The sequence below is a fragment of the Miscanthus floridulus genome, chromosome 9 (genome assembly GCF_019320115.1).
Source record: "Miscanthus floridulus cultivar M001 chromosome 9, ASM1932011v1, whole genome shotgun sequence".
NCBI classification, from domain to species: domain Eukaryota; kingdom Viridiplantae; phylum Streptophyta; class Magnoliopsida; order Poales; family Poaceae; genus Miscanthus; species Miscanthus floridulus.
The window spans coordinates 28,942,758-29,014,846 of record NC_089588.1 but is presented as its reverse complement, the minus strand read 5'-3'; the positions used below and the strand labels follow the sequence as shown (position 1 = coordinate 29,014,846).

Below are 72,089 nucleotides of genomic sequence, written 5' to 3'. Positions count from 1 at the left end.
CTTGGTATGTGTTGGCGGGAACTGAGTTTGGTTATGGAAGCACCCATGATAGGAGACGCAATAGATCATTGAAACTACAGTCTGACCAGCCGTACTTAGCCTTCAGGATGAGTAGCTCAAGCATAAAACATAGCAATGTTCAATGTGTCGGACATCCCTTTTCAACACCATACACAGTCTCCTTCGATGCTTTTGTCACCCTTTCAAATTTTCTAGACCTTTCGGGCTCTTTAGTAAAATCTCTGGTCCAAGGGCTCGAATCATGTCCTCCAAATCATCTTCATTCCCAACACGTGCTCCGCCATCATTATTGGCACCACCTTTGTCATTACCATCACAACCACCAGCATCACCACCTTGTCCATTGCCAAACTCGAGATCCATTCGTGCATCAAGCTCTGCTGAATATTGGGACAGGGATTCTAGGGTTTTATCGTCGTATTCCTCCTCATCCTCGTCGTTAACAATAACCGTTTCACCATGATGAATCCACACTGTGTAGTCCTCAACAAATCCTTGCATAATCAAATGTGATCTGATGATAGTCACATTTGTCCATGTCATACGGTTCTTGCAATCTTTACAGGGACAAATAATTATATCCTTATTCTCTGTCAACGTCATTGCATACTTCTCTGCGGTACGGTTCTTGCAATCTTTATAGGGACAAATAATTATATCCTTATTCTCTGTCAACGTCATTGCATACTTCTCTGCGGCTTCAATAAATTTATCCACCTCTTCATGAAAACCTACCTTGAACCTTAACGAATCATACATCCAAGAGTTCTTGTACTCCATCTTTTACAACAACAATAACAACAAAAACATTAAAGGACTACTTATTCAGATATATATAAAAATGAATCAAATTAATAATTACTTGGGAATAATTGTATATACTTCAGATATATATGAATATAAATCAAACATAAATACATGAAGCATACAAACATATCATGGTAGAGGAAAATTAATTAATAGCCTATTTATTCATAAATAATTAAAATACATATTTGTTGATTACAATAAACAATTTCAAAGACAACAATTAACAACAATTAATATTTTACTCAATATCTTTTATGCAAACCCTAGTCCAATTTCATCAAACATAAATTTACAAAAACAAAATTAATAAAAAAACCAAACCCTAGATCTAGATCTACATGCACATAAAACATCCATAAAACTAACTAATTGTTTACTAAAATCAAGAAACATAGGCCAAATAAGGGTATGATCTTGTTTCCCTACCTAATTTATCCTAGTACATTCAAAACTTGGGTCTAATTTGCTTCATAAGTAGCTCAAGCACCATAGAAGAGAGAGGAAAGCAAAACTCTAATTACTCACTAACCAATCATTAAAACTTCAAAAAAAGTATGGAATAGCATTTTCTTACCTTCTACAACCTCTCCACCAAAAGATTTGAGACCAAAACCTTCCTCCTTAGTAGAGCAATTTTTAGAAGGTACCCAAGGCCTCCCTACATTTTTTACGGATTGGAGTGAGTGACCCGAGGAGTAAGGAGGAGATGCAGATTTTTACACATGGGGCATTTGTTGGGGCGGTTGGTGATTGAGCCGTCCCTACAAATCGCAACACCAGGGGACGGCTGGTGAGTGAGCCGCTCCTACATATCGACCCATTTGTAGGGGCGGCTCGTATCACCAGCCGCCCCTACTGTGCCATTTGTAGGGGCGGCTGGTCTCGTGGGTCCCGAGCACGCCCACTGTAGGGGTGGCTCCATCACTAGCCGCCCCTAAAAAAATTGTTCGGTTGCTACAAATGTTTTTTATAGTGTTTTTGACAAAGTTTAAGAGGCAAGTGAAGATTTGCGACAATGAATGTAAATCAAATAACAATATTTAATTGAAACTTCACTTAGCTTTTCGGTACGTGGACACGTCGTCTTGGCGTTGAGGCTAGCTGAAGCCCTTGATGCACATGTATATGCAATCTTCATTAAATATATCTTGATTACTTTATACAACCTGGTTGCCGTCGGTGGTGGCGTCATGCCTTGGGACATCGCGCCCGATTGGATCTGAGAAGATTGGTGCGCAGCTGCTCGTCATGTCCGATCAAGGCCCTTGATGCTGCCGCCCGGGATCCGGCACCCGGAGTGGCACCGACCTGAAGGTGGAATGCATCTGGACGGAGAAGGAACAGGAACACCTTACAGTATTGCCGATGCTGGTCCGTCGAGTTTTTGCACGAGGCCGGATTGATGCAGCAATGAGTTTCTTTGTGGGCGTCGAGTCGCACACGACATTGGAGGGCAGATGATGTTGGTGCGGACGCCGCCGTGAAATCTCGAATCATCGCAGGCGACGTTCACGAAGAGAAATCTCCATGTGAAACATATTAGATATGTACGCGAAACGCCCCTACCTATCGGATTATTTAGCTCCGGAATACCTAGCAACTAATCCGCGTAAGATGAATAAAATAGTAGCACACGAGACACAAGGATTTATATTGGTTCGGGGTGCGGGGCGCGCTAAACCCTACTCCGGTGGCGCTGATGCTCTTGTATTCGTATGATCAATTACAGGGGTTGTTGCTCTTAGCTACGAGGTAGATAGAATAGGTAGAAGATGGATCGATATGGATGGATGAGATGGATCCCGAGCCCGAGGTTCCTACCCTCATTTATATAGGCAGGAGAGGTAGGGTTACAGAGAGGACGATGCGGTTGAGAGATTGAGTTCCTAGTTTGTTACATGATATAGGCAATAGATTGATTCTAGCTATCGTCCAGATACGTGTGTCTTGGCTTGCCTTGACCTCTACGTTGGTTGATCGCGTCAGCCCTTGCGGGCCTCCTCCTTAGCGGCTGCTGGGCCGATAGCTTGCCGATGGTCACATATACGAGCGGTGCAGGTACCACAGTCCCATATATCTAACACCTAGATAGCAAGCCTATTCTTCAAATCACCATGGAAAGAAGAAAGGAGAGGGAGAGTACCTTGCCTAGGGCGGCGGGGGGGGGGGGGGGGGGGGGGGGGGAGGGGGGGAAGCTTGGGCGACCCCCACCAAATCCTAGAATTTGTCTGGTATTCATGCACCGTCGCGCCGAGGCTCCCACCCCTCTAAGAAGCCTTTGACCCTTGAGAAGGGAGCTGCAACGCGCTCCACTTTCTCTGGTCAGGAGCTTTGATTCCCAGCACAAACAACCTCCTAAGTTCACGTTGGGCTTGTCTCAGCGGCAGGCTATACAGGACCGTGCTGCCTTAGCTGTACTATCTTATGTTGTCCCAATCTTGTTTGAGTATTGGTAGGACTGCCAAGGACATTGTGTTGGCCGACGCGTCAGGAAACAAGAAAGCACTGATGAAATGCCAGAGCCACACTTTGGCGAATGTCTCGACTATGGCATCCGAAGCTCCAAGCAGGCACAAGTGAAAGTGGTGGGAGCTCCAACCTGAAGGTACTCTAGAAGTTTTCCTGCAATAGGCACAAAATGAATGAACCAACACGTATGTTTTCCTAAATGGAAAGTACTAGAGCTTAGTGTTTCTTACTTGGCCCTAGAAGCATGAGAGTCCTTAGGCGGCCTAATCCTGCAGAACTTCTCAACCAGCTCCCTCCATGTCTCAGTGTCGATAATCCCAGTGACTGGTGGACCCTCCAATGGCAGCCCAAAAATTATGGCGACATCTTGATGTGTGATTGTCATCTCGCCGCAAAAGGTGTGGAAGGTGTTGGTCTCACTACTAAAAAAGTGCATATCTGAGACGATCTAATAATGTCATAGTAAACGCTAAAAGCGTCATGGAAAGATATCTGTGACGAAGTTATGACGAAATTATATTCGTCATCTTTGTAACATCACAAATGTTGCACTATGACGATTTGTCGTGTTTCATCACAGATAAGTTTACATCCGTGACGATTTGGGCACCGTCACTGAACTATTTCAGCAGGCATTGTAGTGGACACATGTATGACGGTAATGTTGACGCGTTTCATTCGCTCAGGACAACACGTGTCTTAAGCTAAGGTTTACACGTGTGTGACTATGAGTACGGCACGTGTCCTAAAATAAGGTTGACACATGTTTCAATATGAGGTCGACACGTGTATGCTCTGTGAGGTCGACACGTGTATTTCTGAGAGGTTGACACGTGTATTTCTGAGAGGTTGACACGTGTATTTTTGAGAGGTTGACACGTGGCATTATCTTAACGCTGGCGATGACGTGGCAGTGCATGAACGATACAGGCTGCAGCCGTGCCTGATCACTCATTCCAGAAACAGAACATAATTTACCACATACAACAATTCATACATCATACACAGTTTATACATCACATGTTTAAATGTTCTCACAACCAAAGTTCCCAAACACAGGGGAACTGACAAAATAAGTTCACAAGCGACAACTGACAGACCAAGTTCAGCAACTTATTATGAGTACCAGCAGTAGCGACACGAGTACCAGCAGTAGCGACACGGCCCAGCACAACCATGGACTGCAGAGGAACCTAGGCAGGACAGGAACAAGCTAAGTAGCTCGATTAGCTGAGTGGAGGCCCAAGATGCGTTGAAGGATCATATCATTAGCTTCTTGTTTCTTCTTGAACTCCTCCAGCTCTTGCCGGTTCTTGAGCACAACTTCTTGGGTCCTGGCCATGGATTCTTCTGTTTCTGCAGCTTTCTTCTTCAGATGGACCAGTTGTTCTTCAAGATTATCAGACCGTTCCTTCTCCGCCTGTAGCTGTTCCCGAAGTTGTGCCTCTCTTGCAGCTGATGCAGTAGACTTGCTTACTGGTGTTTCAATACCAGCATTCTTGAGGAATGTACAAGCTGCACTGGTTTGTGAGAGAACCTTCGAAACTATCTCAGTACTAGATCTTGGTGTCTCCAAGTCTTGAGCAGGCTGGGCCAACATATCTTCCATGGTACTCTACAGCAAACAGGTGCAACATTAGTAAGTTCATTATGCAGAATCTATTTCACAAGCCAAGTTATGAAAACCATCACAAAACATATTGCTGCATACATTTTAAAGTACATGAACATCAAAGATATGAATATCCTATCCATGTAATAATGCCATCCAGCAAGCATATAGGGACAACTATTTATTTCCTAAGCACAGATAGGACCATCCTGCTAGCATATAGGAAAAGTAACAACCAGCAATCATATAGGAACATCTTTTCTATGTACTAATCTCACCCAGCAAGCATATAGGAACATCAACATAGCATTTCACAGTCATGTACAGACAAACCATGCACTACCTTCTAGAAAGCATGTAGGAACCCAACTTAGCATTTCTCAACCATGCACAACATTCCAGCAAGGGTGTAGGAACCCAACTTAGCATCTCACAAGCATATAGGAACACAACTTAACATTTCAGAACAATGCACACAACATATGATTCCATATATAGGCAAAAACACATGAACAACTTTCTATGTACTCATCCCCTCCAGCAAGCATGTAGAACAACCTTCCATTTCATAAAGAACTGATAGAACCATTGACACACAACATCTAAGCATATGAACATACTTTCCATGTACTAATCCCATCCCTCAACTGTAATTAGCATAAATTCACACATATACTCAATCCCAACAAGCAATGATATGTAGGCACTTACAACTGTTTCTTTGACCACATCAGTCATACCCTTCTTCTTGCTGGTATGCAATTCCTTGAAGATCTCAACTGCATCCACCTCTCTGTCCTTGTTTTTCTCCTTCTTTACATAATTATAGCAGGAAATGCAGCAAAATTAGCTTTTGTTTGTAGACAACTTTATAGGAAATAGATATGTATGTTTAAATCAGATACAATGTATTGTCCCAGTGTTTTAGCACTTACAAATGCGTACAAGTGTGAGATGTAGCTTCGAGATCCCGTCGCTTGATGGTGTCTAACCTTCTCACGGTTTATCTTGTTCTTCCGAGCAGTTTCCTATAAGACATATATGTAAATGGAAGACAACATAGAGAGAACAGAAAACTTTCTTTACAACATCATGATACCTTTACTTTTGGAGTAGACCACATCGCCACGAGTGCCTTCCACTCGTTGTCAGAAATACTAGGAACAGGGGAAGTAGTGGGGACTTCATTAGCCAGTATACCATTGAAGTACTTGTTCTTCAACAAATATCTCCTCTGGCATACAGCACCTTGGAGTATATTGCTGTAGGCTTGAACTATTGGCTCATCCTTGTCATCAACTGCCAACCTAACCTGCAAAAGTCAATCACCCAGCGGAGTTAGCTCTTAGCATTTGGTATAGTTACTTATTGAAGGTACCAAATAGATATAGAAGGTATCAATTTACTTACAGATAACTGGCCCATGAATTCTTTCAGTTGGCTTTCATCTTTCTTGTAATGTTTCCAGTGAGTTAGGATAGGCATGCTCTTCCTAGTGATAAGTCCAGCCTCTGAAGCTAGCTTAGCAGCTTGTACAGGCTTCTCTGGCCTTCTCTTCCCTGTAGCAATTTCAATTAGCAATCTCTTTCCCATAGATTTTGTCATATTGTCCAGCAATTTGCCTTTTGTTGGTGGTCTTGGCTTTCTTGGAGCATGTTGTCGAGCTACAAAAGTGACGCTATTAGTGTCAGAGTAATCCAAGTAAAGCAAAGAATGTGAGAAAGCATGGTCTATTACTTGCCTTGAGGAATAGCATCTAACACTTCTGTGACCTCATCTTCATTTGTATTATTTAGGTCATCAAATATAGAAAAGTCCAGAACAGGACTTGGGGGATGTTCTTCTTCCCCTTGTCCCACAGTTGCTGTCTCATTGTTCTCTGGTAGCGGAGTTGACTGTCCCTCAACCATAATTGTGGGGTGGTTGGTGATGTACTTCTTTCCAGACCTGGTTGCAACTCCAGGAGTTGCCTCACTGCCGCCAATTGCCCTGACTCTTTTTGTGCCACCAGGAGGCATCTTGGTCTTCTTCTTCCACTTTGTGCCCCGCTTGTTGCTTTTCTCAGTTTCCTTATACAGAAGGGTAAACAAATCTATTATTAGAACCTACATTAAAATGTACATCGCACAGTGTAATGTAAAAAAAACCCACCACAACTGTTTCATCTTCCTCTTCCTGGCCGCCCTCAGCTCCAAGAAGATACTCCGATGAATCTGACCCCTCCCCATGACCATTCTTGTTTCTTGGCTTGTCCGGGTTCTGAGAACTTGCATTTGCCATTCTTTCTTTAATAGAAGCGGCCAAGGTATGAATACCCAAGGATTCCATGAACCTTTTGTTCTCCACGACTTGCAAGTCCCTCAGCCTTTCATAGTACCCCATTTATTTGTAAATGAATTTTAGTCCAATTGATCCCTACACCATAAAACCTAAACAATAAACCCTAACATTGCATCCCGTCATCTGTAAAACCTAAACCCTGCCTAGTGAACACATGCCTAGTGAACATAGTAATCCATAAAACCTAAACCCTACCTAGTGAACAAAACCATACACCTAAAAGGGGAAGCATTCGGCAAAACCTGGGCTCGGGGGGAAGAGGAGTGTTGCGGTTCGTTGAGGCATTGTTGATGAGAGTTGTATCTCCGCCGGGGTGGTTGATCTTCGGCGATGTAGTCGTGTGGCTCCTCCGTCTCTAGGTCACATGTCACGTCTCTGTGGTGGATCTAGGCAGGGCGAAATGGGCAGCGGTGGATCTGGGCGGTAAGAGGGTGGCGGTGGGTAGGCACTAGGTGGGCAGCGGCGTAGGGGATCTTGGAGGGCGGCGGTGGAGGCGAACTAGGGCGGCGGCAGAGTGGATCTTGATGGGCGGCGGTGGAGTGGATGCGGGAGGAGTGAAATGAGACCGAGTGGAGTGGATTCACGGATATATAGTCTGTTGTATATTTACTATTTTACCCCTGCTGTAGTCAATCAAGAGTCGACGTGCTTGAGGGCACTTAGGGGATTTTCTCAGCTACCAAAGTTTGGGCGGGGATTCGCGTCGACCACCGGGGCGTTTAGGTGGGAGGAGTGAAAAGAATTTTCTTTTTTTTTGTCAGGAAAAAATGGTTCTTTCTTTAGCTTTTGGGGACTATTTTTGTGTTGAAAAATGATATTTGTTTCTCTAAAATTGATATCAATTTCCATTTGCCTGTGATTCAGACTTTTATGTTTATAATGATGTTTTATGTACCATAGTAATCCAAAATGATATTTTTTAGTCTTTGTAACCTTCTTTGATACATCAAAATTACAAATTATATAGTCATTATATAATATATATGAAAACATTCTTTGATTTTTCAAAGTAAATGTGAAAGATGATAATCTGTGGGCTCTAAAATTATAGAGACATGTAGGTCTTATTTTGTGTGCACTATATACATTATAGGATGATATATATCCAAGTACTATGTGCACTACACTACTTATTTAGTGAGTGCATTAATGAATTCAAACACTTAACAATGTTCTAACAACACACATGTATGTGGCATTTGTTTACTTCATAAGATCATATACATCGATCCATGTATGTGTGCTTGGTTATACACATAAGATCTATATGTCTCCTATCATAGCTATATGCACTTAAACTATGCACTACTTAAGATAGTATACATGATTTGATATAGAAACACACATAAATAGGTAGGCATTACATAAGATCACATAAGATTAAATGAACACACTTCACTTGATATGAACACACTTCACTTGATATATGAACACACATAGCTTATGCATGAACACACATATCTTATCCATTGATATATATGAACCGTTTTGAACTTTAGTGATCAAGGTACAATTACTTTACTTGAATGTTGCACTTAACATTGCAATAAAAAATTAGGTTCAAATCTGCATCAAAATACACTGAAATCGTGGATTTGATCATGATTTGACCATCATGGGCCCACCCGTCAGCCTCTTACCCGAGGTGAACCGAGTCCAACCAGTTCAAGAGCTGATCGGGTTGGCCTACCCATCAGCCACCCAACGGCCGCAGCCCAAATCCCCCAAATCGAACACAATCCGCCCAAATCCCCCAAATCTACTGCACCCGCCGTCGTGCGTCCACTCCACCGGCGAGACCCCGCCGACGCGCATCCACTCCCCCGGTGAGCCCCCGCCGCCGTGGGTCCACATCACCGTCCATCCCCGCCGCCGTGCTCCCACCCAGCGGTCAGCCCCGCCGTTGTGCTCCCACCCACCGTTCAGCCCCGCCGTCGTGCTCCAAACCACCTCGGTTAGGGTTCGAGCGCCATGGCAACCAACTCTGGGTCAAGCTCATCCCGAAACTCCATTGCACGCTATGGAGAGCCATCCCCAAACGCCTCCCCAATTCCATATCACCATCTGCCCTACTCGTACACGCCAGCAGTCAATTGCTTCTGCGATGAGAGGGCACCTAGGTGGGTATCATGGAGTGATGCGAATCCAGGAAGGAGGTATCACTGCTGCTACAAATATCAGGTCAGTTCAATTTACATTGAGTTCAATTTGCAATGAGTTCATTTATATAGAGTCTGTCTAACAAAGTGCAATTTTCTTGTGGATGCAAGGATGGTGGTTGTAATTTCTGGGAGTGGCTGGATCCAAAGCCAACTGAGCATCAGATCGAAATACTTGTTGATCTGTGAGATGCAGTCAAGGCCCTTCGTAAGAAGAACAAATCTCTTGAAGTGGAGAACAGTGAACTAGCATATTTGGTGGATGAAGCACATGCCAAGTATGTTGTACTGGTGAAGGAGAAGGAGGAGCTTGTCAATGAGAAGGAGGAGGCCAAGGCACTTGTCAAGGAGAAGGAGGAGGCCAAGGCACTTATCAAGGTCTGTTGTCGTTCTGTGAAGGTCCTTGCTGTGGCACTTGCTATCTGTTTGGCACTCCTGGTGGCCACATGCAGTAAAGGTCCTCAGCCAAGGCCTATGATGCTTCAGCTGCTGTGAAAGAGTTGTATCAATGTTTGAATTAGATTAGTTTGAATGAGTTTTATGTATTAGCTAAGTCTTAGAACTGTATGTCGTAGCTTTGGAGAACTATATCCATTAGCTTAGTCTGACTGAGTTGGATTTTGAGAAGTGTATGAATGAGTTCCTGGTATCAATGTATCAATGACTTCCTGGTATCAATGTATCAATGACTTCACTGGTATCAATTGTGTGAGAATTGTTTGTGAATTGCCAACTAAAGATCTACCTGTTCCAATTGTTTGTGACTTGTCTGATACAAGTGAATTGCAATTGTGATCCCAGAAAAATACAGTGAATTGTAATTGTGATCCCAGAAAAATACAATGAAGTTGACAGGAACATCAACATCCTAGAAAAAGTCAGATACAGTCTACATCTAGAAGTAGACAGGTACAGATGTTTGTGCTCAATCAACATCCCAGAAAAGACAGGTACTAAAAAAAGAGTCACAGTTACAATTGTTTGTGCTCAATCAACATCCCAGATTTAGACAGCTACAAATGATAGCTAATCTAATCATCATCATTACATTCCATGGGATCCCTATCATTGTCACTAAAATACTCAAAGATAGTATCATCTTCACAGCCTTCAGAGTCACTGTCCTCAACCATGTCTTCTTCCCTTCTATTGATAAGAACTTGTAAGTTACCAGGAACAGTAGATTTTTGGCCACCCACACGTCGGTGCACTGGTGTAGGCTCATCCAAGCCATCATCAACATCATCTTGTACCCCAAGCTCATTATCAGAACCATTTTCATCTTGGTGAACAGTGCTCAATTCTACTTCATTGACATCATACATGCTCCTATGCTCAAATTTTTGGACAACACGCCAATTTTTGCCAAATTGTGTGTCCTGCCCATAGAAGACCTTTTTTGACTGAGTTGCTAATATGAATGGGTCCGTCTTGTACCAAAGCCTCTCTACATTGATGGATCTAAAAAGGCCAATCATCTCTAATGGTTCTAGCTTTGCCATCTTGACTGAACCAGTCACACCAAAAAAGTACGACCGTTCGAATGCATTCCAAACTGGAGTTGTAGCTCAACTCAACTATCTCTCTGAGCTGACCATAAAATTCTGTCGCCAATCCATTATGTGTTCCATCCACCAGCACACCATTGTTTTGTATCTGCCTTTGTCTTTCACGGTCGACAGTGTTGTATCGAACACCATTGACACTGCATGATGCCCATAAGTTCACTCTTAGGTCAGGAGGACATGATATTGCATATAGCCCTTCACTAACTTCTTCTCGATTATCCTTCCACTTAGTCTTGATCTAAAAAACAACAAAATAAGTCAAAGCAACTATGATTACCAGCACACATAATTGAGTGAAACTGGCTGCAATATGAATCTTGCTGCAAAATAAGTCAAATCAAGTATGAATCTAATATGCATCTTGCTGCAATATGAATCTTAAACCAAGCAAGTCAAAAATAAATCTGGAACCACTTACATGACTCCTAAACTAAGCAGGGAATTCCTTTTCCAACCTCTTCTCAACATCATGGCCACCTTCTTTGTCTAACTCTCCTCTAAACTTGCTGCACACACAGTTTACAATATGTCTTGAGAAACAGTTTGTTGCACTCCTAAACTTTCTTTGTCAGGTGCACACACAGTTTGCTGCACACTTACATAATTTAGAAACAAAACTCACCTCAAATATGGCTCTACCTCCTCACTATTGTTTAGCACATACCAATAAATCTTGTGAAATTCTTTATCATCAAGATATGTCTGCCTGTTGGCCCCCAAGAGTTTAACACCATGCTGGAATATAGGGAGGTCACCATCAGTTGCTCCATGATGCCATTTTTCATCATCTCGATTAAATCTAGTGACAACATCTTCCATGTAACTTGAACAAAAGGTCAAGGCCTCATTAGCTATGTATGCCTCAGCGATGGACCCTTCAGGTCTAGCCCTGTTCCTCACATACCCCTTCAAAGTGCCCATTTGCCGTTCGATTGGGTACATCCATCCATATTGGACAGGACCTCTTAGGAGTGCTTCATCAGGAAGGTGGACTAGCTAAGTGGACCATCACATCAAAAAAAGCAGGAGGAAATATTTTCTCTAACTTGCAAAGTATCACATGGATTTCTGCTTTTAGACGTTTCAATCTATCATCCTTTAGTTTCCTACTGCAAAGCTCCTGGAAAAATTTACCCAACTCTGCAACTGCTACATATATGTCCTTGTGCACTAGTCCCCGGAGACCAATAGCTAAAATTCTTTGAAGAAGGATGTGGAAATCATGGGTTTTGAGGCCCTTGCACCTTGGAACCATCTGAACTAATGCATCTTGTCAGGTTGGAAGCATATCCATATGGAAACCGAATACTTTTTAGAAATACACAAAATGCAACCCTTTCTTCTTTTTCCATGGAATACCATGCTGCTGGCATGGAAACTGAATTGTCTTCATCTTCTTCTAAATGCAAATCAGGACGTATGCCCATATTCTACAAATCAAGTCTCGCATTAACTGTATCCTTATTCTTCTTAAGACAGAGTATTATGCCTAGAAGGGCATCACATATATTCTTCTCTATATGCGTCACATCAAGATTATGTGGCAGCTTCAAGTATTTCCAATAAGGAAGGTCCCATAGAGCGGACCTTCGGCTAAACAATTTTGGCTCCTTGTCCTTCTGTCCTCGCTTCCTTTTCTTGGTACCATCAGCCTTACCAGGAGTAACATCTTTTAATTTCTTTAGACACTCTGATGTCTCATGCATATTCAACTTTCCTGGATCACCCCGGTTCTCTCGGTGTCCATCAAAGGCCAAGCTTCTTCTCCACTTGTGGGTTTTATCAAGATAGCGACAGTGTCCAATGTAACATATCTTCTTCCTAAGACTCCTTGATAATGGATCTTTGTTGCAATAGATACATGCATAGTAACCTTTAGTGATTCACCCTGACAATACACCCAAAGCTAGATAATCATGGATGCACCATAGTACTGCAGCACGAAGGTCAAACTTCCCACCAGTGAATGCATCATATGTACTGACTCCCTCCCAGAGTTTTAACAATTCCTCAATGAGAGGCTGTAAGAATATGTCAAAGTACTTGCCTGGAGACTTTGGTCCTAGGATGAGCAATGCCATTATGCAGTTGGATGCAGCGGTGCATGACCATGGAGGTAGATTGTATACCTTTACAAGTACAGGCCACATGCTATAAGTTGTGTTCATGTTTCCAAATGGATTAAACCCATCTGTTGCTAAACCAAGCCTTAGGTTTCTGGCATCTCTAGCAAAGCTTGGAAACACAGCATCAAAATCTTTCCAGGCTAAGCCATCCGTTGGATGGGTCATTTCATTCTCCATGGCAACCCTTTTATCCTTGTGCCACCGGGTCTCCTCCGATGTTGCTTTGTTTGCAAACATCCTCTTCAGCCTTGGTATAAGAGGAAAATATCTCAAAATCTTTTTAGGAATCTATTTGATAGCATCTCCATCTACCCACCTAGATTCCTTGCATTTTGGGCAGATGTCATGTTTTCAAGTCCTTTGCGAAACAACACACAGTTATTGTCACAGACATCGATTAACTCATATCCAAGGCCCAACTCTTTGAGATACTTCTTTGCTTTGTCATATGAATCTGGAAGACAACAATTAGGGAATGACCCTGACAATAACTTCAAAAATGCACTGAATGTTGTGTTGCTGACCCTGTAGTATGACTTGATATGTAGCAATCTTACTAGAAAAGAGAACCTAGACTGAACTGAACATGGGCAAAGAGCATGTTTTGCATCTTCAAGAACTTTCACAAACATAGGTTGTTCTCCATCTTGTTGTACAGTTGTGTACAAGTCTGCAATCATCTCTACCGAATCATGATCATCTTCATTGTCGGGCTCCTCCACATCTACCACATCACCTAGATAGGCAGGTACATTTTCATCCTCTCCAAATTCCACAATGTCAACATCAAAATCTTCTCCATGGTGTACCCACCGAGTATATATAGCTGACCATCCATGGAGATAAACATGGTCATGCACATCTTTCAGACTCCGTGAAGACTGATTCAGACAATTGCGACATGGGCAACGTATAGCATCATTCGGACTGAATCTATCTCGAACAAAAGACATAAACTGATCAACACCTGCAGTGAGCTCATCGCTGAACCGAGTAGCATGAATCCATGTTCTGTCCATCTTCTGAATGCAAAAAAAATTAGGCCTAAGTAGCTGAACAAAAGCCATGAACTGCTCTACCAATCCTTGTCTAAACATCTACTGCTCTACAAATTGCAAGCAATGGGAGGGGACAATACCTCTAAGTAGCTGAAGTAGCCACCCTAGCACGCTGCCAGTGCACACCGAAGCAGCTACGCTGCAGCAGGTGCCTGCCGGAGAAGCCCGCTACGCCGCCAGAGGAGCTGCCCGCCAGCGCATCCCGTACCAGCTAGGCTGCTAGAGTGGTTCACCGGAGCTGTCCGCCAGAGAGGCTCGCCGTAGATGCCCGAGAGGCACACCGCCGGCGGAGAACCTACTCTGCAGCAGGTGCCCGCCGGAGCAGCCCGCTACACCATAACGATTGGGTTGGGTTTGGATCTAGGGGCAGCACGATTGGATTGGGTTTGAGTCATAGAACTGATTCAATAAATGAATAAGAAAAAAAATTCATCTCTGAGCATGACCAAAGTCGTGTTCTGATGGTAAGGCAGCTTGACTCTGAGTGAAGGGTGCTGGGTTCGATTCCCAGGCACCGCACATTTTTTTAATATATGAATTATTCAAACAGATAATAAATTAATGTTCCCACTCTGTAACACGTTTGAATTCGTAGTGTGATAGTAATCCATCTTGCTTGGGAAGTACAGGTCCTGGGTTTGATTCCTAGGCACCGCACATTTTTTTTAATTTCACTTTTATGACAAAAATTTTGGCTGACAGGTGGGACCTCAACGGTGAAACTACTGAGCTTCACTTCTATGATGAAGTTCACAACATTTCTATGACGATTACTTTTACTTTGTCACAGTTGAACAAAGGGGTTGACGCCCAAACCGGTCATCCATGACGAATAACGAAATTTCGTCATTGATGAACCTTGTTCAGTGACCTAATTTGGGATCATCATACCCAAAACGTCATAGATGAAAGGATTTCTAGTAGTGTCTCTAGCCTCCATCAGTCCACAGCCCAGAGTTGACTACCTAGGCAAGCTCGAGGAAGCTTGTTGTATGTACGGCGCAAACCACTCGTCCCAGAGGTACGGCATGTGGGTGCATGGCCTCAAGGGGCCCAAGGGTGGCGGCGGTTCAACGTCTGTCAGCAGGTGGTCTTGGTGCTTGTCTTCGTAGAAGCTCTCAAGCATGAGGTACACTAGATGTTGCGTCATCCTGCTTCACAAAGACATAGAAACATTTAGAAATGTTGTAATAAATAAAATGCATTGAAATATAACCTATACATACTAACTAAATATAACCTAAAAACTAACTAACTAAATATAAATTAATATAACTAACTAAATCTAACATGAAATGTATACATATGAATCGAGGCAGAACCTTAACACTAGTTTCTAAACGTAATCGATCTACCTATACTATTTTGCATATCTACCCACATTAAATTTTTATACAAACCCTAGTGTCAGATTATTTAGCTCCGGTAATACCTAGCAACTAATCCGTGTAACATGAATCAGATGGTAGCACACGAGACACAAGGATTTATACTGGTTCGAGGCATGGTGTGCGCTAAACCCTACTCTAGTGGTGTTGCTGCTCTTGTATTCGTATGCTCAATTACAGGGGTTGTTGCTCCTAGCTACGAGGTAGATGGAATAGGTGGAAGATGGATCAATATGGATGGATGAGATGGATCCTGAGCCCGAGGTCCCTACCCTCCTTTATATATGCAGGAGAGGTAGGATTACAGAGAGGGTGATGGGTTGAGAGATTGAGTTCCTAGTTTGTTGTACAATATGCACAACAGATTGATCCTAGCTATCCTCTAGATACACCTGCCTTGCCTTGCCTTGACCTCTATGTTGGTTAATCGTGTCAGCCCTTGTGGGCCTCCTCCTTGGCGGCTGCTGGGCCAAAAGCTTGGCGATGGTCACATATACAAGCGGTGCAGGTACCCCTATCCCATATATCTGATACCTAGATAGCAATCCTATTCTTCAAATCACCATGGAAAGAAGAAAGGAGAGGGAGAGTACCTTGCCTAGGGCGGGGGGAGCGGGGAAGCTTGGGCAACCCCCACCAAATCCCGACGACGAATAGGGCCGCCGGCGAGCGGGTGCGTTGGCTGGGAGCGTAGGCTCGCGACATGAAAGAGACAAAGGCGAAGAAGGGAGAGAGGGAAGGGAAGCCCGGACATCCTCTGTATGCTACTCTGCTGCGCCAGGCGAGTTGTCGCGGCAGGGTCCGCACCCATTGTGGTGGAGCGGTAGGACTGCCACCACTAGTAGAAATATGCACTTCTATGACAAAAATCTTAATGATGAATTCGACACTATCATAGAAGATCGCTTTCTATGGTGAATATTTTTTGTTTCATCATAGATCAGCGGTGACAATCCTCCAACCCTCCCTATCTATGACGAAATCAGATATCATCACAAAAAAACGTCATAGAACAGCACAGGGTTTCGTCATAGATCACTCATGGGACTATTCCTGCTCATCTATGATGATTTTCTTTAGAACTGTGACAACCAGGGCTTCGTCATTGAACTAATTACACATCTGTGATGACCAATATTCGATCCGAACGACACTTGGTCCTAAATTTTGGGCCACACATGGTCCTTTCTCCATTTGACGTGTACCTATGGGACCTGCAGTTACTCATCCGTGACGCTTGCAATTCGTCATAAAGTCTCCGCTCGGTCCTTTCTTTTTGGCCACTCATTTTGAGAGTACAAGGTGCATCTGTACTTGCGCCAGGACCACACACAAGTACGTGGCACATAGATTTATAATAAAATGTTCCATGCTTTATTAATATCTAAAAATAGAGTCTTACAACAGTGGCCCGTAGGGCATAGCCATAGGCTTACATATCTAGCAGAAGTCTACTACCGTGAAGCGGCATTTTATTACAATATGGTGGTGTCTAATATGATGGTATTTTACAGCGTAGTGATATCCTATTCCACATGCAAGCTTGAGCGTGGTCGAAACCCTAGCTTTTATGACTCCTTCCTATGATCGTAATCCTCGCGTGACTCCTAATCCTCACGGTTCGCCTCCTTGTCGTAATCATGGTCCTCCTCAGGGTCAAAGTATGTGAGTCAACAACGGGCGAGTACATACGTACTCATCAAGCCCTAACCATAGGGTGGAGTGGAGTGGGAGATGGAAGTGGAGTAGAGTAATTATAATTAAAGGTTGGGCCCTACCGGAGTATTACCATTCTCACTAGTTCCCAGGTTAGTATTAAGGTTTCATAAATCATATTATCACAATTTCATTATATATAAAAGTAAATCTAATCATAGTATCTCATCCTTGCACCTGCCCATTCCAAGGACGTCGATATTTGAATAGATTCAATACGCTCGGTAGAGGGTGTATACTTTTCCCCACATGATAGACGCAATCCCATCCATGATTAGTGGACAAAATAGGCCTAACGAGACCCCTTACCTGAATGTACATGACCTTAGATTTCCATATAACTCTACCATGGCATCTCATGGGTTGGAAAAAAAACTAAACTCGGGAGATACCAAATCAGGGATGCTAGCTTCATATCGGAGTCAACATCTTCTAGTGCATAGCGTGCTAGCTCCATAAACTTCTGGATTCCTTCATTGATCCTTGCTTTAGGTTGTGAAACTCTTCTGACTTTATTTCCATGATTCCTTCAGGGATGTGATAGTCGCGAAATTCTTTCACAAATTCTTGCCATGTGATAGCTTCTGGCTCATTAACTACATCTTGGTAGTTTTCCCACCATTCACCAGCTGCTCCTACCAGTTGATGGGTGGCTAAACTAACCTTTTCTTCATCAGTGGCCCGTAATGCATTCAACTTCTTAGTGGTGGTGTGTAACCAATCATCTGCTGTCAGGGGATCATCTTCAGCACTATCAAAGGTTGGTGGGTAACGTCTCATGAACGCTGCCATTTTTCCTTGCCTGTTTCCATTCTCCAGTCTTCTAGCAAGGGTCTGTAATAGTCATGTTTGTCGATCCATTACTTCTGCTAAGGTTGGTGGGGATGGAGGAAGTTCTTCTTCTTCCACTAGCGCGTTTGCAATAGGATTCTGCTCAACTTCTTCTCCATCTTCTTCATTTACTTAATCTATTATTGGGATATTATTTGCCCGTGGTTGCACATGCCCATGCCTTTGGTTTGGCTGCCCATGATTTCCTCTATTTTGCCTGCCTCTAGGTTGTGGTGCAACTTGTTCCTCTGTTTCGTAAACCTAGCTTTCGGCTGCCCTTTCACGGCGTTGTTGAACCCTGTCGGATCTCCTTTCCATCTGTTGCTATGGAGCAGCATGGATGAGAAGATGTTCCGTAGGCTTTAAGTAGAAGGAAGGTAAATTAACAAGCAAACAAAGACACACATTCATATTCAACACACAATATATTATATCACACAAACAGTTGCACATATATGATACAAGGCACATCATACATATTAACTGCTAGGATGATTACTACGCGATGACTCATACACTAGGGACATTGAAGCGATATACTAGGCGTACTACTACTACTTGGGGTACATTATTTTACAACTGGATACTACAACTCAGATTTATTTTTCTACTTGAACTGCATCTTGCGAAGGTCCCGGTACAGAGCATTGCCCTTTTTCCTGTGCTAGCTGCTCATCTCGCAGCGCGTAGAGCTCACATGCATATCCATCATCATTACCCTGTCTAGAAGGAACTCGTGAAGGCTCGGCATCCTTTGCATCGCAAATGGTCTTCTTGCTATTGAAGTTGTCGGCCATGGATTCTTCAGTCTCAATGCTCTCACGGTCAGAAAGTGACTCCCTTGAGATGTATCCATTTAAGTCATAGTGAGGGTGTTGTGGATCATAGGTTCGTGCTCTACCTCGTGGGTCTGTTGTGGCTCCATTGCCAGGGCGCATGGCGAAGGTTCTCTTTCCTTTCTTCATCCTTCTTGCACGCTTCTTGTTGCGCGAACGCTGGCGGCAAGAGTCTAGCTTACGCTTCAGAGTCGCCTTTTCATGGTTTGCTATGAATAATTCTAGTCTCGTGCTCCATAACTCCTCTTCAGTCTCCTTAGCCTTAGTAATCCACCTTGATAATTCTTGCTGCTGATCTTCATAGAGAGAGTCAAGAGCATGCAAATATCTGACAGTAGACACTGCTGTATACTCTGGTGCTTGTGGACTAACTCTCTCCAAGGATCAAACCTTCTCACACCATGTTGGAGTAGTCTGATTTGGCATAGGAAAGAATCTTGCGGGGGTGTGCTCAATGTCTTCCTCAAATATCCGGCAATATTCTACGAGAGCTTGGCGTGCTGCTAGCTGGCACGTGTCATATAACTCTTTTCTAATAGCTGGGATGCACTGAGTCTCGAATCCTGGGCATAAGGGATGCTCTGGAACATGCAGGCATACTTCGCACTTAGGCATACCATCCTCATGGTACTCACGATCATACTACATAGGAGGCTCAGTGTAGCCAAGGCGTTGGAGCATCTCCCAGTGGAGCTTTGGGAATCCTCCAACAGTCAGGCAGTTCGAACGAACCCAATTGTCCCCCATTTGCTGCAAAAATTTCAAAACATAGCTAGGTCAAAGAATTTTTGTGACACAAATGAGAAGCAAGGGTATGAAAAAGTTCATTCATTTTATTATTATTAAGTTTACTGTTGTTATTTTTATTATTATTATCGTTAGCATACGTGGTCCGATCCTAGGGCTTCGTCCTACAGTCAAGCTCGGCTCCCATACCACTCTGTCAGCCCCTCATTTTGAGAGTCCAAGGTGCATCTGTACTAATTAACAGAAATGGCACACAGATTTGTAATAAAAGGTTTTGAGCTTTATTAATAACTAAAATTAGAGTCTTACAACAGTGGCCCAAAGGGCATAGCCATTGGCTTACATATCTAGCGATAGTCTACTGCCGTGAAGCAGCATTTTATTACAACATGGTGGTCTCTAATACGATGGCATTTTACATCGTAGCGATATCCTATTCCATAGGCAAGCTTGAGTGTGGTCAAAACCCTAGCTTCTATGACTCCTTCCTACGATCGTAATCCTCGAATGACTCCTAATCCTCGTAGTTCGCCTCCTCGTCGTAATCATGGTCCTCCTCGGGGTCGAAGTCTGTGAGTCAACAATAGGTGTGTACATACGTACTCAGCAAGCCCTAACCATAGGGTGGAGTGGAGTGGAAGATGGAAGTGGAGTAGAGTAATTATAATTAAAGGTTGCACCCTAGCAGAGTATTACCATTCTTACTAGTTCCCGAGTTAGTATTAAGGTTTCATAAATCACATTATCATAGTTTCATTACACATAAAAGTAAATCTAATCATAGTATCTCATCCTAGCACCTGCCCATTCCAAGGACATGGCTATTCAAATAGATTCAATACGCTCTGCAGAGGGTGTACACTTTTCCCCACACGACAGACGCAATCCCATCCATGATCAGTGGATGGAATATGCCTAACGAGACCCCGTACCTGAATGTACGCGACCTTAGATTTCTATATAACTCTACCATGGCTTCTCAGGGGTTGGAAAACAAACTGAACTCAGGAGATACCAAATCATCCCATCTCAATATCTCAGATGACACCAAATCATCTAACTTAATAATAAATACCGGCTCGAACGCGGCCAAAAATCAAGGGGTTTTACATGAATGATCACATAGCATCCATGCCAACCGGACCACGGAAGATCACATAGCATCCGTGTCTTCTCCTGATATTCCGCTGCCAACACCGGCCTCCTAGTAGAAATTATACTTCTATCTAACGGGGTGTAAGATCAAGTTTGCCCATATTAGAAATGTGGTTGTACGTAATATCTCACTAGGCAAGAGGGACTATGAACCGGTCCTTATGCGACCGAGGCGAGTATCTCCCAACAGGAACCCTCATCAGGCGATCCTACCAAGGTAATTTATCCCCCATAAATTTCCCTCACTTGCCCCTATATGGCTTAAATTCAGGTTTACCAATTTTAAGTTTCACAATTAGGTTCATTCATAACATGGAGCTCATAACATATCAAAATAATCATCTATCCATTTATCATTCATCGCATTATAAAATTTGAGCTCATATTCTAGGATAATAACTCATCATTAATTCAAGTTCATTCATTTAGTAATAAGTAGAACAATGTGGAAGAAGGGTGGGGGAGCTAGGACTTGCCTTCATTGTTGCCTCCTTCTCGCACGTCTACGTAGTCCGGGTCCTCGTTCTCCTGGTAGTCACCGTCCTCTGTAGGGCGTAGCTATCGTATAAGACTACCGCCAAACACAAAATAAAGGGCAAAAGCAAACATAGAACAATATGGTGGTACCAGGTCAAATAGATAGAGCTAGATTTTGGAGGAATTTTTAGAAGTGGTTTCATGTAAAAAGGAGTTAGAATGAGGGAGATATGCATTTTAGAAGTTTAACCTATAGTTAGAGAACTACATGAAATTTAGATGCATTTTCTGGTGTATGAAAAATATGTATAAACTACATTGATAAATTCTTGAGTGCATCTAGTTTATTTATAAATTTTCTAGGAATTTTTCTAAGTAAGGAAAATGGATTCATAACCCTCTGTGTACACTGACCGGGTGTACCTAGCGTTTTCTAATGTGTAACCAGCGCTGTGTGTAGTGTGTGTGTATGACATGTGGGGACCAGGGGTCAGTGGCATGTATCATTGGCGCATGGTACAGCCTATCCGTCAGCTAGGAATAGAGGCGTCGGTGTCTGGCACCTGGGCCCACATGACAAAGAAAGGGGGAGAGAGAGTGACAGCCAAAGACGGGTGGTGACGGGATGACATTACCACTCAGTCGCACTTGGCAGTGAAAGAAAGAGAGGAGCAGAGGGATGGCAGCCAAATGGAGGTTCCTAGCGCATTGACAGAATAGGGGAGGGAGGCTCGGGCTCACTGGAGTTGGCTTTGCCAGCAGCGTTGGCCCTTGGTGGTGGTGGGTGAAAGGTGGACGGCGGAAGGTCACGCCGCATCCGGTGGCGGGATCGCTGATGGCAGCGGGTGCCCGTGGTGGTGGTGGCGGCTCGCCGAAGTGAACGTGGTGGCGCCGTGCAGCGGGAATGCCCCTAAGGGTTGTAAACCTATTAACTAATTGTGTGTGCATCAGTGCAGGTGTGTGGTGAGTGCCGTGGGGGTGTCGTGGTGCCTAGCCGGACTCTGGTCGGCGGTGGCCGTCGACCATGGTGGCTCGACGGGGCTCGTTGCACGGTGGTAGCATGACACGAGAGGGTAGAGGTGAAAATAGGTAGAGGGAAAGGTGGAGGAGGGGCTCTGGAACTCACCTGCCACTCCAATCGGCCAATGGCTCAGCAGAGAAGAGGAAGAAGGCAGGGGCTCCAATGGTGCCGGTGGATCCCGACTTGGGGAAAACTGGAATAGGTCGAGGAGGATGAGGGGAGAGGGGAATGGAGGGGGAGATGTGGAGTTCCCGCTCCTGGCGGAGCTAGTGGTGGAGAGGGTGAGGCCGGAGCATCACCGGCAGAGCCTATTTATAGGCCAGCATTGGTAGTTCTGACGGCGAGATATTCCTCGCCTCCAAGCTCATCCACTTCTCGCGCGTGCGTTTGAAATCGCTATGGCGGTTCACCACAGTGATGCCTTATCCGTGTGCTGCTGAGGAAACTTGGCGGCTACTCATGGTGGTACGGCTAGGGACGGCCATGGCGCCGCATGTCAAAGGTGCACCAGTGAGAGGGAGTGATGAGGGGAGGAGCGGAGTGGGCGGCAGCACGGCCGTGGCGGCCGGCAGCCGATGCGATATTCACATCGTCTAGAGGTCGACGACGATGATGACAAGCGGGGCCCGCGTGTCAGCAAGATGGAGACGGAAGAGGGTGCGGGCGCAGCGCGCGGCTGTGCTAGGTGTGGTGCTGGGCCGGACCAGTGCGGGAGGAAGGGGGAACAGAAAGGAGGGGGCTGTTGCAGTTGGCCAAAAGAAGAGAGGGGGAGAGAAGGAGCCCGTGAGGGCTTTTCTTATTTCCATTTCCTTTTCTTTTTCCCAGGTTTGCTATGCTATGTTTGAAATGATTTTGAATTCAAATTTGAACATGCAAGTATGCAGGGTGTACCACCATATGCTCAACAAGTCAAGCAAACAAGGAATCACACAATGTCACACATATAGTTCTCTTCCTATGTTGACCTATTTGTACTAAACTAATCCCTAGGTTAGTTATATTTATTTATTTTACGTAAAGTTTTAAAAATTCAAATTTTTAGTGATTTTTAAACTAGGTCAAAATTCAGGGTGTTACATTTCTCCATCCGATGTGTATCTATGGGACCCTTCTCTATCCAACGTGTACCTGTAGGACCTACAGTTACTCATCCATGACGCTTGCAATTCGTCACAAAAGTCTTCGGTCCTTTCTCCATCTGACGTGTACCTGTAGGACCCTTCTCCATACGACCTGTGGGACTCGACGGCTTACGTGTCACGTTTTCATGTGGGACCTTTCTCCATCTCCATTCGACCCGTGGGACCCGATGGCTTGTGTGTCACTTGTAGCTTGTGTGCTTCCGGGGTTTAATAAATTCAAAAAAAAACCCTGATTCCTAGGAGTCGATCCTGGGACCCGGAGCAAGGAATGGACCGTCTTTACCATTGCACTAGATGCCTGATTGTGACAGATCAAACCACTTCTATGATGAAGTTTTTGGATTCGTCATGCATGTACCAATATGGGCGACTTTTTGATGAACCGTTTTTTGTCATAAAACTGAAATTATGACGAATTTGCCTTCTTCAGTGACGAAAGTTATTTATCGTGCAAGTGCAGATTCCTAGTAGTGCACCACGACCTACCACGGTGGTAGGCTTGTCACGCCACTCCACCCGGTGCGTCAGCACAGTTTGGCCAAGGAGATTGGCAGGCCAAATGGGTTAGTTTTAAAAATAGTTTTCAGGTACGATTTTTTTAGAATTTCTATGAAAAAAGGAATAAAAATAAAAAAATCGCTATCCGCAATGGACATCTTGCTCTCCAAACCAAAGCCTGCAGCAGGAATCCATTTCATTCCCCGTACTCTTGTCGTGCCATAAATAAATAGCGGGGGTAATCGGCGTGTACAAGACACAAAACCCAAAGATTGGATAGAGAAGAGGATCCTCTTTCGCCATGGCCACAGTATCAAGGACGTCGCTCCTCCGATCTATGGCTAGCGATTTTTTTAACCTATTTTTTAAACTATTTCCAGATCTAGCACTGTTTATTTTTTTTTTCAAATCTAACACTTTTGGCCACGCCTATACGGGTGGCGCGTCCAAATCAAACCTCCGCGCCATGCATGGTGGCATGGCTGGGGCGACTACGTGGCAACTGCCTGTCCCGCTGGTCGCTGGGGTGGCAGGCACTGTCGCGCCACCCATTAGGGCGCGTTAGCGCCAAATACAGGCCCACGGCCTAGTCTCCCTTTCCTTCCTCTCTGTTTGACTCAATCACTCGCCTGAGCCGCCACTGCCGCCACACGTCCAGTCCCCGCCGCTATGCCGCCCAGCCACCGCCGCCGCACCAGCCTGGCTCCCGCTGCCTCCCTCTCTGTCTCACCCTCTCTGAGCCCCTCCCTGTCTCCCCACTATGCCCGCCGCCCCTCCCCATCGCCGGAGCGGCTATCGCTCCCTGTGGCGCCGCCTCCCTCTCTCCGCATCCTCTCCCTCCCCTGCCACCCCCTGTACTTAACCCTCCTTCAACTTAGGGCGCAGAAGTAGTCGGCCGCCAGTCTCAAGGAGAAGGCCGCCGGCGGCCTACCATTGCTGCCGACGGCCAGCTCGTCGCCTTGGGTGGATTGGGGTGAGCCCCAATCTCCCGCTGTGGTTTGTCGTATTAATCCTCTTGTGGATTTGTTGCTTCAATAGAATTGTTGTTAGCTAGGGTTAGGATTCAAAATTAGTCAATGAAATTAGTTAGTAAAGTTAGCTAGATAGGTATAGTTAGTGAAGTTAGTTAGTATAGTTGGTCAATACAGTTAGTTAGTATAGTTAGTATAGGTAGTAATATAAGTTTAGTTAGTGTATTTAGTATAGTTAGTTAGTATAGTTAGTTAGAATTGTTGTTATAGGTATTAATATTAGATTAGTTAGTTTCTTAGTTAGGATATGTATTAATACTAGATTAGTTAGTAGGCACGACGATTTCGATGACTTGATGAAGTTTCTTGAAATGATTTTGTAGATGGATTGTGGTGTTAGAGTTTTTTATGGAGGAAGTGTTCGGAGAGAAGATAGTATGTTTGAGGATATGGAAGAAGAATTGGAATGGTTTGATGAACCTCCTACCTTCAGCGATCTTTGTGTCCGTTTGAAGGGAAAGTTTAGTAGTGATTTCACACTAGAGGGGAGGTTTGATAGTGGAAAGACTAGGTCACACTACATGCTGATGCCCTTGCGCTACCATGCTCACTGGTCCCACTACAATAGGGTAATCTAAGGTTTCAATGTGGTTGTGGCTGAGGTTGTGGTGGAGAATGGGTACAGGATGCATGGTCTCTAGGAGGGGCCGTCCTTTGACGGTGATACTCAGCAAGAATGTGGGGTTCATGTGGAACCAACTATAGGTACTATGGATTTGGACGGTCTGTTGATGTAGGAGCAGCTTCATTCAACTCCAGTAGGTTGTATAAGCATTGACTTTGATGTGAACGAATTTGAACGGGAAGAGGAGGAGGACAAGATCGGTGATGTAGTTAGCAGTGATTCAGATGATTCGGATGATGACCAAGGAGGTAGAGATGCTATGCCAACACCGATTGATGCCATGCCAGTACTGGTTCATGGTATGCCATTACCAGTACCAACTGAGGTACTTCATGCCATGCTCGCTCAGGGTAGACTAGTCACATATTTGCCAGAGGATGATACCCCCTATGATTCATGGGTAGAATTAGTGAAGCACAGCAGTACGGTCCACAACCACCTTACACAGCGACAGAGCTTATGCAACTGAGGTCGATGAACGTACCTTTTAGTGGCATTCTAAACTATAGGGATGTTAGCATGATGGATATGGCAGTTTATGACACCGGTCTCCAGATGTGTAGGAAATCATTGTATGGCCATGAGAATGAAATCCTTAGCAAGGGGATGATATTCAATACAATGTCAGAGATGAAGCTATTCCTTTAGGACTATGTTGTCTGTCACCATAGGCCATACACCGTCACTCATTCATACCATGAGTTGAAGTATCACGTGATATGCAAAAATGGTTGTATGTGAAGATTAAATGCACGAAAGAGACATAGTGATGGCAACTGGTCAATAAGTAAAGTGGTCCAACCCCACACTTGCCTATCCAATAAGGGGAAGGAAAATCATCAGCAGCTCACTGCCCGTTACCTTGCCCACCGTATATTGGGGCTCGCTGATAACAATAACAATATTTTGGTGTCTTCCTGACAAGAGTCCATATCCAGCTTCGTTAAGTATGATGTGAAGTACGGAAAGGCTTGGCGTGCTAAGAAAATTGCCATGGTGATTCGTTGGGGTAGCTGGGAGGAAGCGTACAACAGGGTTCCTAGAATATTATGTGCAATGCATTACTACAACCCTGGCTTGAAATGGTTTGTAGACACCGGAGGGATGTATTTCAAGGACCCATTGAGCCATGTCCTGCATTGTGTGTTCTAATTGTTCGCATAGACGAAACATGCATTCCAGTATTGTCGGCTAGTCGTACTTGTTGATGGCACTTTCCTGATCGAAAAGTACAAGGGCACCTTGATGACGGTTGCTGCTGTTGACCCAGAGGACTAGATAGTACCCATGGCTTTTTGCTTTGGCAGAGGGAGAGAACAATGAATCATGGTCATGGTTTATGCATCTTCTACGTGTACACATGCTTGGCCCATCTCAAACTATATGTTTGATCTTGGACCGTCACGTAGGGCTTCTTCATGCTGCAGATGCAACATATCGAAGGGTTGCCCGCCTCTAGTGCACAGATGGTGCATGCGACATTTTGCTGCTAATTTCTGGCGGCGTCAGAGGAAGAAGGAGGTTTGTGACAAGGTAAAGGCTCTATGTTGTGTACGTATAGAGCACCAGTTCAAGGAGACAAAGAAAGAACTAGACAAGATGCTGAACCAAGCGGGCAAGGCATGTTAGTGGGGCAGATGGAACAGAAGGCTAAGTGGGCGTTAGCATATGATGAGGGCGGTTTTCGGTACGGCATCATGACCACCAACTCGTTAGAGTCTTTCAACCGTGTATTCATCGGAGTTCGATCAGCTGCCAGTGTCTGGAATTGTTGAGTTCTCGTTTCACAAGTGCAACGAATATTTTGTCAAGAGGTGGGAAATTGCGCAGAGGAATCTAACTGAGCTTGGGCGATTTGGAAAGGCCGAAAGCGATAAGAACATTTGAAGGAGGCCGAGGAATTGGCTAAGTAGCATACCGCCGAGCCGTATGGACCTCGCCGACATGTCTTTAGTGTACGGGGGAAGGGTGGCAAAAGCTTGTGCGGCGAACGTTATGGTGGACGAAACTACCAAGTTGATCTTGATAAAGTAGGGTGTAGTTGCAACGTCCCTCAGATCATGCATGCCCCTTGCTCTCACATGATCATGGCCTGTAGGGTCCGCGGATATGACTACGAGGGTCTCCCATATATGTCACCCTTGTATCTCCGTTCGAACACCATTAGTATTTGGGAGAGGAGCTTCAAGCCATACCTTGACCTGACACATTGGCTCCCTTATCATGGTTATGACTACGTGTCGAATTTGGATCGAATGAAGGTAGGGAAGGGACATGGATGCCATGAAAGGATACGGCGAAGACATGTACGAAGGGGGAGACTTCAAAGAGACCCGTGGCAGGAATCTATGCTCTGTTTGCAAAGAACCGGGTCACAAGGCTAGCAGGCAGAGAACACAAGGGCAGCAGGTGCATATAGCACACATTATATTGTACTAATGTTATTATTTGCTATGCTTTTAAATTCTACTATGTTAGTACCAATTGATATATTCATCTATTCTCTCATTTTGCATAATACTGTATTCAGGTTCCTTTTTACATTTACTTTGATTTTATGCACTAATGTTCTATCATATTGTATTCATCATAATGTTTGTTCTAACACATCCATTTCCATTTTCGAACCAGGATGGGGGATCATCATCCGTAGTACCCCATTCTTGAGCTGCACTATGACAAGGACCACCGAGCTAGGCACTTGTTGGAGCTTCAGGAGCCCTTGGTGCCTCTCAGAGTACTCTCGCGCCATACATAGGGCGTGCCGGCTTCCTTGAGCTCGTCCGGGTCTACAACACTAGCTACCGATCCTCAACCCTGCACTCCTCACTGCAGCTGTGGATAGGTAACATTTCTTTTAATTTATTGACCTTTGCTAGACTAATTTGTCTCATTGTTTTAACTAAAACGTTTCTTTTTAAATCGACAGGTGGAGGCCAAAGACCCACACCTTCCACCTTCCTTGCGGCGAAATGACTATCACGTTGCATGACGTGAAGCTTATTTTGTGTCTAAGCAAAAGAAAAAAATATGATTTCATGTTTTCCACAATAATAACCAACCTCATCATAGTCAACCATATGGCTGCAATAATGGCCTATTCTAAGCTCCAAAGGGACTAGGCCGTAGTTGGATTTAACACCACATTCGCACATGACAGGTGGTGCTTTGTAAATTACCCTTTCTTTCTTCTTTTCCTTTTCCTTTGGCAGCTCTTCTGGCCATTGATTCCGACCATAGAGCCACTCCTTGAAACGACACTTCTCCATTGAAAACACCTAAAAAAGGTGACATTAGTGCATGAACACATATAGCTCAATATTTCAACAGATACACTTTCCACTTACTCCATGCTTGTTTGGACACACAAACTCCAACGTATTCCTAGGGTTTATCACAGCTTGATCTCCGCATTCGTACAGAGGAGGTTCCTCGAGTCGTCTAACTACGGCTAAGTGCTTCTCCTTAGCTGTCATTGGTGGGGGGGTTAGGGGGAGGTGGAACCCACCGTTCGAAGTGCTCACTTGGATGTCTCTCTCTCCACCGATCGTCGAAAAGGAGGTACCTTGGGTCAAACTTGTCCGGACTGTCGATCCACTAAAAGAAAAGGCACCTCTCATGGGCCTACACCACAAGACTCCAACAAAATATTGGTAACCTAGTAACACAAACGAAGAAAAAAAGATACAGAAAGAATTACTTACATTAAAACGACTGCATGTGTAGAAGCAACGAGCCGTTGTGTCAAACACGTCGGCCGGACAACCACAGTCACAGTTAGGGATAGAGAGGTCAGGAGGGATGGGGGAATCTTTGCTAGACGCGTTGGGGTATAATTCTCTAGGACAACCCCGTTTTTGCCAAAACTCCTCCCGATACATGTCTTGCATCTAACAAAACTGTTGTAATTTAACATAAACCAAAACATCGCAAATTAATGTAAAGGAGAACCATTTGCATTAAAACGAAGAAAATATAACCTACACTTACGAACAAAAATTGACCTTAGACTAAACCTAGTAAACATAGTTCTAACTAACCAATTAAACTTAACATTGACAATCATAATCCTTATCCTTCAATCCAACGTTCTAATGGACTAATATTTCCCTCCAAACCCTAACAACCAATTGTAATCCTTGAATCCACGGTTCAAACAACTAATAAGAGCATCATTACCTTGACCAAGGCCGAGGAGGAGCTTGGGGGAAAGTAGGGAGGAGGGCAGCAAGGGAAGCAAGGGCGGTGGCCCCGGGCGCCTCGAGCTAAGTCGGGCAGACAGACAGAGGGAGGGAGGCCGCGGTGCAATGGTTAAGTCGGCCGTCGCTGCGCCATGCGCCATGGCGCGGCACCGTCGCGCCATGATCCAGGGTGCGGCAGCCCGGCCACGTTAGCGGCCAACGCCGCTGCTGCCTGCCATGTGGCCACCCTCGCCGTGCCGCCATGCATGGCGCGGCAGCTCGATTTTGCCGCGCCATGCGAATAGACGCAGCCAAAAGTGTTGGATTTGAAAAAAAAACAGTGTCATTTGTAGAAATAGTTTAAAATATGGGTTAAAAATAAAAAAAATCCTGGCCAGCAGGGTCGCACGCGCACAGCCGCCACTTCACCGCCTTCTTGCGCTTTGGCTTCATGGCGGCCGCCCTGAGCTGCCGGCTGGGCTGATAATCTCTTCAACACCACCGCCGCCGCCAACCAACAAGGTACTTTACGAGCTCTGCAATCTCCCATTGTCTTAGGTGATTTGTAACAAACCTTTTCCTATTTAAATATTTAATTAATTGTACCGGTTTAATGGCTAACACTATATGGTTCTCACACGACTGAAAAAAAACAAGCAAACGTGTTATTGGATATATAGGTAACCATGTAACAAGCTGTACGTCCTGCTATAATACATGGTCATGCTTACTATATAATATTAAAAGGCAAAGAGATTCTTTTCTGTATTTTTTTACGTCACACAATACCCCTCGTGCCTCTTCGATATCTATTTTGTTTGTAACTCAAACTCATACGAGTTAGAACCACACGTGGTCGTGCGTCTAACGACAATACAAAGTCTACATAAATCTTTGAGCCGCAACGATTATATCATATTCCAGTATGTATTGGAACAGGTGACGCGGTCATTATTAAATCTCCGAACCATAAGTTGTTCAAATGACCGCGCAACAAGGATTATGTTCCGGTGCATCGCACGGACATGTTTACTAGTTGTCTGGTTTATACATAATGTGGTGACTAATTAATTGTTTTGATATTACTTGTATTGGTGATATTCTCTCTTGAGATCTACGGCTTCACTTGATTTGGTTTGATTTTCAACACCCTTTTCACATTTCAGGTCCTGTTGAGTGCACCACCCTTGAACGAGCTGGGCTGGCACAGCATCACGCGGTCTGCAGCTAACGCAGCCCCCTTTCTCGCGTTTGGTGCGATCATGTGTGGTTGGGTGAAGCCAATACTGGAAGAATTCAGAGAAAGCTTCGCTCCTGCGTCCAGGGAAAGATCAGAGATGAAAGAGGATATAATCAAATCAATAAGGGATGAGTGTCAGAGGATACGTGACCTCCTTGAGCACCGTGAGTTTAAGTAGTGGACTAGTGGCCGGTAATTCACTTATTCCCATCAGGGCATTCAAACTTCAGGTAGTGGTTTTGGGAAGGCTCCATTTGGTGAACATTTTTTTTTCTCGAATACACAAAAGATTTGCGTATCATTGTAATTAAGAAGAAAAGTTTAACCGTACAAACAACACACTTCTGAAGAGCGCGCTACGTGGTCTCACAGCTATTACTGGACCAACCTAGCAAACTGTTACAAACTTCGATATTACATAAATGTTATACAACCGAACTAAGAGCACCGCTGCAACCTAAGGAGCTAGGCATCGCCGCTGCGAGTTGAACGACCATCCTCCACCATCTGAGAAGAGCGCTCTTCTACCTGCTTTACTGTTGGTCGCTAGGAACAGCTCGTCCAGAGCTGCCACGTGGCTCGGCGTCAAGTTCCTTGCGAATATGGCGTCGTATGTTTCCTTGGACGCAGACGACACTAGAGCTGCCAGCAGCACAATGCCCATCCGTCTGCTCCTGATTGGCAGGAACCTTTTGGTTGCCACCTTCTGCCATGGTGGAGTGGTGATTAAGGGCGACCTTCGCTTGAGCTGCACCTCGTCGGTAAACCATGCGAGATGCCGAGCGGCCTCGCGCGGCGTGGGCGTCGCGTCGCTGGGTCAGTAGTGGCTTGGCTATCCGGCTGGCCGTCCTTCGTCGGCGTAGAAGAGTCGGGTGTGGCTTGGCCGACCGAATGGCCATCCCGTGTCGGCGTAGAAGTACCCGCCATGTGCTTGGCCTACTCGAACCCAGGTGGCCAGACCTCACCATCCTCCACAGGCGCCACAGCACCCGCGACAACGGGCGGTCCCATCAGTGAAGGCGTGTCCTACACAGGCGACGACAGAGGTGGATCCATCGCGCACTGAGTATACGCCACCGGAGAAGTGGTGACCACCAACGAAGCTTGAACCTCCTGAGGGGCGGATGCCACAACATGTAGGCACCCAGGCATCGGAGTGACCGCTGGCCGGCTCGCGACGAGTAAGGCGGCAAGCTCGTCCAGCATCGGGTCGACCGAGATGAGCCAAGTGGGAGGGTCTGCGCCCACGCACAGCGCCTCCACAAGCGGATCTGGCTCGAGGAAGCAGCGTGCGACACTCGAAGGAGAGGCGTTGTTGGTGTCAGCAGGCGTGCCCATGCTGATGTTCGCCGCTGGCTCACCCCTGCGCCGCCGACGTTGTCTCCGGCGTCGACGGTTGCCGTCAGCACCCCCCACGCCTCCATGTGCAGTCCCATTCCAAGGTCGGTGGGCTGCCGAGGGGTGCGTGCTGGGAGGCCGGTCGGATGTCAGCATAATCTGAGTGGCGAGGCAGGCCACCACCCTTCAGCGCCGACTTGGACCGCTTGCAGTCCCTTGCGAGGTGACCGAATCCGCGGCACCGCAGGCAACGTCATGGCAACCGACAAGTCGCTACTCGGTGCGAGTAGGAGAGACAGTTGAAGCATCTGTCGCGGAGCTGTGCGGGGATCTTCCGAGCTTGTGTGCGTGGACCTGGGACATGGTGGGGCTTAACTGAGGCAGCCGCAGGTGCCACCTTCTGTCGAGATAGGATCTCCCGCCACCCATCGGCGTTGGGGGTAGAGACCCTTCTGTGGGCGCCGAGGCGTCGGCGGGCAGGGATCCGACCGTCCACTGGACGAGCAGGCAAGCCGTGCACCAGCTAGCGGCGCGACTGGTTGCGCTTCCTTCGTCTTCGCACAGGTCCCTGTCCAGTGTTCGCTCCGCCGTGCCCCAGAACCATGACTGAACAAGTCTGGGTGCGCACGGAGGACGTAGTGGCCGGTTTCGCCTGGCGACGAGCGGCCTCTAGGTAGGTCGCGGGGTGGTCATCATCGGTCTCCTCGCCGTCGTCGTCCGCCCAACGCCGGCTCTTCGTACGCCCTCCCAAGGAGCATTCTGGGAAGAACGGTGCCGCGGCTGGTGAGAGGGAGGAGCTGGGAGAGCTCGGCGATGCCACGTCAGGGCCCCAAGGCCCGGACATGGCCGCAGCGACGTCGGCATCCATCCCCAGCGGCAAAGGGGGCGGGCACCCTCGGCCGTCAGCGGTGCGTCGGTGGCGGCGTCCTCAGTCCAACGACGGGCCATGGAGCCAGCCGGCGGGCGTTCCCGCGGGCTGAAGGACTGGACGAAAGGAGAGAGCTTGGACGGCGAACTTGCAGCTGGGTTGTCGCACACCAGGCTCCTTGCTCTGTCCGGCCGCGTCGACGGTTGGTGGGGCGCCCCGGACCCGCGTTGGGAGGCCACGGCGGTGGCTCCATCCGGCCCCGACGGCGGATGGGGCGGGGGCACTCCGGATCTGGCCTCCATGCCGGGCTACAGGAAGCCCACGGCGGCGGCGGCGTGGTCCGGTGGCGCAGGGGGCTGGGGATCACTGGCGCCGAAGGCGGCCTCCAGGGAGCTCGGAGGTGGCGACGTCTGCCCCTGGTGGCACTAAGGATGAAAACGGAACGGAAATATCCCGAACCGAACCGCATCGTTTTCTATATTTAATCCGACCGAATCCGCATTTTCTTGTTCGACTTTACCGTTTTCGCTTTCGCATTTGAGATGTTTCGTATTTCGAATGTAAAAGTAGAAAACGGTTTACACATTTTTTCGACCGTTTTCTACTTTTCTACTTTTAATTTGAAATATTCCGAATTCAAAATTCGGTTTAAACCGAATTTGGCCAACTGCACAGGTCATACAGCCCAATTACAGGCTGCTCACCACGCAGCTGTGTTCTTTCTACCGGTGGCTAGCTGCCCTCTCTTATAGACGACGCCCAGCCTCATCTCTCTTATTATGTATTTGGTTGTGCACTTGTTTAATGCTATGCACTTGAACTAGATCATGCACTTGTTAGTTGTGAACTTGTTATGTATTTGGTCGTGCACTTGTTTAATGCTATGCACTGTGGGTCAGTATTTCGTATTGAATTTTCGCATACCGACCGTGTTCGACATAATTCCGCTCGAATTGGTTCGTTTTCGAAATTCTAGATATTCCGTAAGTTCGTGTTCGTTTTCGTGTCCGGCTTGTCCGCTTTCGCTTTCGCTTTCGTATTTCAAATGTAAAAGTAGAAAACGGTTGAGGAGTTTTTCGACCGAGTTCGACCGTTTTCATCCTTAGGTGGCACACGGACCGTGGAGACGCGGGCGGCGTCAGCTGAGCGTCGCAGCCTGCGCGAGGGAGAGGAGTGGAAGGGGTGGCACGTGGTGGTGGAGGAGAAGGTGGAGGGTGGGCGGGGCCGGCCGCGGCAGCCTGCTCCGGTGCCAGCGCTGGCGTGGTCCGCGACGGGGAGCGGGCTGAGGCGCCTCCAGATCTTGCGGGGGCCTCGTCTGTGGTGGGGGAGGGGAGGGGAGGTGGAAGTGGAGGGGAGTGGGGGGGCGCCGGCGCCTAGGTGGCAGCTGGCGCCGCCGCCGGCGGCGGGGGTAGAGGCCGTCAGTGCCTCGGCCCGAGGGTTCGGCGGGAGCGGAGCGGCTCCCACGGTTGCATAACATGAGCCTTTGGTGAACATTTTACAAGATACTCCATTGGTTCGTATAGGATATGACCAATCCTGTTGATTTAAGAATTGTTTGGATGGGTCATTAAAATAGTATGAATTTGTAATGGAAATGTTTACTGCGATTAGTAATCTTGTAACTTTTTTTTCCCATTTTCGTGAAGGATTTTGGTCATATCCAAATACTGGTACCGTTGAGTCTCCAAATGAAACTTCTTCAGAATTTTTATCTGGTTTTCTTCTTGTTGTTTTCATATTCGGTTTGTCAATAGTTTATTGTGTATTGGAGGCCGTATCAATATCTAAAACATAACATATTTACCAATGGAAGTAGTAATTTTTAGTGAGCACTTCAACGTTTTTTTAGTCTTGTATTTACCTGGTTCAACAAATTTTCAAAACTTGGCAATAGTTCCTGAACCAGGTTAGCTAAACAACCTTTTGGAAATATGCCTAGATTTCCAAAGGCATCCAAAGCATACGAAGTGGCAGATTGTAGGTATGTATACATAGAATTTGTAATGATACAGTTCGGAATAGGTGAATAGTAATGGTTTTTTCTGATCCATAAAAATTGTAGTGGCACCCATCCAACACCCCCCCTCCCCAGCGCAAGAAATCAATCATAGGCCGCCTCTACAAATATATTTCTAAATGCAGCTTTTGTTACCAGCCACATCTAAAAGAATTTTAATAGAGGCGGCTAAAAACTTTAGCCACATCTGGGAACACTTTTGCGGAGACAGCTCTTTTTTTAGCAACTCATCATTCATTTCCCCGCCAAAATTAAAATTAAAATTCTAAGTACATAATGCCATCAACACACACGCACGCATGGTCTGCCCCTGCCCTGCACCGCATCAACTCTAGGAGGGGAAGAGAGAAGGGATCGAGAGGTCAGATAGAAGAGTGAGAGAGTTGCATCCATTGGGAAGGAGAGGGAGGGGAAAAGATCAGAGAGAAGGGAGAGAGAGATTAGTGGTCAATGTCATACTATATGAGAAAGGGAGGAGTGGACGGGAGCACCTGGGGTTAATAAATGCAATTAATTAAAATTTTGGGTAAGATATCCCTGTCAGTCAGTAATACAAATCTGCAGTCAAATATAATTAACTTGTACTGCCAGTTATTTTGAGAACCCGACAGGTAGTAATACTTTTTTCTATAGATCCAATAGTGAGATGCTTTATCAGAGGCGGTTCTAAATAAGCTGGTGATATAGACGGCAGTGGTTGCCTATTATATATATATAGTGGTCAACTCACATGGCATGATTGCACGTATTTGTGATGCTATATTCCTTGGCGTGGTAAAATAGCTAGTTTTTAAAACATGAATTTGGCATGTGGTATTCTTAAGGTATGAGTTTTTTTGGCTTAAATAACTCTAGCTTATGTAAGTGTAGCCGAGTCCTTGCCTCAACCAAAAGTTAGTACATGAGGTTTTTTCTCTGTTCGCCCCATGCAACCAAGCTCCTAACATAAGAGTGTAAGACACCTTTCGGTGGCATAAGACCAAAGGAAAACCTGTACCATCATTCTCAAAAAGAAGTTAGCAAAATAAGAAATCTAATGACTTGCTTTCCTTATAGCCACTGAACAAGAATGCTTTCTTTAGATAATGACTGAACAAGAATAATGCTAACATTTGCAGCACAACACACCGCACACACCGACGTACACGTACTTGTGTATGTAGTAAAACACATCTCTACTAATCACACAGGTACTTGACAACACCGGGGATGTGAACCCTGTAGAAGTAGTCGTCCCAGTCTATGCACTTGGGATCGAAACCAAAGTCTTCATATCCCCTGCTGCTTTTGTCTTGCCCGTCGTTGCTCGCCATCGCCGCCCTCAGCCTCTCCGTGTTGGAGTCATCAAAGCTTTCGACGACCAAACCCAAAGAACAGTGAGCGCGCGGCCATGCATCCCAAAATGCAAAAAAATGAAAAGAAGGAGAAGGGCTTTGATCGGTTGGTTGCTTACCATCCTTTGAACAAGGCGTATGGCGCGTACAGCTCTGCAATATGCATGACGTATCTGTACTTCCTGCCGAGCTCGTGGTAGAGCCGGGAGAAAGCGCCGCACAGGGCAATGTTCAGCAGGCGCAGGACCTCGAGTGGAGGCCTGAACTTGACGGCCATGTACGCGCGGAACCTGGGGAGCGTGCGGAAGAAGCGCATCCTGCTAGGCCGCAGGGGCTCGCTGTTCTTGCCCCCAGACCTCATCAGTGGATTGTGGAGGAAGTAGCGGTGGACGCACTCCGCGAGGACGGCGTACGGCGCCGGGTGCCGCACCGACGACGTCAGGTGGTAGATGCTCTGCTGCTGCGCCTGCTCCACCGAGTGCGCCGCCATTGCCACCATCATGCCGTTCACCACCATGTCCCCGGGAATCTGTCAGAAATCAGAAATATGTGCGTCCTTGTTGGTTTGCTGCTTGATAGAAAAGTTCCTCTAAATTTGATGCTGCGTTTGGAAACTCACCACGTCCATTATCAAGTCGAGGTCAACTAAGAAGATTGACAGAGCCTGCTTGGCGTAGCCGATGATGAACGAGTCAATTGTCCTGCAAAATCGAAGGCAACCATGCGTTTTGTTTTTCATTCACTGTGCATATATACTGCTGACTGCTTTGCTTGCTGCCATGAAGAAATCAATGGAGAATTCTTGGATGCACATCTGGTGAATTAATTATTTGTTGTCTTTTCGGTCACTTACCTGATCCCTTCCATCCATCCAGGCAACGGTTCGTTCAGGACGCTGGTTATGATGCTAGGCCGGACGATGACGACTGGGAGATCTCCTCGAAGGTGCCCCAGCAGCATCTCCCCCATGGCTTTGGTGAACACATAGGTGTTTGGCCACCCGAACTCCCTTGCCCTTCATCGATCATTGACAGAGACATGACATGTGCTTGTGATTATTTGGACAGTATTATTAGTAGGTAAGCAGCAAATTAAGATGCATAACCAGGACAATGGACAAATGTACTTTTGTAGTAATGAATTCTCTAGTTCTCACTCACCTGTTGAGGCCAAGCTCCTTCATGGTTCTTCTCTCAGCCTTTTCTGAAGAACGGTTGGTTTTCAGTTCTCTCCTGGTCTCTTTTATCAGATTTAGTTCGGATTCGATGTCCAGGTGCGTGCCTTCCCTCAGGGTTTCACCCAAATGGAATGGCTTCTCTAGCACTATCCCTTCTTGTTCACCGGCTACATAAGCTGCTCATGAAAATGTTATCAGATTGCTGATAGTTCTTTTAGTTGTACTTGTATTATACCCCCTTAATTGAAGAAAATGGATGGTCCAGATTTGGCCACACAGGAACAGAGGACTGTTGCTTTCCTACCTGTTGAAACGTGTAGCAGCATCTTGAGTTTACTGCACCTCTTTGCAAACTCACAGATGTGCTTGGCTCCCATGACATTTGTGTCAAAAGCCACATCATACCTGCAGTTTGGCCAGATAATTGAACAAATATTTCCACAATATTCATGCTATCTGAAATAATTTTGTTAACAGAAACAAGCTCAGACCTTTCGTAGAAATTTGTAGTTGCAGCTCCGTTGACAATGATGCCTATTTCTTTCCATATTTCTCTCAGTTTGGTAGGGCCTAGGCCCAAGTTCTCATACATGATGTCTCCTGGCAAAGGGCATACTTTTTCTTGGATGAAACCTTCAAACCCATTGCCATGCTTTTCTTTCAAAATTTGAAAGATCTCCCTTCCTGTCACCTAGCGATAACGAAACAGAGTTTATGCAGAAACATTACCATAAGAGCGATGCTATTAGTGAAACACAACAGTTATCAGGTATATAGTAAGTTTTGCTTCAAACATTCAATGACCGATGCATTTGCCACTAATTTTGTCAGAAGAAAACACATTTCAGATTGAATGCAGCTAGCAGATCCATCAGAAGACATTCTGACTCAGCAAACCTGCAGAGTTGCGCCATGCAAGACTACTTTCAGCACCCGGTCCACCTCAGCTATTGTAAGGGGTCACTTTGTCTCTTACTTCCATATCTGTGCTATGCTACTAAACATTTCTCAAAAGCTTTTGCCGCAACTGCCACCTCTTCCGACCAGTCACTGTCTTCTTCTATTAATATAAAGAGATATTTTCTGCTTTGGTCACAGATTGCTCAAGGAAAAAAACATATTTGTGTATTGTTCTTGTCATCATGTTGTTGATGCTTACTGCACAGTATAGCCACACAGTTACGTACTTCTGCTGTACAACAGGCCATATTATATTGAAGTCAGATTGGAGGGCATATTTTGCTGAGTGGGTGATAAGGGTAATGGATGGCTAGACATAGCTACAAAACAAATAGTTTGCTCTTCAGATATAAGAACAATTAAATTTGTGTAATGTACTCTTCACTCTTGTTTGCTTTATCAATATTGCGTGAGCAAGATTTGGGTGGTGCATACATCTTGCATGAGCTGTTCATTGCAAGATATGCACGAGCACAGTGGTAAAGATAGAGGGGACATCAAATTCGCATACTTAAAAGATTCATACACGATTTTTCTCTGTTGTCGAAACAAGTTTTTTCCATGACAGTGGTCTGTTGTTGGTTGTCTTTTTTTTGCTTCGGGTATGTAACTTTTCTGAAGAATTTTTCTTTCTCCTAATAATATATTTCGTCAAAGCTCTTGCCGACTTTTTGAAATAAATAATTCATCTGTCCTTGTATGTAGATGTAGAAATGGTTTCCAGAAAAAAATTTGCATGTGATGGAGAAAGTTCAGACTGGGCCATTGGATACAACTTCAGAAACTAAGATGGAAGGAAGAATAGAAGAAATATTTTTGTTTTCACCTCAGTCTCGACCCTCTGCTTCGCAGATTCGACATCCGAATAAGCAGGAAGAGCTTCTTGACATCCGGCTGAACCCTCAGTATCTTCTCCACAAGCACTACAGAGAGACGAAAAGGAAGAAAGCAAGCAACCCCCCACTGAGATGACCAGCCATGCATTGTGCAGACACCCTGAAAGAGTACTAGCTGGACGAGTTCATGCATGCATGAAGAGGTACCGTACCTTTCCCCAGGAAGCCAGTTGAACCAGTGATCAGGATGCTCTTGCCTCTAAAGTAGCGCACAACAACATCTGAATCCAGTTCACCTATCATCTTCGAATGTGCAAGCAGTGTGGTCCGTGTAGCGGTGTAGGTGAATCTGAGTTTCTGATGAGATGTAGTACTATGCCTTGTAGTTATAGGGTTAAAGGCTACTTGTTTGTTGGATGTTAGCTTTGGGATCCTACAGAGAAACAGACCATGTATTTATAGGCGGGAAGAGAGATGTGTGTTTCAGTGGGCAGCAGGAACCAGGATGGTTGCTGTAGTAAATAAATAGAGGAGCTAATTGATTATGGACACAAAGCAAAGCGTCCTTCATTGGTGAGCTCTTCAAGCCGATTAGCTAGCATACTCCCTCCGTCCACAAAAGAATGTAATTATGAAAACCGTGTCAGTCAAGATAGCTCATGTTTGACCAACTTTACAGTAAATAGTATTAGTATTTATGTCTCCAAATAAATTTATTGTGAAAATAGATTTAATGACGAATCTAATGATACTTATTTTATATCATGAATGTTAATATTTTTTTATACAAATTTAGTTAAAATTGAAACTATTTGACTTTTCGAAAAACGAGAATTACATTCTTTAATAGACAGAGCGAGTATACTATTGTTGACTGACGTACTGACGTCAGTTTGAAGTGTCCTAGGCCTGCGATGATTGGCAAAATGATAATTAAAAGTCATGATATTATATATACAGTATTTTATTTCAAAAGACGGTCAATTTGTTTTTGACTGTCGACGGTCAATTTTTTCACATCATCAACCACTTTGTTGACATATACTAGTACCCTGCTAGAACTGGAGCACTGATTTCCATGTGAGTGCACAATGATCATATAATATATAGTGGCACATGGTGATCGATCACTTTCAGAAATTTGGGCAGTGTAATATATAGTGGCCTTCCCATGACAAATTTTAGGTGAGCCACCCATCATGCATGTTCCACGTCACCCAGTGGGAACACTTGGGTCGTTTCTCTTTAGTTTTTACATGGCTAGCGTTCGGACGTTCACACGGACGCCTGCGCCTACTGGCCTGCTGCGCATGACCGCCCGCCTGCCTATTGCCCCTGCTTGCCCGCCTGCCCACTGCACCTGCCTTGCCCGCCTGCTCGCCCGCCCACGCCTACTGCTGCGCCTGCCCGCCCGCGCCTACCACTCCGTGGGGATCGCCCACAGCCGCTTCACTTCCCACTCGCACGTGGGGACTGCCTACACCTGCGCCCGCTTCCCGTGCCTGCTCAGGAAACACTTGCAATATGAAGCACTTGCTGCAACATACGTCTAAAACAGATGAAACATTTAAAACATATAGTTAAAACATGTGTGTATAACCACTGCAACATCTAGATAAAGCACTTGCAACATACGTCTAAAACAACTGAAACATTTAAAACATACACTTACAACATAAGTGTATAGCCATTGCAACATATGCAATACCAGATCTATTTTTACAACATGGTAGATGAAACATATGCAACGTACATCTAAAACGCATGAACCATACAGTTGCAACATGTGCTCACCTACTTGTTGCTTGGGTAAATGGAAGCTCATTGATGTGGAGCTCGACACCGGCGCGAAGCTCGATGGCACGGAGTGGCGTGGGGTCGCCAGTGCGGAGCTCATCGGTGGCACGGACCTTGGCAGTGACCGCGGGAGGCAGATGGAGCATGGCCATGGTGGGAGGCGCGAGTTAGAGCGGGGGGACATGGTGGAGGCGGCGAGTCCACGCAGCGGGGCGCGTGTGGCGCAGCGTAGTTTTTAAGTTTGGAATTTCTCAAGGACCAGATGGTTCTCGAGAAGCTACGTTCCTTCTTTTGCTTTCTATATATCGAACATAGGAGTTTAGGAGTTCCATTATAGAAGGAAAAACAGAGTTCAAGTACGTGTATGCCTTTGGTTCTGTGTCCTACAAATATTTGCATACTAGTGCATTATTTACTAAAGAACCATTATTATGATTGAAAGGCCCTTGTTTGGTTTTAATAATTGAGTGACAACCTAGGTGGACTAATTGTGTTTATGTGAAATACATAGGTGATTAGTCCACAGGTACATGTGTGTGAGCAACATATGCCATGGAGGTGGAAATGGCTCGGAAATATTGCAAAGCTCACACATGTGATGATGAAGGAGCTCATTGCACATGAGACATGACATTGAGTCATGTGATCAAGATGGAGAAGATCAAGACATGACTTGTCTTGATGGACCGGTTGCAAGCGTGAAGGGCAAGTTGGAGGCTTTGGAGCGATGGACCACGTGACGGTGAAGCTTGAGCAAGACTTGGCGCCGATGGACGAAGACAACGGTGAAAAGCAAGTGAAGTCAAGACCGATGAACCAATATGATCACGTGATGATATGAAGTGGATCATATCATTGTTGATCATGTTGGTGCATGTGTTGCATCGACATTGGAGGAGATGGAATGGAATGCGCAAGGCAAACGTATAACCTAGGGCATTTTATTTCACCGGTCATAGGTGTGTAGAGAAGTTGATGACCGGGTTTAGGATAGATGGCCGTACTATCAAGAGGGGCAAACTTGTTTGCATATCGGTCATCTAGTGCCACTCGAGTGATCTAAGTTTGCATCGTTGCTAGGATCGAGTGGTGTGGCAAGTTGAGTGGCTAATCCTTTGGGAAATGTTTGTGAAAAGCTAACACATGTGCATAAGGTGTTGTACACTTGGTGGTGTTGCACATTTGCAAAGGAGAAGAAGTTGGTGAAGAAAAGGAGTTGAATGCACTGGTCACGGGGTGACCGGACGCGTCCGACATGTGGACCGGATGCGTCCGGTATTCTGGCCAGGCGCGGGCACAGTTGCCGTGGACCGGACTCTGGCTTATTGCAGTGACCGGACGCTGAGCAATCAATGTTTAGCGTCAGGTCATGATGACATGGGGCGCGGTTGTTGGTCTAGACAGGACCGAACGAAGGGGCGCGTCCGGTCGTCCGCTGGCCCTCCTGCATCCGGTCGGCACACCGGACGCGTCCGATCGGTGTTGGGCGACAACGGCAATTTCATTTGAATGGGACACGTGGTGGTCAAGCTGTGACCGGATGCGTCCGATCACCACACTGGACGCGTCCGGTGCACACCACCTGCGCGTTCGGTCGTCCCAAATTTTGTCCAGTGGAAGGGTAACGGCTATTTTAGCCTATGAGGCTATAAATAGAAGTGTTGGTCGGCCTTTGGCCGCAAGCTTGGTAGAGCTGAGCACACTAGAGCCTTGGTGGCTTATGTGGTAGTGCTTGGGAGCCCTCTAACTCACTTGTGCTTGATAGTGTTCATCCGATCAAGTGAGTAAGCGATTCTAGTGCGATTGCATCATGAGGTTGCATCGAGTGGCACTAGGTGATCGAGTTGTAAGTCGGTGGTGCTTGCTACTCTTAGAGGTTGCCACCCCCTAGATGGCTTGTGTCACAGAACCGGCCAATTTATAAGAGTACAAGTACAATGGCGTCCCGCAAGCGGTCGCACTGTCATACTTGAACCCATATAAACCCAGTAGTCCGTCGAGTACCACGACGGGTCTCGATAAACGATTTACAACAACCAAGATCGTACATGGTTCAACATACATGCCACATATTACATAAAGTTCACAGATACATTTTCATCATCAGAGTATAAAACCAGTTATTACAAACCGAGTTTGATAGATAAAAGCGGAAGCAAATTAAGTTTGAAAGTAAAGTTTCCAACATTGTTTAGTACAGTGCCAAAATACGATCACGGTCCACAAAAGCATGTAGAAGGATTAATAAGAAGCCTGCCCAAGGCTTACTCCTCATCCACAGCGGAATAGAAGCAACTCTTGCAATAACCATGATACACAGTGCCATCTGCAACATGGGAAATAAAACCCTGAGTACGAGAAGGTACTCAGCTAGACTTACCCGTCATAAACCAGAAATAAAATGACTCCAAGGATTATGCAAGGCAGTATAAGTGGAGATAGCTTGACAACATTTTGCATAAAAGCAATTGACTCAGTTATACCATTGAGATTCCATTATCAAGTTAATTATATCTATCCATCTCTAGATTAGCAACTATCATATGCCAAACATGTGGTATATCAATTTAAAAGCATACAATAGTAACCATAGCAGGTATTGCAATTCCATTTTCATTCGAACCATCATGTTCCATAACATAGTTACTACGATGTTGGGACTAGCCAAGTTTCTCACTATCCGGGAGAGACGGCGATTCGAATCGATTTCAACCAGCTGGAAATTTATTCCTAACACAAACCCAGGCATACCGTGCGAAGGCAGCCTTAGGTCACCTTTGGTACAACTCAGGTACATATTTCGCGGGTCTGTACCGCGGCGCACAATCTGGGACACCAGATGCCAGGACGTTCAGGCCTAGCCTGCCCTTGGTCTCAGTCTGATCGCCCCCCGCAAGGAGCGCACAACAGAACGGGTCCCGGCCTGAGTTGAGCTACTCGGCTTCGCGGTCGGAACGAGTTATCCGGCCAGCTAAGTGATAGGCATGCGTTCAATCTTGTCAGAAGCACCAACAACGGTACGGTCCTTAATCGACACAGACGGGGATAGATCCACACCCAAGACCTCCATGTCTTGTTACTTCTCTATTGACATCCCGCCCGGTCTCCATTTACATTACCCCATGGTTCTTTTCCACGATAGCAAATATAGCCAACCATGCTTCGGTATCCACGTATGTCTCGCAGGTGACAGGAAATCACCCGACTTCTACCGGTCTAAGCATGGCTAAGCATATGTTCGATCCTGGACCTATACCGGTTAAAGGTGTAATATCTGGACAAGGAATTTATATGCATCAAGTGGTTCCATTCAACTCTTATAACCTAATGCATCAATCGTAAGTACTTAAGTAATCATTTGTAAAATACTAGGAGACTTCGAATGCTCCGGGGCTTGCCTCGCAGAAAGGAAGTAGGGCAGTGATCAGGACACTCCGGAAGCTCTTTAGGATTATGCTCCTCGCCTTCGGGAGCTGCGACTTGAGGATTCTCCTGCTGGTCCCCTTCCTCTACTTCGTCGAATTCCAGCAACGTTATTTCTTCCTCCGATCCTAGATGCATGAATATGGCATAAGGTATTGCGAATGCAATTATGTTAACAAGTATAAAAATAATGACACATGATGAATGCATTCGTATAAGTATTCTTAACAGCATGGTGTTAACAAATGCATCATATTTTACCGAGTAGGTGCATATCTCTTCTTAATTACTTAATCAAACACATTTACAAATCATTCACTACACACAAAACAATAGCTGCTTGTTTTACTTATAACTAAAGTTCTACTTATCCAAATATTGTGATCTTAGACTTTCTAGAAAGCTTATAAAATTGTCTACAACTCTTATTTAATCACCAAAAGCTAATTCACACTTTATCTTAACCACAATAGACAATCAATCCAGCGCTGTCTAGAAATTCCAGAGAGCAAGCAATTCGGAAATGCTAACTTTAAACAGCTGTAACTCCTAAACCGTTTGACCTATGGTCCTGAAATTTTAACACAATATAGATGAAGAAGTTACTTACAACTTTGTTATTAACCATTTTTACAGCAAACATCATTTTGACTACGCAACATTCTAAGCCACAGAATCTGTCCAAAAACTCTTCTCTCCCGAATTATAAAGCAACGATATTTCTATTGCATATAAACATTCCAAATTTGACTTCACCAATCATACCAACAGTACAAGGACATCAAATACACTTAAGAAAACATAATGGCCATGCCCAAACTATTTATTTAAATGCCTTTATAAATTTACTAAGATACTTAGGTTAAATAATAAACATATACCAAATATGCATCATAAATTCTCAGAAAATTAAAGTGGCTTACTAGTGCTACCAATAGACTACTGTAAAAGTTTCATGCCATTTTACCAAGTAAAACATCCTATATAAAAATGACAAGGCAGCAAGGCTTGAAATAGCATAAATAGAAAACCCTATTGAAAAGTGTCAAGCAATAGATTTACTATTTTTCTTAGCATCCATATACTACTAGGATAACCTTCAACAAATTTCATGAATATTGGATTCCTAAATAATTTATAAAAATTCATACAAGGATTACCTATTTATAAAAGAAAAATCTATAACAACAAATCTATGCATGCACTTGTCCTCAAATTTTTACCAGAGCTCATACATGTCAATAATAGTTTACCACAAAAATTTCATAATTTTTGGAGCACAGAAACTCTAGATATAAAATAAACAAGTTTACATGCATTCAAAAACACATTTCAAATCTCCATTTAAATCTCCCAAAATTTCTACTGCAAATGCTAGTATCATATTTTTCATAAATACTACACTTCCTGAGGAACACTACAAAATTTAGTTCACAATTTTTGAATCTACCAAACTAGAGATCTAAAAATTACAAAACACACTCAAATCTGGAATATTTGAACTAGCCCTCAACACTGCTGTCGCTGACCGGTGGGACCCGCTGGTCAGAGGACCCCACGCGTCATTGACCCGAAACAGGGTAGCTACGCTGCGCGACGGTGGTGCGGCCAAAGCTCAACGGCGGCGAGCTCGCCGGTGGTGACATCATCACTAGGTGATCCCCGTGACCTAACGCATCGATTGGACTACTTGGGGGGACCTCTCGTCGGCGCTAGCGACGATGGCGGCGGCCATGGCGGCTCGGCGGGGAGGAACGACGGCGTTACGCAAGTGGAAGCCACGGTGGCCCAATCAAATGTATTTACGAGCATCTACGAACACTGGAGAACCTAGCGCACAAGCTAACGTAGCAAGAGGTGGATTGTGGCGGCGTGGCCACAATGACGGAGTCGGCGGCGGGCTCCGGCGATGTCGTGCGCGGTGCTGAGGCCTTACCGCCGTGGCTAGCGAGCACAGGCGGGTGCGGTGAGACGGTAGGAGTGCGGTGAAGCTTCTATGGTGGCGAAGGAGCAACGCGAGCGAGCTTGGCGCTGCAATGGCGACGGCGGAGGTGATGCCGTGCTCGGCGGCGAGGCTGCGCTGCGGTGAAAGGCGAAAGAGGAAGTAGTGCCAGGCGAAATGGGAGCGTGGGCGACACGGGCGAGCACTAGGGGTGATAAGGCGCGCTCGGGCCCGACACAGCCACGCTGGGCAGGACGCCGGCGACGCGCGGTGTTGCTTTGGCTCCATGCGGTGCGCAAGCCCTGACGGTGGTCGGCCACTGAATCAACCGATTCAGTCGATTCAGAGAATCAAAGCCGAGCCTGACGACGCATTTTGCCGTGAAGAAAACTCCGTGACCGTGGACTTTCAGCGAAAATTTCGTACATCAAAGTTGAAGCCTAATGTACCAGCTACAACTCTTGTCAAGGAATCATGTTCCAATTCACAACCAAATTCAAGTTAGATCACCCCCAAGATCGGCTTGTCAGTCTGTTAGTCACAAAGGACTTAGCAAAAATTGCTAAGTGTTGAAATTAGGGATTTGATGATTTTTGTGATCCCAATTCAAGCATGTTAGAAGCTAAATCAGTAAATGACCCAAAAATAAAAGTTGTTCCTTATATCAAATACTACAACTTTGCTTTAGTGACCACCTCCATGCAAGGTCCCTAACACCTAGTTCAAACTTGGTCAAACATGTCACATTTAAATGTTGATACACTTCAAACTATGGCTTAATGACCTATTTACCCCTAACCATGAATATCAAAGGTGTTCATAATGATACTATAAACATGTTTAAGAAAATTGCAAGGTCATACAATCATTTCATGTATTAGTCACTCATAGAGCTATTTAGTGTAATCACATGAAACGTGACTTAAGGGCTTGATCATGGGAAGTGACATTCATGAACCATGTTCTATTTGCTAACCTAAGTATTGCCAATATATTTTTGTGACTCATATCAACCATCTACATGTATACACTCATGATCATATGCATATACACATGGAGACATGAAATAATGAGAAAAGTTGCATACGTTCAAGGAAACATGCGATAACAAGCAAATGTTGCAGATGTTTCAATCTAATGTTTCAATTGTAAATGCTTATTTATGAATGCTTGATGATCATGCTCATGTTATGCAAGTCAAGTTATGCAAGGCTAACACCCGAGATGTTATAGCTTGGTGGTGGTCTCCATCGAAGCCCGCAAGAAGCTTATGCGGTGCTCCGGAGAAGAGCTTTATGAGGAGCATTGTGCTCGCCCCGCAGGTGCCGCGAAGAACAACTCTAGTTGAGCATGTCATTGAGCTACTATCACTTTCGGGGTAGGTTCTTGCGGTGCCTCACGTGCGGGCTTGGCGAGTGATGCCAATTAGCCGTCGAACCACGATGTGAGTGGTAGACACAACGGAGACATAGCGTGTTGGCAAGCACGTGAACCTCGGGAGAAAATCACCGTGTCAACATTGTTCTTCCCATTGGTTTGCAATCCCCTTTCACAAGCTTGTAATTACTTTCATATACATTGTGCTTGTATAGTTGCTCTTGTAATTAGTTAGCTTGTGTAGCTTAGTAGTTACCTTCTTGCTTGTGTAGCATAGAAGTAGCTCGCGTGGCTAATTTGGTTTGCGTAACCTTGTTAGTCACATTACTTAGTTTGTGTAGCTAAGTCCTTGCGTTCTCTAATTTGACATTGGTTACCTTGTTATTGAGCATTGCTAGTGAGCTTAGAAACTTTGTGCTTTTGCTTACTAGGATTGTGTAGGAGCTCTCCGGTGTGCAAAATACTAGTGGCATAGGTTTGAGTAACCTTGCTCTTAGAATTGGTTAGGTGAGCTCTAGCTAGCCCGGCACCTTTGTTGCCTAACTAGGATCTTTATAAGGTGTTTGTGAACTTCTATAGAGGGGTGTAGTCTTGGCTAGATCGATTATTTTAATTCCGTATTTGTTTCGGTTAGCCAGTGCGATTAAATTTAGAAAGGACTATTCACCCCCTTCTAGTCCGCCATCTCGACCCTACAGTGATGTGTACCTAGAACAATTGCAATGATAAAAGTGTTCAAGTATTAAGTTGTATGCTCCCTCTCTCACAGAGAATGTCATTCTCACTCTCTGAGAAGTTAAATATTTTTAAATTTGACCAACTATATATAAAAGAATATTTATATTTATAATACATAATTAGTATCATTAGATAAATCATGAAATATATTTTTATAATAATTTTTTTTACTGATACAAATGTTGCTAATATTTTCTATAAAACTAATCAAAATTGAAAAAGTTTGACAAACACGCATCCCATAGCGTCATTTTTTTGGACGGAGGGAGTAACTATCAACTAATTCCGTCGAAACGTTTCAAGTTAAGATGAAAGGTGGAAAATTTATTTATGTTTGGGCATCATTTATTTTCAGTACATAACACGAGTATCTAATAGTAGGGATAGTAGATAATCTAAAGTTTTAAACCCACTTAAGACTATGGATTTTAGTAGATGCTCTATTTCCCTCAATTTCAAGTTATAATTCACTTTGCCTTTGTCCTAATAAGTCAAATCTCTCTGAGCCAAGTTTTAGAATAATACATTAACATCTACAAATTTAAATAAAAATAATCTTTCAAAATGTATTTCATGGAGAATCTAATAAAACAGAATTGATGTTTGCATTTTTCTATAACTTGTTGAAAGTTATATATATATTAGGACAAAACCAAAAATAATACTATAATTTAGAACAGAGACAGTAATTCGGATGTAGTTATTTGAGGTTGTTTGGTTGGAACATTAAAATGTCATTTTTCAAAGTATAGATGTAGATTCTATACGTTCACCATACCACTACAAGCACTTCAAAGGATTTTGCCAACATACCTTGAGAACTGAGATCGACAAAGTCACTATACAAGAAGTGCCTCATTATAAACTAATATTCCTTCCGTTCTAAATTATAAGCATTTTAGTTTTCCTATATACATTGCTTTTACTAATCTAGACAGTGTATATATAAATGTATAGTAAAAACTGAAAAGCCAAAGTATCTTATAATTTAAAATAAAGAGAGTATATATATTGGTTAATTAACACTAAATAAATAAGTAGTCATAATGCTCGAAGTCAGGTAGGTGTAGGTTCTATATCTAAAAGATCCTACCTAACTGAAGTTTGTTTAATGGTGTTTCTATATGCCACGTAATCTGCTCCTGCAGAAATTTGCATTAGTTGAACAACAATCAATTAGCGTATAAAAGACAAATTTGTGAACTTGACGCTAATTTGACTAACCTAGCTAGCTAGTACTCTAGTAGGCTGCAGTAGTTGAAGACACCAATCCACCCTATGGTCTCAAAACTATTTTATTCGCATCAGTTACCCAATCTCGAATATCATGGGCGCCTGTACTGTTCTCTACTTCTGTATGCGTGGCTCGTTTGAGCCCACATGCATGTTTATATAAAATAACCATTAAACCATAAAATAGAAAAACAGTTAGGTGGAACATTCATATCTCTTCTGGGTAGGCATGGAAACTGATCGAATTCGTATGGACTCGGATCCGGATATCACCTTTTACCATATTTTAATTCGACTTCGAATACGAATACAAAATGAATATCTTGAATTCGGAATTCTATTCGGATATTTACTCAATTCAATTCAAAGTGCATATCGTTAAATTTAACATACATGACTAGAATTATACTACTAAGTTCAACAATAATTGAAGCGAAATAAAATTAAAGTACACTTCTAAATTAATCAATAAATATTTAATAACTAAAAAACAATTAATCAATTGTTATTTATATAATAGGGAAATTATTTCCTATTATTTATCATGATGTTATACATTATAAATAATTTATATCTATAAAAAATATATATTAAAGTGTTAAAATAATTTACAACAATAAATAAATTAGGTTTAAACTAAATTATTAAAATTAATTTAATCTTTATGTATCATTTATAATATTATTTATTATACATATAATATTAAATAGTTTCAATGCATCATTAATAATATTGAAAACTTCCAAACCATACCAAAAAGGGGTCATTTTGATGGAGAGACATTTTGAAGCTTTTGAACAAATTTAACGGAATGGCCTCCATATACTCCCTCCATCCCAAAATAACTATCGTTCTCGCTTCCAGAGAAATAACCTTGACTAATTTTATACAAAAAGATACTAATATTTATGGTACACAATTAATATCATTAGATAGATTGTTGCATCTATTTTCATAATAAATTTATTTGAAGATACAAATGTTACACGTATTTTCTACAAATCTAGTCAAACTTACGGCACGGAAACCCAAAACGTCAGTTAATTTGGGAGGGAGTGAGTAAGTGGCAGATGGTTCTTCTTGCCTTTTCTGAGAAGACTGTTGGCAAGAACCTCTAAAACTGACCTTCCCTAAGCTCTTTTCTTTTGTCAAGAAACAAGATATCTCTCTCAAAGCTGCAGTCTTGACTAACTTAGTTTCTAGTCTGTTTAACCTTCCCTTCACTGTAGAGGCCTTAGAGCAATTCCAACAGATTGAAACCTGCTTCAGAATCTGCAGATGGTAAATGGAGCAGACACCTGGACATACATATGGGGAAACTCCATCTTCATTTCCAAGAGAGCTTATTGTCATCTCATAGGAACAAGTTGGACTCACCCAATTTTTAAATGGATTTGGAAATCATCCTGCCAGCACAAGCACAAAGTTTTCTTTTGGCTTCTCTTAAGGACAGACTTTAAGGACTACACAAATGATTTTGCGCGACCCCCCCCCCCCCCCCCCCCCGGAGGCCACCGAGGCGGGCACCTATTTTTGCCCGTCACGGTAAATGCCACGGTTTCCCTAGGCGGGCATTTTTGCCCGCCACGGTAAATCGATTTACCGTGACGGACGTCTTAAGATGTCCGCCACGGAAAATACCCTATTTTCCGCGGCGGACACCTTAAGACGTCCGCCACGGTAAATCGATTTACTGTGGCGGGCGTCCTAAAATGCCCGCCACCTAAAATGTGGAGGCCCAACTGACCCAAACTGAGGCCCAATAGCCATCTCCAATATAAAAGGAGGGAGTTAGGGTTTCACTGAAACACATCACCCACATCCCTCGCCGCCTCCCCCACTCTCTCTCTGTCAGCTCCCCGCCTCCCCCACTCTCTCTCTCAGCTCTCCGCCTCCCCCACTCTCCCTCTGCCTCTCTCTACTCTCCCTCGATGCAGGCAGCGGCGCGCGGCGCAGCTCTCCTCCATAGCGCCGCCGCGACGGCCATCCCCTACAGCGGCGCACGGCGCGAGGAGGAGAGCGACGCAGGGTGGCGCTGCACCGAGCGACACGACAACGGCGGCGGACCCCTCCCTTCCCCGTCGGCGGTGGCGGTCCCTCCCTTCCCCGTCGGCGGCCTCCTCCAAGGGTGCGCGAGGCCTCCAGATGGCGGATCGAGGGCGCGCGGGACGACGGCGATGGCTACGCCCTCCTCCTCCCCCACGGATCCTCCATGAACGACGATGGCGTAGAATCCAGTGAGTTCATCTCCCTCTTCCTCTCCATCTCCCTCACTCCTCCCTCTTCCTCTCTCTAGATCCGGCGACGGCGACCTCTTCCTCCACGGATTCGGCGGCTGCACCCTCCTCCTCCGTGGGTCTGGCGGTGGAGCGACCGGATCCGGCGGTGGATCTCCACCACGGCCACGACGCCGGGATCCACCACGGCCACGACGCTGGGACCTCCACCACGGCGGGCGAGGACGCGGCGGCGCGGTGGCCTCCCTCCACCACGGCGCAGCGGGATCCGCGAGGAGGCACCGGGATCCGCGAGGAGGCATCGGCATGGTCCCCTGCGAGCGACTGGCGAGGTGGTGGCGGCCGTGGGAAGCCCGGATCCGTCGCTGGTGGGCTCGCCAGTGGGCTCAAGAACGGGCTCGCCGGCGGGCTCCTGGTTTTTTTTGTTTTTTTTTAAATGATTAACCGTAGCGGGCATCCTAACGCGCCCGCCGTGGTAAAAGTATATTTACCGCGGCGGGCACGTTACACCGCCCGCCGCGGTAAATCGATTAACCACGGCGGGCAAGACCGCCCGCCGCGGTTAAGCCACGATTTACCGTGGCCTCTAGGCCACGGCGGACGGCTTTGCCCGCCATGGAAAACCGAAAACGCCCGCCTCCAGTAAAGTTTGTGTAGTAGTGAGAGGTTACTATTGTTGTGACGGAGAATGACACACCGATCCGGCTTCAGATCGAAAGATCGAACCCTGCAACCTTAGCACCACAACTCCTCTGGTTATCAACCGAGTTACGGACCAGGTTGACCTCGCTAAGAAGGCTAATCTCTGCCTGCACAACGAAGAACACAAGCAAAAAGAAAGAACACAACCAAATTGCAGATGTATGATTAAGCTCACAAAGTTTGGGTCTCACAAACCGATGAACGGCGAAACTGTTCTTGACAGAATAATCTAAGCAAAACCCCAAAACCTAATGACGGCGGCGGCGTATGATTATAAAGGTCTTAGGATCATCGCCTACCCTGGACGCGCCCTCTAATGGGCCCAAACACGATACACGGTCCAACGGACCAAAAGACGGTGTCGCAGCACCCTGGCAGATTCTGGACGCTGACTTGTTTCGACGATTCCCGTTGATTCTGAAGGGATTTTGACGTGAGACCACTTGGATTGGCTTCCTTATCAACTTAACTTTCCAACCATATGCGGATCGTCGAAAACGGAGTCCGGATGCGTCCTAGGTGACCAGTTTAAGGCAGACTGGTCCTAGAGGCCGAGGCAGACTCGAAATCATATTGGACTGGGCCTCCGGTTTCTGTTGGACGTCCTTGCTGGTCATCATCGCCTCCACCTCTTCCTCTAAGTCCCTCATGACACTCTCCAATGTTCCTAATTAATGTAACATCAATAGGTAGCAATCTATTCTCAAAAGTATGAAAAGGATCACTTAAAAACGAGCTCACCTCTAAATTAAGTTGTCGCCGACGGTGGAGCAGCACCCTAACAGATTCTGGACGTCCACTTGTTTCTACAATTCCTGTTGACTCCGATCGAATTTTAAGGTGAGACTGGTGCCGTTGGAAGCTCCATAAAATTATATTTCCATCCATATAAAGAGCGCCCAAAACGGACATTGTATGCGACCTGGTCATCATTTTTAGTACGTGCTGCTCCAGGACTCCGAGACGGGCTCAAACTTTAGTTGCTTTGGGCCTCCACCTCGGAGACTCGAACCGAATTAGCCTCGGGCCTCCTTCTTGACTTGGACACCTTTGCTGGCCTCCTAACCCTCCATACCATGCGCCAAACATGGTCATATGCATGGGTGTCATGTCCTCATCAGACTTAGCACAGGCAATATACTGAAAAAGAAAAAATTTCAGTTGGCATTTTTCAATTGTGTTCTCTGCGCTATCACTGTGAGTTAGCTAAAGCCTGCTAGGGACTGATCGGCGTGGTAGTAAACTGTTGCCTCAATCCTTTCCAGATTTTTGAGGATTTCAGAAGGCAGCTAAATGTTCCTTTCTTCATGGAAATTATTATCATTATGTGTTGAAGCATCTACACAATCAGAAACGACATCATTTTCAGAGTGATCCCTGCAAGCAGTTCGCGATGTTCAGAGATCTTCAGGGTCACCTTTCGCCAGCTCCTCTGGAGAGCCAAGAAGAAATATTTCCCTTCTGTTGACTTATGGTTAGTGCAATTTGTGGGAAAAGTCTATATAACCCCCTAACGTTTGGTATGGTGTCTACTTCACCCCCTGAACTACAAAACTCGGTCAATGGCGCCATGTTGTACACCTTGGTCACCAGCGCCACGTCCCATGCCACGGCGAGCTCAAAGCCTCTACCCGCTCCCTGCGTGTCCGCGATGCTTTGCATGTACACCTCGAGGTAGTGCCAAGTCTCTGTTCCCGCTCGGGTCTCTAGGTAGGGCGACTTCCCCATGTCGGTCGCTATCGCAAGTTGCACGCCGACGTCGCGGGCGTTGCGGACGTGAAGGAGCCACAACTCGAGGATACATCGAACCACTTCTTGAAGCCCTTGCTGCCGACGCACGGGCTAGCTAACGCGAACGCGGTCACTGGCGCCACGTTGTAGCTGCTGGCAGCGATGTTGAACGTGTTCAGCGTGGCGAGCGCTGCGTTGGCTGTGGCCCATCGCAGTGATGCTGAGCTCCTCGTCGTTGTACGTGTCCACCAGCCTCCGCACCTCGCTCAACACCTGAGGCCTTGCACTCTCCTGCTTGTGGCTGTACGTGGGTGCACTCTCTTGCCGACGATGTGGCATACAGTAACCTGGTGACCCCGAGCCCCCGAAGCCGCCGTGCTGGGACATGGTGGGCACGCGCAGCTCTGCTGTAGTGCCGTACGCTCGCTTCCTTTCTTCTGATGATCAGCTTGCTCAGCGCGGTTTATCTATATACGGAGAACACCGCTCGCAGTCTGTCATGGACACCGGGCTGCACTATGCTGTCGGCTACAGCCAAGTTCCCAAACCACAGCACGGCGCTGCGGCCACTTGTGTCGTGTCGTGCTCGACGAGGCACCGGGCCTGGACGCCGCCGCCATGGTCGCCCGCCATCTCAAGGAGCGCGCCCTACCGCACACGGAGGCTCTCTTCCGTGTGGCGCCCATGGCTGCTCATGTTCTCTATCTGGACACCATCAAGCTCGGCAAGAAGTCAAGGCTAGGCGTGTCAACCGTGCGCGAGCTGTTCGATGAAATGCCAGGGAAGAATACAGAGGTGCTGAGAGGTCTGACACCTGGTCCAGGGTGCCAAGTTGTCAATGTGTACCGGCATGGACAGCAAGTCAGCAAAACCAGGGTCCAAAACCACCTCAAGGGGTTAAATAGACTGTTTGAAGATGTTTAAGGGGTAGAATACATGGTTTTGTAGTTCATGGGGTGAAGTAGACATCATGCCAAACGTTGGGGGTTATATAGACTTTTTCAATTTGTGTAATAGACTTGATTTTCTTTATTTCCTTTTTTGTTTCCTAAGCTCATCCCCCCTCTCCTCCCTGTCTGTTTTTCTCTACTTCTATTTTTCTTGTAACCCTCTTTGTTGCTTCTACTTAACCCCTCCTGTTTCCTAAAAAAAAGTTAAAATTAGATAATCAATCAGTAATTACGTAGAGAAAACTTTTAAATAGATTTATTATTACTTGTTCTTTGTCGATATTGATAAATGTCTGATGTTCTATATTTTTGTCGAATACAGATATGAAATCGGATAGAGAAAAATACTGAAAAACGAATTCAGATACATCCATTTAACATCCATATTAGAAACAGATACGAATATGGATATCCAATTAAAAGTTTTAACGGATACATATTTGGATAATTTGGAGACATCCATTTGCATCCCTACTACTAACCACTCCCGTTACATGTATACAGAGCATTTCGCATGTACTCCTACGAGTGATTTGACATCTCTCTAGAATAGGCATGTCAACAAAGATTCAGGCCCTATTTAGGTGCTGTAGTATTCTGGTTTTCAAAACCATAAAACTTATTGCATCCAAACATTATATGACACTCAAAATTAAAATCAAACTAAAGTATTTTAGAAAACAATGGTATTTTTTTAAAAAAAAACTAAAAAATAATTTGCATTCAAACAGAGCCTTAGTAATTTTTATCTTCTTGTATATAGTCTTGTAGTAATCAAGACTTCACTTATACACGGAATCGTATCGGATCACTGTTACCTAACTCACAGTCTCAAACACAGTGGCCACCAGAGACTAACAAGGCGATGACGAGGACTGGTGGCGAATTTTGTGTTTTTTTTCCTCAGGTAATGTAGGGCTGATCTTATTTCTTACTCAAATCAATCAAAGTGATTCGAATTATCCAAAGAAGAAAACACTGAAGCACAGTTGAATACATAGTCCTGAAGCAACCCTAGTATATGCATGGAACTGGCCAAGCAACCTGATCCTCTTCTGTAAGCTTCACAAAATGTTCAACTCAAGTGTTCAGCATGTTAAGCTGTTGCAGTTTATAGCAATTGTTCAGCAGGGTAAGCAGTTGCAGCTTATAGCTGCTGAAAGTCTGCCTTCTACAACCGCTGTTCGTGTCATGAGTCAACATCAGCGGTTCAGTGTAGCTGTGTGAGCATTCCTCCATTCTGCTAGTATTGATCTCTTCTTCCCCCATTGGTTGGTTGCACCAGCAAAATGTTTCTATGTCCTTGGAGATGCATGCAGGGTATTCTAAGTATTTGGTTGGGCTTCCCTCTGGGCAGTCTTCATCAGCTTTCGTAATTCTACAACTAGCAAGAATGCAATGCTTAACTATCTCATAGACTCCCTCTGCAATGGCAACAGAAGATGCCTCAATTTCTTTCTTGCAGTTCCTCCAAGCCTCTTTAATGATAGGAAGAAGCATGTCGCACCAGCATCCTCCAGATTCCTCTGAAAGCTTTGAGCTATAATCCTTGTGTGAATCCTTTAGTCGTCTTAGATGAAAAGCAGTGAATTCTTCCTCTCCATGGGGCAGCAGTTGCCGGAAAAGCCAGCCACCAACCAAGCGAACATCTGCAGAAACCTTTGATCTGCAGAAAAGGTCGACCAAAGCATCGAGCACCTGATATCTGTGAGCTTTGGAAGTCATCTGCCGTGGATGGTGACACTGTAGCCCATATTTGACCTGAAGCTTCCTTACATAAATATCAAAATCACTACGAATGCTGTCATCAGTTAGACCGCTGCTTGACGAAAATAATTGTCCTTCAGCAAGGTCTTCACCTACTAAAGCTTGTAACAGAAGCTTCTTATGCTGCTTTCTTTGAGGGAGGATTCCAAGCGCATCCAGCATTGATTCATCAAGTTCTTTCGTCTGCAGTAATGTAGCAAATAAGCACAATGAACCCAAAGCTAGTGAATCATCTCCTTGTGTGATATAGGACAGCAAGTGTTCCCATGGTGTATTGCCATGGCAGCAATCACTTGGCGGTGAATGATTGGGCAAGTATTTGCTACTAACAGAAGACAGAGAATTTGGCTCATCCTCATTTGATTGCTCGACAGCAGAGGCAGTGGTGCAATGATTCTCAGATCTGCAATTATCATGCTCAGATGTATACCCATTAGGAGGTGTCCCTTGCTTTGTTTCATCAGGGCAATCAGGTTGATGAAAAAGGGCAGCAGCGACAGTACTTGCCATATCCTTATTCTTCAAAATGTGCAGTATACAACAAAGCAGAAACATGGATGTAGTGACACTTAGGTCCAAATCTGCGCTCTGCCTCTGCAACGACGGGAGTAATAACCGAAACACCAGAGCTTGCAAGATATTGTCAGTGATGAACCTTTCAAGATCAGGAATACCAGAAGATATAACATCACTGAAATAATACAGCGTGTCTTCAATCTGCACAATCGCATCTTCAACACAAGACATTGGCAGAGAAGAATCTGCAGTTCCTGAGGAGCGTGCAACCAACTTATCCATGTCAACGCACTGCTCCTGAAAATGCTGGACCATGTCTGAAAAATAGTCTGACAGAGGCACACGGAAACGAATCTGTTAACAGATTCATCTCCAAAGTGGTAGACATTGAGTGTCAAGGTACGTATAGCAACTCGGATCATGCTGCCCTGGTGAAAAGCAAACTTCAAGGCCTCGACATAGAGAGGAAAGGAAGTGACCTCATCGTCTTCCGTCTTTGCCAGCAAAGAAATTGTACTCTTGTTCAGCTTCCCACTTATCGCCCGCAGAAAAGATATGTAGTAGGATAACATCTCATCGATCCGAAAATCGAATGGGTACGTGATGAAGAAGTTGATGTGCTCACTGCTAAGGATGTAATGAATTGAATGTTCATCTCTCAGATTTTGGATCATGATGCCCATTGTCTGCAGCAACTGGAGTGACACTTTTGACAAATTAGAGATCCTTAGGATACGAGAAAATGGAAATTTTGCCTTTACAGGGAGTGGGCTTCGCTAGAATGTCCTTAAGTTTGTGACCTTCGTTAGAATGCCCATATAAAAGGTGTGTTTCACGCTATTTTGCCATTTCGTGTTTTTTCCAACTTTGTAAATTTCTGACCCTATCTTTTTAACCAGACATGATCGTTTTATCCCTGTCTCCCTCTGCCTTATCCTCTTGCTCTGCTTCTCACGGTCACGGCCTTTCTCTCCCGTTCTCTCTCCGTCTCGACTACTTGGAGAACGGGAGACTACGCCGCCACCACCGGTCGTGCTCCCCTGTCCCGACCTCACGGGGCTCATCGAGCGGCTGTCCCCGCCGCCGCTGCGCGAGCGGATGCTGCACTTCTCGGCGGAATCCCTGGAGGCGCTCAAGGATCGGGCGCGGCGGGAGCTCCTGGCGGCCGGTGACGCGGCTGGCGCGGCCGCCGTAACCAAGTTCCAGGCGCTGAGCTCCCTGGTATGGCACTGCTTCACCCGCGCGCGGCGCAAGGCGCCGGACCAGTCCACCGTATGCCGCGCCGCCATCAACAACCGCACGCACCTCCGCCCGCAGCTGCCAACCAAGTACTTTGGCAACACCATCTACGCCATCTCCACAAAGGCGGTGACCGCGGGGGATCTGCTGGCGCGCGGCCACGGGTGGGCGACGGCGGCCGTGGGGCGAGCGGTGGCGGCGCACACGGATGCCGACATCTGGGCGCGCGTGGCGGCGTGGATGGCCAAGCCCGTCGTGTACACGCTCAGGTACTTCGACCCCAACGGTGTCATGATGGGCAGCTCGCCGAGGTTCGAAATGTACGGCTGCGACTTCGGCTGGGGGACGCCGCTGGTGCCGCGCAGCGGCAGGGCCAACAAGTTCGACGGGAAGGCGTCGCTGTACCCAGGGCGGGAGGGCGGCGGCAGCATCGACGCGGAGGTGGTGCTGACGCCGGAGCACATGGCGCTGCTGGAGCAGGACGACGAGTTCTGGGCGGCCGTCTCGCCGGACAAACCTTGCCCGCCGGCGGTGGGGAAGAATTGACTGCCCATGGCCGATCAATGTCAGACAGAGCAAAAGGAGTCGATTTGCCTTTGACAGACAGACACTTGTTCTGTTCTTTCCAGTTTTTGCGTTTGGTTAATGATTAGTCCTCTGATAAACGAATCGAAATAAATATGAGAGGGTATTCTTTCCAGCGATGTGTTGTTTTCATGTTTGTCGAGACGGAGAGAGAACGGCAGTGAAAGGTGAAATTGCCGTGACCGTGAGAAGCAGAGGATAAGCAGAAGGAGACAGGGGTAAAACGGTCATGGTCAAAAAGATGATGTCAGAAATTTACAAAGCTAGAAAAAACACGAAATGGTAAAATAGTGTGAAACACATATTTCATAGGGACATTCTGTGAAGCCCACCAACTTAAAGGCATTCTAACGAAGCCCACATTGCGGGCAAAATTCTCATTTTCTCTTAGGATACGAGCGAATTCTCCCATGATCTGTTTCTCCATAAAGTATTCAAACAACGATGGACCATGCTGGTCGCCGTATATCATAAGCTCCGCAATCGATCTCAGTGCTTCAATCACAAAATCCTCATTAGCTTCGTTGACGACATGAACCTTTTGCAGCTGATCTGTCTGATACTGGAGCTCCTCGAGCGAGAAGCGGTTCCTAGTGCGCCAGAAAAGCCACATGTTGGTGGATCCGGATCCGCTCCGCCCCGAGGCGATGGCGCAAGCGCGGGGAGCGAACTCGGACCTTATCGGCGCGGGCGCGGGGTGCGAGCTCGGACTCGGAGCCACAGGAGCCGGGGCGCATGACGGAGGGACCCTCACGAACGTGCGCGGGCCACCACGCTGCCGCCGCCGGAGGGGGAGCGCGTCGCATCCGCGGCGGCGGCGATCGCCGGCTGCCGATGCGCGTGGATCGCGGGTCGTGGGGGCTCGCTTTTTGCCTTTTCGACTCTCTTTTCTTTTTCTGTTTTTTTTTTCTCTCCTCGCCATTGGGTTCCGCTATCCTTTTCGGCCCGGTTTGCTTCGTTGGCGAACTTTCTTTTCCGCAATTGGTGGGCCATGGGGGCAAAGCAATGAACGGTAGCCAAAGAAACGAACGGCTGGAATCGGTTCCGAAATGATATGGCCAGAGCGTCCGAGCGGACGGACTAACCGTTCCGAAATGAGCGTGCCGTCGGAGCGCAGCTGCCGCCTCCTCTTCATCGTCCGTGCGCTACACCCCACTCTCTGCACCTTTGTCCCTACCCGTCCTCTGCGTCGTTGCGCCTAGCCCACCCTGCCCTCTGCACGCCGTCACCAAGCTCCGTGTGGCTCGTGTGCTGTCGCCTTTTGCGCGCCGCGCGAGATCTGTGCCACCGGCGAGCTCCACGCCACCAAGATCTGGCGATCTGAGTTGCCGGCAAGCTCCATGGCACCGAGATCCGCGGCACCAGCGAGCTCCACACACCGACATCGAGCTATGCCTGTCGATGCGCGCCTCCGTTCGCCCAAGCAGAAGGAGATGTTGCTCTGAAAAGCGTATATCGCAAGCCTATATTTTGAATGGTTCAGGTGTTTCGAGCGCATGTTGCAGGTGCTTCAGGCGCATGTTGCAAGTGTTGTGTTGCAAGGAAATGTTTGCTTTGAAAGCCTATGTTGCAATCCTATGTTTCAATTGTTTCAAGTGTTTCGAGAGCATGTTGCGGGTGTTTCAGGCACATGTTGCAATAACGATATTATACATGCTTCAACAATAATCTGGGCATGTTTCAGTAGTACATCACTGATGTTGCAGCAACATTATCGTACATGTTTCAATAGTAATCTGGGCATGTTTCATTAGTACATCGCCGATGTGCAGCGTGGACCCCAAGGGCGTCCGTGCGGAAGCCAACATCCTCTGCGCGTCGCCGTCGCCGCCCCAACCGTCCTCTGCGTTGTCACCGCGCCCACCCTGCCCTCTATGCACAGTTGCCGCCCTCCCCCTCCCGTTCTTTATGCCGTCGTCGTGTCCCATCCTGCCCTCTGCGCATCACCGCCCAGCTCCGTGCGGTGCCGCCTTCCGCGCGCTGCAGAGCTCCATGTCGCCGGCGAGCTCCACTTTGCCATCGATATCCACACGCGCCAAACGCACATGCTCTTGTCATCTACGCACTGCTGCCATGCCCCATCCATCCTTTGTGTCGTCGCTGACCCCAAATGGAAACAGAGCAGCCGCGGGGGTGTCCAAACGCGGGCGTCTGTCCAAACGTTCGGGCGCTAGTCGTTCCGAAAACAATTAGGTGGTTTGTATTCGTCAAGTATTCGGTGTTGCATGATTTGAAACCGCCACCGACTCTGATCACCGAACACATAGAAAATCTTAAACCGACACTGACATCAAACACTGAAGAAATCGGTACTTCGGTTCAGTTCGGCTTAATTCAGTACGGTTCGGTTCGGTTCGGTTCGGTCTTCTAGAAAAAATGCCCACTCCTAACTTCTACATAGCAAACCAAAGATCTCTAAATTCCTACCTCTAAACTCCTGCTCCATCCTAGCGCCAACCAAATGTGCTCTAATATAAACTAGAACATTAGGCACCCTTCGGGCGCCCTATAATGATTTGAAAACAGAAGCAACTATCCTCGCTAGATAGGCATGGTTTTAAATTAAATATATATCAACACTAAGATCCAACCACAAACATTGGTTTTCATAGTCATTGACATCGTCACCTCGTCACCGGCACCTAAGATTAGATGTATTACACCAATAAGTACGTAGCACGAAACAACCAATCACATATCCCATGTCCTAATAGGGAGCACATGGCCCTTACAGTTCATGGCCATTCAGTACATGCATGATCACCGCGGCCCTTACAGTTCTATTGAACCACACGTTAAATAGCTATTCATTATAGTTGACAATTGCAATTCATGACTACAGAACATCTTAGTCAAATTCCGATCCAGATGTGCACAGAATGATAGATTATTACAGGATCAACTAGCCATATATCTAGCATGTGTACTTACATTTAGAATAAATAGTGAGTCCTAGGACATGTACTGGTACGGGATTAACAGATATAGTGAGAGAGAGAGATTGAGGAGGTGCAAACCATCGGCCATCTTCATAGAAGACGAGCTGGCCAAGGGGTTGCTTGACGGTGGCACGGTGAAGCCCGGCGGTAAAGGTGCTGTCGCGGTGGGGCGGTGGCCGGTGGCGGAGCTTTTCCGTCGCTGGCAACACCCCTCTCTAGATCGGCTAGGGTTTAGGGACTGTAGGTGGGGCGTCTGGCGGCTCAGGTGAACCTCGTACCTTGTGCCCTAGCCCCCATCTCCCTTTTTATGGCGTTGTGCAACGGGGGCCCACTAACCATGGAACGGTTGGGCGCCCCCGATCAGGGCACAGATCCAAGGGCCCAATTGGTCATTGGTGGAGATCATCTAACATTCTCCCCCTTGATCTCACCTTATGACTTAAACTCAACTTACTTACTTTATCTTGTTCCCATTCCATCACAGATCAGTGCATAGAGCGTGCCTCATCGTCACGGTCAGTTGCCGATTAAACAGCTACCATGCACCTCTCTGTTTTGAAACAGATTCTCAACTTGGCCCTTATTGTCCAGAAATCAAAGGCTTTCCCTTAAACCCATGTGGGCTAAGTGTTCTCTAAACACACTGGGTGGTAAGCCTTTTGTAGGTGGATCCACGAGCATCTTTTCTGTTCTTATATGCTCAAGACTAATTATATGATCCTGGACTTTGTCTTTCACAACATAATACTTTATGTCAATGTGTTTGGCAGCACCACTTGACTTATTGTTGTGAGCATAATATACTGCTGGATTATTATCGCAGTATAACTTGAGTGGTTTATGTATGTCATCTACCACTTTCAACCCAGGCATGAATTTCTTCAGCCAATTCACCTGCCCTGTGGCCTCATAACATGCTACAAACTAGGCATACATTGTGGACGATGTAGTGATGGTTTGTTTTGAGCTTTTTTACTATATAGCTCCTTCTGTGAGAGTGAATATGCATCCTGATGTGAATTTTCTATCATCTCCCGCATAATCAGAATCTGTATACCCCTCTATGTGCAGGGAATCAGATCTTCTATACATTAGCATGAGACCCTTCTGAAAGCTCTAGTTTAGTTTTGGTGAATTGATAAAACCCTAAGTGCTAACCTAGTTTATCAAAGTGGTTATGAGATAGGTAGCACTACTCCAAGTGATGAAGTAAATGAAGATCATGACATGATGATGATGATGGCATGGTGATGATCAAATGCTTGGACTTGGAAAAGAAGAAAGAAAAACAAAAAGCTCAAGGCAAAGGTAAAATTGATAGGAGCTTTTCGGTTTAGAAAACGAGACACTTAGAGAGTGTGATCATATTTAGGATCGATAGCCGTACTATTGAGAGGGGTGAAACTTGTATCGAAACGCGGTTATCAAAGTGTCACTAGATGCTCTAACTCATTGCATATGCATTTAGGATCTAGTGGAAAGCTAACACCCTTGAAAATGTTTGTGAAAATATGCTAACACACATGCACAAGGTGATACACTAGGTGGTTGGCACATTTGAGCAAGGGTGGAGAAGTTGGTGAAATCAAGGAGGAGATTGTCACTGAGAAACAGTGACCGGACGCTGGTCACGTGGTGACCGAACTCGAGAGAGCAGCGTCCAGTCAGTAGTGTATCAGTAGCGCAGTCTCGGTTTTATTGATCGGACTCTGCCTTAGGCAATGACCAGACTCTGACCCCGCATCTGGTCAGTAGGCGCGCGGTGAAGGCCGCCCTTGGTCCCTTGATCGGACACTGAAGAGAAAAAAGAACCAGACACGCAGTGGGTGCGTCCAGTCACCTAGTGACGTACTCTGACACAAGTAACAAAGATAGACTATGTTGACCGGACACTGGCCTAGGTCCGGTCATAGGCCACTGGATGTCCGGTCACGAAAAACCAGTTCTAGAACCTCTCTGGAAATGATCGGACTCTGTCTGGTCTGCTTCCGGTCATGCAGGAGTGGACACGTCTGATCACAAATCAAAGGCTTGGGGAGCTCTCTGGAAATGACTGGACTCAGGCGGTGGCGCGTCCGCTCTTGGCGCAGAGGTGCGTCCGGTCACAACTTAAGTACACTGTTGATCGTTGAGATCAGGCGATAAGCATTTGAAGCAGGGGACACATGGTGAAAATCTAAGGACCGGACGCTGGGGTCCTACATCCGGTCAATCCGACTGGTGCGTCCGGCCGCCCTGACTTTTCAGGGAACAGAGAGCCAACAGCTCTATTCATGGGGGCTCTCTATTTAAGCCCCATTGTTGGCTCTAGCTCACTCTCTTAGCCATTTGCATTTGAAAGCTCTAGTTTGGTTTTGGTAAATTGATGAAACCCTTAGTGCTAACCTAGTTTATCAAAGTGATTATGAGATAGGTAGCACTACTCCAAGTGATGAAGCAAATGAAGATCATCACATGATAATGATGATGGCATGGTGATGATCAAATGCTTGGACTTGAAAAAGAAGAAAGAAAAACAAAAGCTCAAGGCAAAGGTGAAATTGATAGGAGCTTTTCAGTTTAGTGATCGAGACACTTAGAAAGTGTGATCACATTTAGGATTGATAGCCGTACTATTAAGAGGGATGAAACTCATATCGAAATGCGGTTATCAAAGTGCCACTAGATGCTCTAACTCATTGTATATGCATTTAGGATATCATGGAGTGCTAACACCCTTGAAATCATTTGTGAAAATATGCTAACACATGTGCACAAGGTGATACACTTGGTGGTTGGCACATTTGCGCAAGGGTGGAGAACTTGCTGAAATGACGGAGGCGAAAGGAGGTCACTGTAAGTGACCGGATGCTGGCCTCAACTGGACTGGTGCGTCCAGTCAGTGGAAGCAATGAAGGCGTTGGCATCGGTCTTTGATCGGACGCTAGGTCACTTCATGACCGGATGCGTGGTGGGTGCGTCCGGTCCCACTGACGTGGCGGCGCAGAGAAGAGGAGAAGGACCGGACGATGATGCTGCATCCGATCGTGACCTACCGGACGCATTCAGTATCAGTTGAGCAGCTCTGTGAGCTCTCTGTACTCGACCGGATGCTGCCCCTCCTGTGTCCTGTCATGATCGAACTGACGCGTCCAGTCGTCATTTGGCTCTCTCGAGAACTCTCTAGAAACGATCAGACTCGGTAGAGGTGCGTCCGGTCTTGGCACTGTGCTGCGTTTGGTCATCACTTAACTGTTGAGATCAGGCACTCAGCATTTAAAGAGAGGGATGATATGGCAGCCATCTGTTGACTCGACGCTAGCAGGGTGCGTCTGGTAGATCTGACTGGCGCATCCGGTCGCCTCGTTTTTTAGTGGACTAAGGAGCCAACGGCTCTATTTCGTGGGGGCTTCTATTTAAGCCCCATGGCTGGCTCAAGCTCACTCTCTTGGTCATTTGCATTGACATAGCAACCTTGTGAGCTTAACCAAAGCCCTTCCACTCATCTCCATCATTGATTCATCATCTTTGTGAGATTGGGAGTGAATCCAAGTGCATTGCTTGAGTGTTTGCATCCAGAGGCACTTGGTGTTCGTGTTTCGCTGTGGGATTCGCTTGTTACTCTTGGTGGTTGCCACCACCTAGATGGCATAGAGCAGTGAGGATCATCGAGTAGAGGTTGGTGATTGTCTCCGGCTCCGATCATGGTAATTGTGAGGGGTTCTTGACCTTTCCCCGGTGGAGAGCCAAAAGGTACTTTAGTAAATTGGTTGTGGCTTGTGTGATCCTCATCTTGTGTTGGTTGTGTAGCACCCTATTGAGGGTTTGGCATGTGATGCCAATTAGCGTGTGAACCTCCAAGTGAGTGAATCGCCACAATGGGGACTAGCTTGCCGGCAAGCAAGTGAACCTTGGAAGAACAATCATTGTGTCTTGATTGTCTCCTTGGTATTCTTTGGTATTCACTCATTGGTCTCGGTTTTATTGACCGGACTCTGCCTTGGGTAGTGACCGGACTCTGGCCCCATGTCCGGTCAGTAGGCGCGCAGTGAAGGCCGTCCTCGGTCCCTTGACCGGATGCTGAAGAGAAAAAGGGACCAGACGCACAGTGGGTGTGTCCAGTCAACTAGTGACATACTCTGACGCAAGTAATAGAGATAGACTGTGTTGACCGGACGCTGGCCTAGGTCCGGTCATAGGCCACCGGACATGTCCGGTCACGAAAAACCGGTTCTGGAACCTCTCTAGAAACGACCGGACTCTAGCTGGTCTACTTTCGGTCATGCAGGAGCGAACACATCCGATCACAAATCAGAGGCTCGGGGAGCTCTCTGGAAATGACCGGACTCAGGCGGTGGCTCGTCCGCTCTTGGCATAGAGGTGCGTCCGGTCACAACTTAAGTGCAATGTTGACCGTTGAGATCGGGCGATCAGCATTTGAAGCAGGGGACACGTGGCAAAAATCTAAGGACCGGACACTGGGGTCCTACATCCGGTCAATCCGACCGGTGCGTCCGGCCGCCCTGACTTTTTGGGGAACAGAGAGCCAACAGCTCTATTCGTGGGGCTCTCTATTTAAGCCTCATTGTCGGCTCTAGCTCACTCTCTTGGCCATTTGCATTTGAAAGCTCTAGTTTGGTTTTGGTAAATTAATGAAACCCTTAGTGCTAACCTAGTTTATCAAAGTGGTTATGAGATAGGTAGCACTACTCCAAGTGATGAAGCAAATGAAGATCATCACATGATAATGATGATGGCATGGTGATGATCAAATGTTTGGACGTGGAAAAGAAGAAAGAAAAACAAAACCTCAAGGCAAATGTGAAATTGATAGGAGATTTTTGGTTTAGTGATCGAGACACTTAGAGAGTGTGATCACATTTAGAATTGATAGCCGTACTATTAAGAGGGATGAAACTCATATCGAAATGCGGTTATCAAAGTGTCACTAGGTGCTCTAACTCATTGCATATGCATTTAGGATATCTTGGAGTGCTAACACCCTTGAAATCATTTGTGAAAATATGCTAACACATGTGCACAAGGTGATACACTTGGTGGTTGACACAGTTGAGCAAGGGTGGAGAACTTGCTGAAATGATAGAGGCGAAAGGAGGTCACTGTAAGTGACTGGATGCTAGCCTCAACTAGACCAGCGCATCCAGTCAGTGGAAGCTGTGAAGGCGCTGGCGTCGATCTTCGATCGGATGCTAGGTCACTTTATGACCGGATGTGTGGTGGGTGCGTCTGGTCCCGCTGACGTGGCAGCACAGAGAAGAGGAGAAGGACCGAACGCTGATGCTGCATCCGATCATGACCTACCGGATGCATCCAGTCATAGTTGAGCAGCTCTGGGAGCTCTCTATACTCGACCGGATACTGCCCCTCCTGCGTCCGGTCATGATCGAACTAACGCATCCGGTCGTCATTTGGCTCTGTCGGGAACTCTCTAGAAACGATCGGACTCGGTAGAGGTGCATCCAGTCTTGGCACTGTGCTATGTTCGGTCATTATTTAATCGTTGAGATCGAGCGCTCAACATTTGAAGAGAGGGATGACGTGGCAGCCATCCGTTGACCGGATGCTGGCAGGGTGTGTCCGGTAGATCTGACCGGCATGTCCGGTCGCCTTGTTTTTCAATGGACTGAGGTGCCAATGGCTCTATTTCATGGGGGCTTCTATTTAAGCCCCATGGCCGGCTCAAGCTCACTCTCTTGGTCATTTGCATTGACATAGCAACCTTATGAGCTTAACCAAAGCCCTCGCACTCATCTCCATTGTTGATTCATCATCTTTGTGAGATTGGGAGTGAATCCAAGTGCATTGCTTGAGTGTTTGCATCTAGAGGCACTTGGTGTTCGTGTTTTGTTGTGGGATTCGCTTGTTACTCTTGGTGGTTGCCACCACCTAGATGGCTTGGAGCAGCGAGGATCATCGAGTGGAGGTTGGTGATTGTCTCCGACTCCGATCGTGGTGATTGTGAGGGGTTCCTGACCTTTCTCCGGTGGAGAGCCAAAAGTTACTTTAGTAAATTGCTCGTGGCTTGTGTGATCCTCATCTTGTGTTGGTTGTGTAGCACCCTATTGAGGGCTTGGCGTGTGATGCCAATTAGCACGTGAACCTCCAAGTGAGTGAATCACCACAATGGGGACTAGCTTGCTGGCAAGCAAGTGAACCTTGGAAGAAAAATCATTGTGTCTTGATTGTCTCCTTGGTATTCTTTGGTATTCACTCATTGGTCACTTGCCACGGCGGTATACCTCTCTATCACTCTCTGGTATTTCATTATACATTCACTTGGATTGAGCTGGTGGTAGTTAAGACTAGATAGTGTATCATTTAATTGTATTACTCTCACTAGGTTGATCACCTAGGTGTATATTAGTGGCATAGCTTTGTTGTGATATACTAGTGATCATAGAAAATAGAATTGGGTAGGTAGCTTGCAACCCCAAGTATAGTGCTAGCGTAAAATTCGCTTCACCATCTTATTGACTAATCATTTGTCTTAGTGTTGTTGTAGAAATTTTTAATAGGCTATTCATCCTCCCTCTAGCCATTAGGACCTTTCAAGTGGTATCGGAGCCGTGGTCACCATGATTTGAGGCTTAACAACCTTCGGTGTAAAAATGGCTCAAATATACGACACCAAGAAGCCACCCCAATTTGATGGCATAAATTATCCATATTGGAAGTCAAAGATGACCACACATGTTAAGTCAATCAATAGAAGGGTGTGGAAGGTGGTAGAAACTAAAATTGAGATTACCGATCCAAAGAATCCTACCGCGACCGAAGAAGTGATTCTCTAAAACAATAACTTTGCTCTAAGTGTCATTCATGATGCAATTAATGAGAGAACATTTGAGCAAATCAAGAATATTGAGATGGCTCACGAGGCTTGGTAGAAGTTGGTAGAATCATTCGAGGGCACCAAGGCAATGAAGAGTGCAAAGGCATACATTCTCAAGGAGAAATTTGCTAGCTTCAAAATGAAGGGAGATGAGAGTGTGTCGGACATGTTCCATTGGATGGAAGTGCTTGTCAATGATCTCAAAGCACTTGGTGAAAAGGTGGAGGACAAGGACTTCTCTAATAAGTTCTTGAAATGCTTATCCTCAAGATTTGGCATGTTGGTGACCTTGCTAGTGAGGACCGATTTGGACACAATGACTCCAAACCAAATCTTAGGAGATATTATGACCGATGATGTTTATAGAGATAATGATGAGAAGGAAGAAAAGAGAGTGGAGAAGGATGACAAGAAGAAGAGTGTGGAATTCAAGGCCACATTATCCAAGGGCAAGGCAAAGCAAGAATCATCAAGTGAAGATGAAGACTTGAGCTTTGATGAGATGGATGATGAGAAGATGGCTCTCTTTGTTAAGAGATTCGGCAAGTTCATGATGAAGAAGGGCTACCATGCTAGAAGAAAGAAGTCTTCATCCAAGAACAAAGAAGAGTCGAGAAGGTGCTTCAATTACGGAAGCAAAGATCATCATGTTGCTCAATGCCCATACAATAGTGACAATGATGATGACAAGAAGAACAAGAATGAAAAGAAGGAAAAGAAAGTGAAGAAGGACAAGATGACCTTAAAGAAGAAGAAGAAGGGTGGTTCATATGTGGTCACTTGGGATAGTGATGCTTCCTCAAGTGATAATGATGATAGTGATGATGACAAGACCACCAAGAAGAAGGCACTTGCAAGCATTGCTATCAATGAGAAGCCTTCTCTCTTCGACACTCCATTATGCTTCATGGCCAAGGCCACTAAGGTATAAACTTGTGATGATAGAAGTGATGAGGAACATGATAATGAAAATGAAAATGAAAATGAAAATGAAAGTGATAGTGATGATGATGAACCAACTAAGGATGAACTACTTGACATACTAGATGATGCTAAAGAACACTTTGACATTAAGAGAAGGGAATGCAAGAGCTTGCAAAAGAAAATAAAAGCCCTTAAGCAAGCCCTTGATGAGCTCAAAGGATCTCATGAGAGGCTAGAGGAAGCCCATGAGAAACTTGGCAAGGCTCACAAGAAACTTGAAAAAGCTCATTCCTCTTTGCTTAATGAACAAAATGAGAAGAAGCATGTTGAGACATGTGATGTAGGCTTAACTTGTGATATAATTGATGAATCATTATATAAGCCTATCATTATTGCTCCCACTAACCCTTCTTGTAGCACTTCTACTTCCACCTCATCTAGTAGTGATGGTTTCACTTGTGATGCCTCACTAATGGTTGAGAATGAGACTCTCAAGGAGGTTAATAAGCTCACTCACACCTTGGCTAAGGCCTATGGTGGTGAGGACTACTTGTTTATGTGCTTGGGTAGCCAAAGAACTTCTCTCTACAAAGAGAGATTGGGCTATACCCCTAAGAAAGGCAAGGCGGCCTTTGCTTCTCACAAAACTAGTTTTGTGAAGAACAATGATCGGTTTTGCACTAGTTGCAAGCAAGTTGGTCATAAAGAGCATGAGTGCAAGAACAAGAGCAAAAATGCCAATGTATCCTCAATCAAGATTAATTCTTTATATGTGCTTACTAAGGGTATAAATGGTATGAAGGCTAAGTTCATTGGTGCACCATGAATGGGCTCAAAGAAGAAAGCCATTTGGGTACCAAAGAGCTTAGTGACTAACCTTCAAGGACCCAAGCAAGTTTGGGTACCTAAAAGGAATTGATTTTCTTTTGAAGGTTAATTATAAAGTTAGAGGAAGGCATTGTGTTCTTGATAGTGGGTGCACTCAATATATGACCGATGATGCAAGAATGTTCAACTCAATCAACACCAATGGCAATGATGGTTATGATAGTATCACATTTGGTGACAATGGCAAAGGCAAGGTCAAAGGGCTTAGTAAGATTGCAATATCCAATGATATGAGCATTTCCAATATGTTTCTAGTAGAGAGCTTGAACTTTCATTTGCTATCCATGGCTCAATTATGTGATCTTGGATTCAAATGCATATTTAGGGTAGATGATGCAGAGATCATAAGTATAGATGGCTCTAACTTGATCTTCAAAGGCTTTAGATATGAGAATCTATACTTGGTTGATTTCAATGCGAGTGAAGCTAAACTATCTACATGTTTGTTCACTAAGTCTAGCATGGGTTGGTTGTGGCAAAGAAGGCTTGGTCATGTTGGAATGAAACAATTGAATAGATTTGTTAAGCATGACTTGGTTAGAGGCTTGAAAGATGTTGTGTTTGAGAAGGATAAGCTTTGTAGCTCTTGTCAAGCCGGAAAACAAGTTGGAAACACCCATCCTAAGAAAAGCATGATGAGCACTAGTAAAGCATTTGAATTATTGCACATGGACTTGTTTGGGCCAAC

General features: G+C 45.6%; 1 protein-coding gene and 2 pseudogenes across 1 annotated transcript; 1 reads left to right on the top strand and 2 right to left on the bottom strand.

Annotated features, from left to right (window-relative positions):
• Positions 1–36,378: 36,378 nt before the first annotated feature.
• Positions 36,379–39,975, bottom strand: LOC136481629 (fatty acyl-CoA reductase 1-like; annotated as a pseudogene).
• A 16,824-nt stretch (positions 39,976–56,799) lies between these two features.
• LOC136481625 (protein TRANSPARENT TESTA 9-like) lies at positions 56,800–60,676 on the bottom strand (annotated as a pseudogene).
• On the top strand, positions 58,959–59,875 carry LOC136481626 (BAHD acyltransferase DCR-like). The gene has a single exon (XM_066478962.1). The coding sequence runs from the start codon at positions 59,093–59,095 to the stop codon at positions 59,777–59,779; it is 687 nt and encodes a 228-aa protein (XP_066335059.1). The 5' UTR covers positions 58,959–59,092; the 3' UTR covers positions 59,780–59,875.
• Positions 60,677–72,089: the final 11,413 nt, after the last annotated feature.

Bases quoted from the DNA above. Each gene is read 5' to 3' on its own strand.
- LOC136481626 (XM_066478962.1), top strand. From the start codon at position 59,093: ATGCTGCACTTCTCGGCGGAATCCCTGGAGGCGCTCAAGGATCGGGCG.